This window comes from Saccostrea echinata, unplaced genomic scaffold, assembly GCF_033153115.1.
Source record: "Saccostrea echinata isolate AGI-Se365-2 ecotype Australia unplaced genomic scaffold, CSIRO_AGI_Sech_v1 ptg000054l, whole genome shotgun sequence".
NCBI classification, from domain to species: domain Eukaryota; kingdom Metazoa; phylum Mollusca; class Bivalvia; order Ostreida; family Ostreidae; genus Saccostrea; species Saccostrea echinata.
In genome coordinates, this window is record NW_026889803.1 from 29,452,997 (window position 1) to 29,520,000 (window position 67,004).

At 34.8% G+C, this 67,004-nt stretch overlaps 4 protein-coding genes and 1 long non-coding RNA gene across 6 annotated transcripts; 1 reads left to right on the plus strand and 4 right to left on the minus strand.

Moving 5' to 3' along the window:
* Positions 1-643: 643 nt before the first annotated feature.
* On the minus strand, positions 644-1,174 carry LOC133205945 (uncharacterized). The gene is made up of 3 exons (XR_009723682.1): positions 1,002-1,174; positions 800-905; positions 644-703 (listed from the first exon to the last, which is right to left on the minus strand). It is a non-coding gene; the product is annotated as an uncharacterized LOC133205945 (long non-coding RNA).
* Positions 1,175-22,083: 20,909 nt separating this feature from the next.
* LOC133206326 (uncharacterized) lies at positions 22,084-34,546 on the minus strand. 2 transcript variants are annotated; one of them, XM_061342286.1, is made up of 7 exons: positions 34,493-34,546; positions 33,651-33,719; positions 33,132-33,170; positions 32,741-32,818; positions 32,252-32,299; positions 24,391-24,881; positions 22,084-24,235 (listed from the first exon to the last, which is right to left on the minus strand). In XM_061342286.1, the coding sequence occupies exons 1-7, from the start codon at positions 34,529-34,531 to the stop codon at positions 24,088-24,090; spliced, it is 912 nt and encodes a 303-aa protein (XP_061198270.1). In that variant the 5' UTR covers positions 34,532-34,546; the 3' UTR covers positions 22,084-24,087. The 2 variants fall into 2 exon arrangements, with proteins under 2 accessions (XP_061198270.1, XP_061198269.1); XM_061342285.1 differs by lacking the exons at positions 32,252-32,299; positions 32,741-32,818; positions 33,132-33,170; positions 33,651-33,719; positions 34,493-34,546 and having other exon boundaries at positions 24,391-27,663.
* A 347-nt stretch (positions 34,547-34,893) lies between these two features.
* Positions 34,894-44,817, plus strand: LOC133204772 (uncharacterized). Its single transcript, XM_061340517.1, has 14 exons — positions 34,894-35,007; positions 36,176-36,228; positions 36,699-36,772; positions 36,904-37,104; positions 37,404-37,492; positions 37,695-37,846; positions 38,443-38,525; positions 39,321-39,420; positions 39,774-40,240; positions 41,739-42,518; positions 43,055-43,315; positions 44,152-44,227; positions 44,319-44,394; positions 44,529-44,817. The coding sequence occupies exons 1-14, from the start codon at positions 34,925-34,927 to the stop codon at positions 44,731-44,733; spliced, it is 2,700 nt and encodes an 899-aa protein (XP_061196501.1). The 5' UTR covers positions 34,894-34,924; the 3' UTR covers positions 44,734-44,817.
* Positions 44,798-51,691, minus strand: LOC133206166 (F-box/WD repeat-containing protein 8-like). The gene is made up of 11 exons (XM_061342093.1): positions 51,133-51,691; positions 50,002-50,106; positions 49,734-49,898; positions 49,228-49,316; positions 48,669-48,841; positions 48,264-48,463; positions 47,368-47,565; positions 46,380-46,507; positions 45,907-46,080; positions 45,188-45,295; positions 44,798-45,082 (listed from the first exon to the last, which is right to left on the minus strand). The coding sequence occupies exons 1-11, from the start codon at positions 51,628-51,630 to the stop codon at positions 44,941-44,943; spliced, it is 1,980 nt and encodes a 659-aa protein (XP_061198077.1). The 5' UTR covers positions 51,631-51,691; the 3' UTR covers positions 44,798-44,940.
* Positions 51,692-55,799: 4,108 nt separating this feature from the next.
* LOC133205910 (all-trans-retinol 13,14-reductase-like) lies at positions 55,800-65,216 on the minus strand. The gene is made up of 12 exons (XM_061341803.1): positions 64,951-65,216; positions 62,432-62,614; positions 61,541-61,650; positions 61,147-61,284; positions 59,718-59,922; positions 59,132-59,326; positions 58,885-59,004; positions 58,384-58,504; positions 57,777-57,907; positions 57,341-57,507; positions 56,243-56,402; positions 55,800-56,128 (listed from the first exon to the last, which is right to left on the minus strand). The coding sequence occupies exons 1-12, from the start codon at positions 65,171-65,173 to the stop codon at positions 55,998-56,000; spliced, it is 1,884 nt and encodes a 627-aa protein (XP_061197787.1). The 5' UTR covers positions 65,174-65,216; the 3' UTR covers positions 55,800-55,997.
* Between the last annotated feature and the right edge of the window lie 1,788 nt (positions 65,217-67,004).

A 67,004-nucleotide genomic window follows, 5' to 3' on the forward strand; every position in this document is an offset into this window, starting at 1 on the left:
AACAATTTTAGCAGAGTTTGCGTGGAAAAATTGGTCTCCGGGAAAGACATCTCAACTTCACTAATTTATAAAGAAATAATAGACATTTATCCCATCAAAAGCTATATATCTCTCCTATCAGAGTATCGATGAACTATTTTAAATGCCCCTGACAAAAACAACAGCAAGATATACTAATTTTGAATAACTGAGTATGAAAAAAATTTTCATGAAGTGAAAACGAGCCAAAGAAATTCAGACAATACAGGCATTACCACATGTACCTTACCGTTTATCCATGTATGGTTGAAATCGATCTCTGTTCTCCACACTTCTGTTGACACATAATGGATCCAGGATTGCGTAACCATCCACCTGATAACACAAAAAAGTCAGGAGGTCAAAGGAGTACCCCAGGTGCTTTGATCAACAAAGATTTCAACACATGGATTCAAAAGTGCAAAAAATGCACTTTGTCACTCACCCCTTTGGCCAATGTCACAAAAGGATCCAGGTAAGACTAAACAACCTAATGTTAACAGAAAAAAAAAAATCAATATTCAAGGAATACTAATATCTAATGTCAAGTGAAAAAAAGTAATGAAGTAATCACAGTGCAAAGAACAAAGGGATTGAATACTATAAGTATTACCATCACTTTGTTGGCTGGCCTGCAGTCTATCTCTTCATTGTGAATTCTTCTTCCACAGGATGGTCTCATCTTCTTTAAGAAAGAAAGATCAAAAGAGATGACAGTCTTCATCAAGTGAAAACGAGCTTAAGAAATTCAGAAAATTTAGGAATTACACAAAAAACTCACCTTTTCCTCAATGGATGAATGCAGTAGATCTCTACTCTCCAAACTTCTGATGACACATGATGGAGCTGTAGCTCACAGTCGGATCAAGGCTTGCCTAACCATCCTCCTGTTAACACAGATAGTCAGGAGGTCAAAGGAATACCCAAGCTGCTTTAATCAATTTTGATTTCAACACACGGAACAAATGCAGTTTGTTACTTACCCCTTTGGCCAACGTTGGCTATTGCTCAAAGCTTGGCAATGGACTACTCCTCCTCTTTTGGCTGGTGATACTCTTTCCGTGTTCTCTCCGTTTCTACCACGGATGGATGCTGTCGATCCCTGCTGACACACGATTAAGTTGTAGCCCACAGTGGGATCCAGGCTTGCCTAACAGCCCTCCTGTTAATACAGAAAGTCACGAGGTTAAAAGGAGTACCCCACCCGCTTTGATCAAGTTAGATTTAAACACAGGGATTCCAAAGTGCAGCAATTACAGTTTGTTACTTAACCCTTTGGCCAATGTTGGCTACTGCTCATAGCTGCGAAATGGTCTCCTCTTCTTCTGTTGGCCGACCTCAGACTTCCCGTGTCGTCCCTCGTCCCTGAAAATATAAGACTGACAGAAAATTAGTAATGATTCAAAACAATTTCACAAATCACAAAAATTCATGTAAAACATCATCATTACAATAAAACGAGATGACAAGGAAGTTAGCAAATGGGGACAGTTAGGTAAGAGTATAAGAGTGGGTTGAGAGGGCAATGATTAGTAATGTTAGAGTAGGGAGGGGGTAAAATAAATTTAAAAAAAAAAACTTCTCTATCAGGCTCCATGTCTGCTGAAATGGCTCCTTCTTCTGCGCCTTGCATTTGGGTGCCGCTGCTCTGCATCCTGTTAATTAGAAGGCAAAATGGCAAATAAGCATCAATTGTCAACAAGTAAACATCAGAAAAATGTGCAGGAAGTAAAGCCCGAATCTTACCGCATCTTCCAATGACGGCTGCAGGTGACTTGTAGACGATGACTTCTCCTCACTACGGGATCCAAGTCACCCTTAACCATCTGCTGTTACCAAAACAAAATAAAAAGATGTCAAAGGAAAACTAAGAGCTCATGTCGAGTGAGAAAAGGTATGAAAATTTACAGTGCAAAGAACAAATAGACGTTGAATCTTACCAACACTTCTTTGGTTGGCTGCAGTTGATCCCTCCATTGTGAATTCTTCTTCCGCATGACTGTCTCATCATCCTCTTTAAGAAAAAAGACAAAAATCAAAAGAGGTGACAGTCTTCATCAAGAGAAAACGAGGCAAAGAAATTCAGACAGTACAGGTATTAAACACGAACCCTACCGTTTCTTCTATGGATGGATGCTGTCGATCCCTGCTCTCCACACCTCTGCTGACACACGATTAAGTTGTAGCCCACAGTGGGATCCAGGCTTGCCTAACAGCCCTCCTGTCAATACAGAAAGTCACGAGGTTAAAAGGAGTACCCCACCCGCTTTGATCAAGTTAGATTTAAACACGGATTCCAAAGTGCAGCAATTACAGTTTGTTACTTAACCCTTTGGCCAATGTTGGCTACTGCTCATAGCTGCGAAATGGTCTCCTCTTCTTCTGTTGGCCGACCTCAGACTTCCCGTGTCGTCCCTCGTCCCTGAAAATATAAGACTGACAGAAAATTAGTAATGATTCAAAACAATTTCACAAATCACAAAAATTCATGTAAAACATCATCATTACAATAAAACGAGATGACAAGGAAGTTAGCAAATGGGGACAGTTAGGTAAGAGTATAAGAGTGGGTTGAGAGGGCAATGATTAGTAATGTTAGAGTAGGGAGGGGGTAAAATAAATTTAAAAAAAAAAAACTTCTCTATCAGGCTCCATGTCTGCTGAAATGGCTCCTTCTTCTGCGCCTTGCATTTGGGTGCCGCTGCTCTGCATCCTGTTAATTAGAAGGCAAAATGGCAAATAAGCATCAATTGTCAACAAGTAAACATCAGAAAAATGTGCAGGAAGTAAAGCCCGAATCTTACCGCATCTTCCAATGACGGCTGCAGGTGACTTGTAGACGATGACTTCTCCTCACTACGGGATCCAAGTCACCCTTAACCATCTGCTGTTACCAAAACAAAATAAAAAGATGTCAAAGGAAAACTAAGAGCTCATGTCGAGTGAGAAAAGGTATGAAAATTTACAGTGCAAAGAACAAATAGACGTTGAATCTTACCAACACTTCTTTGGTTGGCCGCAGTTGATCCCTCCATTGTGAATTCTTCTTCCGCATGACTGTCTCATCATCCTCTTTAAGAAAAAAGACAAAAATCAAAAGAGGTGACAGTCTTCATCAAGAGAAAACGAGGCAAAGAAATTCAGACAGTACAGGTATTAAACACGAACCCTACCGTTTCTTCTATGGATGGATGCTGTCGATCCCTGCTCTCCACACCTCTGCTGACACACGATTAAGTTGTAGCCCACAGTGGGATCCAGGCTTGCCTAACAGCCCTCCTGTTAATACAGAAAGTCACGAGGTTGAAAGGAGTACCCCACCCGCTTTGATCAAGTTAGATTTAAACACAGGGATTCCAAAGTGCAGCAATTACAGTTTGTTACTTAACCCTTTGGCCAATGTTGGCTACTGCTCATAGCTGCGAAATGGTCTCCTCTTCTTCTGTTGGCCGACCTCAGACTTCCCGTGTCGTCCCTCGTCCCTGAAAATATAAGACTGACAGAAAATTAGTAATGATTCAAAACAATTTCACAAATCACAAAAATTCATGTAAAACATCATCATTACAATAAAACGAGATGACAAGGAAGTTAGCAAATGGGGACAGTTAGGTAAGAGTATAAGAGTGGGTTGAGAGGGCAATGATTAGTAATGTTAGAGTAGGGAGGGGGTAAAATAAATTTTAAAAAAAAACCTTCTCTATCAGGCTCCATGTCTGCTGAAATGGCTCCTTCTTCTGCGCCTTGCATTTGGGTGCCGCTGCTCTGCATCCTGTTAATTAGAAGGCAAAATGGCAAATAAGCATCAATTGTCAACAAGTAAACATCAGAAAAATGTGCAGGAAGTAAAGCCCGAATCTTACCGCATCTTCCAATGACGGCTGCAGGTGACTTGTAGACGATGACTTCTCCTCACTACGGGATCCAAGTCACCCTTAACCATCTGCTGTTACCAAAACAAAATAAAAAGATGTCAAAGGAAAACTAAGAGCTCATGTCGAGTGAGAAAAGGTATGAAAATTTACAGTGCAAAGAACAAATAGACGTTGAATCTTACCAACACTTCTTTGGTTGGCCGCAGTTTATCTCTCCATTGTGAATTCTTCTTCCGCATGACTGTCTCATCATCCTCTTTAAGAAAAAAGACAAAAATCAAAAGAGGTGACAGTCTTCATCAAGAGAAAACGAGGCAAAGAAATTCAGACAGTACAGGTATTAAACACGAACCCTACCGTTTCTTCTATGGATGGATGCTGTCGATTCCTGCTCTCCACACCTCTGCTGACACACGATTAAGTTGTAGCCCACAGTGGGATCCAGGCTTGCCTAACAGCCCTCCTGTTAATACAGAAAGTCACGAGGTTAAAAGGAGTACCCCACCCGCTTTGATCAAGTTAGATTTAAACACGGATTCCAAAGTGCAGCAATTACAGTTTGTTACTTAACCCTTTGGCCAATGTTGGCTACTGCTCATAGCTGCGAAATGGTCTCCTCTTCTTCTGTTGGCCGACCTCAGACTTCCCGTGTCGTCCCTCGTCCCTGAAAATATAAGACTGACAGAAAATTAGTAATGATTCAAAACAATTTCACAAATCACAAAAATTCATGTAAAACATCATCATTACAATAAAACGAGATGACAAGGAAGTTAGCAAATGGGGACAGCTAGGTAAGAGTATAAGAGTGGGTTGAGAGGGCAATGATTAGTAATGTTAGAGTAGGGAGGGGGTAAAATAAATTTAAAAAAAAAAACTTCTCTATCAGGCTCCATGTCTGCTGAAATGGCTCCTTCTTCTGCGCCTTGCATTTGGGTGCCGCTGCTCTGCATCCTGTTAATTAGAAGGCAAAATGGCAAATAAGCATCAATTGTCAACAAGTAAACATCAGAAAAATGTGCAGGAAGTAAAGCCCGAATCTTACCGCATCTTCCAATGACGGCTGCAGGTGATTTGTAGACGATGACTTCTCCTCACTACGGGATCCAAGTCACCCTTAACCATCTGCTGTTACCAAAACAAAATAAAAAGATGTCAAAGGAAAACTAAGAGCTCATGTCGAGTGAGAAAAGGTATGAAAATTTACAGTGCAAAGAACAAATAGACGTTGAATCTTACCAACACTTCTTTGGTTGGCCGCAGTTGATCCCTCCATTGTGAATTCTTCTTCCGCATGACTGTCTCATCATCCTCTTTAAGAAAAAAGACAAAAATCAAAAGAGGTGACAGTCTTTATCAAGAGAAAACGAGGCAAAGAAATTCAGACAGTACAGGTATTAAACACGAACCCTACCGTTTCTTCTATGGATGGATGCTGTCGATCCCTGCTCTCCACACCTCTGCTGACACACGATTAAGTTGTAGCCCACAGTGGGATCCAGGCTTGCCTAACAGCCCTCCTGTTAATACAGAAAGTCACGAGGTTAAAAGGAGTACCCCACCCGCTTTGATCAAGTTAGATTTAAACACAGGGATTCCAAAGTGCAGCAAATACAGTTTGTTACTTAACCCTTTGGCCAATGTTGGCTACTGCTCATAGCTGCGAAATGGTCTCCTCTTCTTCTGTTGGCCGACCTCAGACTTCCCGTGTCGTCCATCGTCCCTGAAAATATAAGACTGACAGAAAATTAGTAATGATTCAAAACAATTTCACAAATCACAAAAATTCATGTAAAACATCATCATTACAATAAAACGAGATGACAAGGAAGTTAGCAAATGGGGACAGTTAGGTAAGAGTATAAGAGTGGGTTGAGAGGGCAATGATTAGTAATGTTAGAGTAGGGAGGGGGTAAAATAAATTTTAAAAAAAACTTCTCTATCAGGCTCCATGTCTGCTGAAATGGCTCCTTCTTCTGCGCCTTGCATTTGGGTGCCGCTGCTCTGCATCCTGTTAATTAGAAGGCAAAATGGCAAATAAGCATCAATTGTCAACAAGTAAACATCAGAAAAATGTGCAGGAAGTAAAGCCCGAATCTTACCGCATCTTCCAATGACGGCTGCAGGTGATTTGTAGACGATGACTTCTCCTCACTACGGGATCCAAGTCACCCTTAACCATCTGCTGTTACCAAAACAAAATAAAAAGATGTCAAAGGAAAACTAAGAGCTCATGTCGAGTGAGAAAAGGTATGAAAATTTACAGTGCAAAGAACAAATAGACGTTGAATCTTACCAACACTTCTTTGGTTGGCCGCAGTTGATCCCTCCATTGTGAATTCTTCTTCCGCATGACTGTCTCATCATCCTCTTTAAGAAAAAAGACAAAAATCAAAAGAGGTGACAGTCTTCATCAAGAGAAAACGAGGCAAAGAAATTCAGACAGTACAGGTATTAAACACGAACCCTACCGTTTCTTCTATGGATGGATGCTGTCGATCCCTGCTCTCCACACCTCTGCTGACACACGATTAAGTTGTAGCCCACAGTGGGATCCAGGCTTGCCTAACAGCCCTCCTGTCAATACAGAAAGTCACGAGGTTAAAAGGAGTACCCCACCCGCTTTGATCAAGTTAGATTTAAACACGGATTCCAAAGTGCAGCAATTACAGTTTGTTACTTAACCCTTTGGCCAATGTTGGCTACTGCTCATAGCTGCGAAATGGTCTCCTCTTCTTCTGTTGGCCGACCTCAGACTTCCCGTGTCGTCCATCGTCCCTGAAAATATAAGACTGACAGAAAATTAGTAATGATTCAAAACAATTTCACAAATCACAAAAATTCATGTAAAACATCATCATTACAATAAAACGAGATGACAAGGAAGTTAGCAAATGGGGACAGTTAGGTAAGAGTATAAGAGTGGGTTGAGAGGGCAATGATTAGTAATGTTAGAGTAGGGAGGGGGTAAAATAAATTTTAAAAAAAAACTTCTCTATCAGGCTCCATGTCTGCTGAAATGGCTCCTTCTTCTGCGCCTTGCATTTGGGTGCCGCTGCTCTGCATCCTGTTAATTAGAAGGCAAAATGGCAAATAAGCATCAATTGTCAACAAGTAAACATCAGAAAAATGTGCAGGAAGTAAAGCCCGAATCTTACCGCATCTTCCAATGACGGCTGCAGGTGACTTGTAGACGATGACTTCTCCTCACTACGGGATCCAAGTCACCCTTAACCATCTGCTGTTACCAAAACAAAATAAAAAGATGTCAAAGGAAAACTAAGAGCTCATGTCGAGTGAGAAAAGGTATGAAAATTTACAGTGCAAAGAACAAATAGACGTTGAATCTTACCAACACTTCTTTGGTTGGCCGCAGTTGATCCCTCCATTGTGAATTCTTCTTCCGCATGACTGTCTCATCATCCTCTTTAAGAAAAAAGACAAAAATCAAAAGAGGTGACAGTCTTTATCAAGAGAAAACGAGGCAAAGAAATTCAGACAGTACAGGTATTAAACACGAACCCTACCGTTTCTTCTATGGATGGATGCTGTCGATCCCTGCTCTCCACACCTCTGCTGACACACGATTAAGTTGTAGCCCACAGTGGGATCCAGGCTTGCCTAACAGCCCTCCTGTTAATACAGAAAGTCACGAGGTTAAAAGGAGTACCCCACCCGCTTTGATCAAGTTAGATTTAAACACAGGGATTCCAAAGTGCAGCAAATACAGTTTGTTACTTAACCCTTTGGCCAATGTTGGCTACTGCTCATAGCTGCGAAATGGTCTCCTCTTCTTCTGTTGGCCGACCTCAGACTTCCCGTGTCGTCCATCGTCCCTGAAAATATAAGACTGACAGAAAATTAGTAATGATTCAAAACAATTTCACAAATCACAAAAATTCATGTAAAACATCATCATTACAATAAAACGAGATGACAAGGAAGTTAGCAAATGGGGACAGTTAGGTAAGAGTATAAGAGTGGGTTGAGAGGGCAATGATTAGTAATGTTAGAGTAGGGAGGGGGTAAAATAAATTTTAAAAAAAACTTCTCTATCAGGCTCCATGTCTGCTGAAATGGCTCCTTCTTCTGCGCCTTGCATTTGGGTGCCGCTGCTCTGCATCCTGTTAATTAGAAGGCAAAATGGCAAATAAGCATCAATTGTCAACAAGTAAACATCAGAAAAATGTGCAGGAAGTAAAGCCCGAATCTTACCGCATCTTCCAATGACGGCTGCAGGTGATTTGTAGACGATGACTTCTCCTCACTACGGGATCCAAGTCACCCTTAACCATCTGCTGTTACCAAAACAAAATAAAAAGATGTCAAAGGAAAACTAAGAGCTCATGTCGAGTGAGAAAAGGTATGAAAATTTACAGTGCAAAGAACAAATAGACGTTGAATCTTACCAACACTTCTTTGGTTGGCCGCAGTTGATCCCTCCATTGTGAATTCTTCTTCCGCATGACTGTCTCATCATCCTCTTTAAGAAAAAAGACAAAAATCAAAAGAGGTGACAGTCTTCATCAAGAGAAAACGAGGCAAAGAAATTCAGACAGTACAGGTATTAAACACGAACCCTACCGTTTCTTCTATGGATGGATGCTGTCGATCCCTGCTCTCCACACCTCTGCTGACACACGATTAAGTTGTAGCCCACAGTGGGATCCAGGCTTGCCTAACAGCCCTCCTGTCAATACAGAAAGTCACGAGGTTAAAAGGAGTACCCCACCCGCTTTGATCAAGTTAGATTTAAACACGGATTCCAAAGTGCAGCAATTACAGTTTGTTACTTAACCCTTTGGCCAATGTTGGCTACTGCTCATAGCTGCGAAATGGTCTCCTCTTCTTCTGTTGGCCGACCTCAGACTTCCCGTGTCGTCCCTCGTCCCTGAAAATATAAGACTGACAGAAAATTAGTAATGATTCAAAACAATTTCACAAATCACAAAAATTCATGTAAAACATCATCATTACAATAAAACGAGATGACAAGGAAGTTAGCAAATGGGGACAGTTAGGTAAGAGTATAAGAGTGGGTTGAGAGGGCAATGATTAGTAATGTTAGAGTAGGGAGGGGGTAAAATAAATTTAAAAAAAAAAACTTCTCTATCAGGCTCCATGTCTGCTGAAATGGCTCCTTCTTCTGCGCCTTGCATTTGGGTGCCGCTGCTCTGCATCCTGTTAATTAGAAGGCAAAATGGCAAATAAGCATCAATTGTCAACAAGTAAACATCAGAAAAATGTGCAGGAAGTAAAGCCCGAATCTTACCGCATCTTCCAATGACGGCTGCAGGTGACTTGTAGACGATGACTTCTCCTCACTACGGGATCCAAGTCACCCTTAACCATCTGCTGTTACCAAAACAAAATAAAAAGATGTCAAAGGAAAACTAAGAGCTCATGTCGAGTGAGAAAAGGTATGAAAATTTACAGTGCAAAGAACAAATAGACGTTGAATCTTACCAACACTTCTTTGGTTGGCCGCAGTTGATCCCTCCATTGTGAATTCTTCTTCCGCATGACTGTCTCATCATCCTCTTTAAGAAAAAAGACAAAAATCAAAAGAGGTGACAGTCTTCATCAAGAGAAAACGAGGCAAAGAAATTCAGACAGTACAGGTATTAAACACGAACCCTACCGTTTCTTCTATGGATGGATGCTGTCGATCCCTGCTCTCCACACCTCTGCTGACACACGATTAAGTTGTAGCCCACAGTGGGATCCAGGCTTGCCTAACAGCCCTCCTGTTAATACAGAAAGTCACGAGGTTAAAAGGAGTACCCCACCCGCTTTGATCAAGTTAGATTTAAACACGGATTCCAAAGTGCAGCAATTACAGTTTGTTACTTAACCCTTTGGCCAATGTTGGCTACTGCTCATAGCTGCGAAATGGTCTCCTCTTCTTCTGTTGGCCGACCTCAGACTTCCCGTGTCGTCCCTCGTCCCTGAAAATATAAGACTGACAGAAAATTAGTAATGATTCAAAACAATTTCACAAATCACAAAAATTCATGTAAAACATCATCATTACAATAAAACGAGATGACAAGGAAGTTAGCAAATGGGGACAGTTAGGTAAGAGTATAAGAGTGGGTTGAGAGGGCAATGATTAGTAATGTTAGAGTAGGGAGGGGGTAAAATAAATTTTAAAAAAAATTTCTCTATCAAGCTCCATGTCTGCTGAAATGGCTCCTTCTTCTGCGCCTTGCATTTGGGTGCCGCTGCTCTGCATCCTGTTAATTAGAAGGCAAAATGGCAAATAAGCATCAATTGTCAACAAGTAAACATCAGAAAAATGTGCAGGAAGTAAAGCCCGAATCTTACCGCATCTTCCAATGACGGCTGCAGGTGACTTGTAGACGATGACTTCTCCTCACTACGGGATCCAAGTCACCCTTAACCATCTGCTGTTACCAAAACAAAATAAAAAGATGTCAAAGGAAAACTAAGAGCTCATGTCGAGTGAGAAAAGGTATGAAAATTTACAGTGCAAAGAACAAATAGACGTTGAATCTTACCAACACTTCTTTGGTTGGCCGCAGTTGATCCCTCCATTGTGAATTCTTCTTCCGCATGACTGTCTCATCATCCTCTTTAAGAAAAAAGACAAAAATCAAAAGAGGTGACAGTCTTCATCAAGAGAAAACGAGGCAAAGAAATTCAGACAGTACAGGTATTAAACACGAACCCTACCGTTTCTTCCATGGATGGATGCTGTCGATCCCTGCTCTCCACACCTCTGCTGACACACGATTAAGTTGTAGCCCACAGTGGGATCCAGGCTTGCCTAACAGCCCTCCTGTTAATACAGAAAGTCACGAGGTTAAAAGGAGTACCCCACCCGCTTTGATCAAGTTAGATTTAAACACGGATTCCAAAGTGCAGCAATTACAGTTTGTTACTTAACCCTTTGGCCAATGTTGGCTACTGCTCATAGCTGCGAAATGGTCTCCTCTTCTTCTGTTGGCCGACCTCAGACTTCCCGTGTCGTCCCTCGTCCCTGAAAATATAAGACTGACAGAAAATTAGTAATGATTCAAAACAATTTCACAAATCACAAAAATTCATGTAAAACATCATCATTACAATAAAACGAGATGACAAGGAAGTTAGCAAATGGGGACAGTTAGGTAAGAGTATAAGAGTGGGTTGAGAGGGCAATGATTAGTAATGTTAGAGTAGGGAGGGGGTAAAATAAATTAAAAAAAAAAACTTCTCTATCAGGCTCCATGTCTGCTGAAATGGCTCCTTCTTCTGCGCCTTGCATTTGGGTGCCGCTGCTCTGCATCCTGTTAATTAGAAGGCAAAATGGCAAATAAGCATCAATTGTCAACAAGTAAACATCAGAAAAATGTGCAGGAAGTAAAGCCCGAATCTTACCGCATCTTCCAATGACGGCTGCAGGTGACTTGTAGACGATGACTTCTCCTCACTACGGGATCCAAGTCACCCTTAACCATCTGCTGTTACCAAAACAAAATAAAAAGATGTCAAAGGAAAACTAAGAGCTCATGTCGAGTGAGAAAAGGTATGAAAATTTACAGTGCAAAGAACAAATAGACGTTGAATCTTACCAACACTTCTTTGGTTGGCCGCAGTTGATCTCTCCATTGTGAATTCTTCTTCCGCATGACTGTCTCATCATCCTCTTTAAGAAAAAAGACAAAAATCAAAAGAGGTGACAGTCTTCATCAAGAGAAAACGAGGCAAAGAAATTCAGACAGTACAGGTATTACTCACGAACCCTACCGTTTCTTCCATGGATGGATGCTGTCGATCCCTGCTCTCCACACCTCTGCTGACACACGATTAAGTTGTAGCCCACAGTGGGATCCAGGCTTGCCTAACAGCCCTCCTGTTAATACAGAAAGTCACGAGGTTAAAAGGAGTACCCCACCCGCTTTGATCAAGTTAGATTTAAACACAGGGATTCCAAAGTGCAGCAAATACAGTTTGTTACTTAACCCTTTGGCCAATGTTGGCTACTGCTCATAGCTGCGAAATGGACTCCTCTTCTTCTGTTGGCCGACCTCAGACTTCCCGTGTCGTCCCTCGTCCCTGAAAATATAAGACTGACAGAAAATTAGTAATGATTCAAAACAATTTCACAAATCACAAAAATTCATGTAAAACATCATCATTACAATAAAACGAGATGACAAGGAAGTTAGCAAATGGGGACAGTTAGGTAAGAGTATAAGAGTGGGTTGAGAGGGCAATGATTAGTAATGTTAGAGTAGGGAGGGGGTAAAATAAATTTTAAAAAAAATTTCTCTATCAAGCTCCATGTCTGCTGAAATGGCTCCTTCTTCTGCGCCTTGCATTTGGGTGCCGCTGCTCTGCATCCTGTTAATTAGAAGGCAAAATGGCAAATAAGCATCAATTGTCAACAAGTAAACATCAGAAAAATGTGCAGGAAGTAAAGCCCGAATCTTACCGCATCTTCCAATGACGGCTGCAGGTGACTTGTAGACGATGACTTCTCCTCACTACGGGATCCAAGTCACCCTTAACCATCTGCTGTTACCAAAACAAAATAAAAAGATGTCAAAGGAAAACTAAGAGCTCATGTCGAGTGAGAAAAGGTATGAAAATTTACAGTGCAAAGAACAAATAGACGTTGAATCTTACCAACACTTCTTTGGTTGGCCGCAGTTGATCCCTCCATTGTGAATTCTTCTTCCGCATGACTGTCTCATCATCCTCTTTAAGAAAAAAGACAAAAATCAAAAGAGGTGACAGTCTTCATCAAGAGAAAACGAGGCAAAGAAATTCAGACAGTACAGGTATTAAACACGAACCCTACCGTTTCTTCCATGGATGGATGCTGTCGATCCCTGCTCTCCACACCTCTGCTGACACACGATTAAGTTGTAGCCCACAGTGGGATCCAGGCTTGCCTAACAGCCCCCCTGTTAATACAGAAAGTCACGAGGTTAAAAGGAGTACCCCACCCGCTTTGATCAAGTTAGATTTAAACACAGGGATTCCAAAGTGCAGCAATTACAGTTTGTTACTTAACCCTTTGGCCAATGTTGGCTACTGCTCATAGCTGCGAAATGGACTCCTCTTCTTCTGTTGGCCGACCTCAGACTTCACGTGTCGTCCCTCGTCTCTGAAAATATAAGACTGACAGATAATTAGTAATGATTCAAAACAATTCCACAAATCACAAAAATTCATGTAAAATAATCATTACAATAAAACGAGGTGAAAAGGAAGTTAGCAAATGGGGACAGTTAGGTAAGAGTATAAGAGTGGGTTGAGAGGGCAATGATTAGTAATGTTAAAGTAGGGAGGAGAATAAAAATAAATTTTAAAAAACTTCTCTATCAAACTCCATGTCTGCTGAAATGGCTCATTCTGCTGCGCCTTGGGTGCCGCTGCTCTGCATCCTGTTAATTAGAAGGCAAAATGGCAAATAAGCATCAATTGTCAGCAAGTATACATCAGAAAAATGTGCAGGAAGTAAAGCCCGAATCTTACCGCATCTTCCAATGACGGCTGCAGGTGACTGGGAGACGATGACTCCTCCTCATTACGGGATCCAAGTCACCCTTAACCATCATCTTGTATCAAAACAAAAACAAGATTTAAAGGTCTAAAGATAACATTTAATGTTTAAATCAATATCTGATGTTTGTAAATAAACTTTTTACCTGATTGTATTCATTTTTTAATGTTATCTTTAAACCTTAGAAAGAATGAATGCGTGCAAGGTGCGGACGATCCCTGAAAGGTGCGGACAATCTCTGAAAGACATTTTTCAATTCTAAAAGTTCATGAAAAGTTATTTTTTTCAAAAATTATATTGTCAATATATTCTTTTACACATTAGTTTCCTATACTTTCTTTAATGAATTATTGACAAATAATTTATTTTTCACTAATGTTTTTAAAGTATTTGAAAAAGAAAGAAAAGCTTCACGCATGATTCGAACTCTTTCCAAAGCTCACGGTCAGGCGTAAGACTGAACGTGTTAACCACTACGCTACGAAGTCTGCTTGTTTTGTTTGATGTCAGTGTGATTTAAATAAACGAGTTTGTTGAAGCGTAAAATTGTTTTCAGAAATGTTCGATTTTCATATAGAATGGGTTCAGACTCCATTTTTTGGAAATATGAAATAGACTTTACATTTACTTTTCCGTCATATAAACGTTAATGAAATATGTAAACTTGACCCATTCATATTCAGAAATCATTTTTATGGCTCTAATAAACCCATTTTCCACTAAATATGCTTTACTGTCAACTTTAAAAACAAATTATCAATCAAAAAGTCATTCAATAAAATAACTGAATCAAATGTGTTGAAGAAAAAATTACGGAATACATTATGTTAGAAAAATATAACATTTCCGTGAATTTAAAAAACTTTACTTTAGCAAAACAATGCATTACCATTACCATTACTTTTGGAGGTTTTCAAAAATTAGAAATACAAAACTTTGCAACTATTTTCATAAACATGCATTCCACCCCTTCAAAACTAAACATGATAAATGATAATTCAACTTTAATTTCAAGTACTTTTATTTATTACACTGTAAATAATTTACATATCTTTTTAGTATTCATAGGAAGTTGAAACTTTTCAATAAACAATAAGATAAAACATATACTATATGCACTTTTTGTGTAACTATTAATGTTTTAAAGCAATTTAACTTTTTGAGCAATTTACTCCCTCCCCAAAACTAAAACTAAACTTATTAAGACATATAAAGATATATAAAGATTATTTGGATCTAGTACCTTAAATTATAACAAAAATTAAATGCATTGACAAACTGGACAGTATGTACATTTTGCTCTTCTAAAAGTAGAATGCCTGTCTTCTATTCCCTTTGGGTGCAATGGATTTGTCATGGTCAACTCAAACAAGACTAACTCAGTTAAAGTTTCATGAACACAGTCAGAAGAAAGGGCTGGTTTTTGGAGTACTTATAACAATACATTGTTTTAATTGTTACATAACCTTAGAGCCATTGTTTTGATGACACTCTATTCAAAAGGTGACAATTATAAGTTTACAGTGTACAGTAATTAGTGTTTCTCATACAGGAATTAGTTTTAAGGGATGTATTTAAAAAAAAACTTTTAAAATATTCTTCGAAATTAAATCTGATCTAAAATTATAAATATGAAAATTTAAATGCGTGGTAATTGTACTTTCAACAGTATATAAAAGTGCATTTAAATAGATCAGAGAGTTTATTTAAATGGCTAACTTTTTTTCATTCATTTCTATTATTTAAAAAAAATTATCCAAACAATAATTTTGAGGTCCATTTACCACTTTTTAAAATAGATATATACAAAATAATGCTTTGCAATGCTATGTAATGCCAGCATTACTCTGGATTTGAGAAGGTAATACATTACATTACCATTACAGGTACTGCTAATTTTTTGGCAATACATATTACTAGCTTTACTTCGAGTTCAAGTAATGCATTGCAATGCATTACTATTACATTTAGCATTACCCCCAAGCCTGCCCGCCATAACATACTGTAAGTGCTTAGAAATGCGTCCTTAATTTACTAAGGGGATACTATGAGGTTACATGTAACAGATAAAACTCAAACCTGCAGTGAATATTTTGAACCGATAAAACATGCCTAGCTCAAAAAAAAAATTAAATGTGATTAGTTTAAAATATCGTGATCATGAGAGAGAGAGAGAGAGAGAGAGAGAGAGAGAGAGAGAGAGAGAGAAAGGGGGAGAAAAATTATATTTGAACCATCAATGATCATTTAAATATGGGTGTAAATAATTACACCTGCAAAATTATATTCTCAACGTTCGGTTTTAGTTATTGTCATATCAAAACACTGTACACTAATATCAACTCAGATTTACCTGAAATAGCTAAGTTTCAACTGAGTGACCTCAGGACTTAGATTCAAGCCCAATTAATGTGATCCTTGGCAGATCAAATTGTAAATTAATTGGGATATCCAGTAAACTATACTGAAAAACACTACCTTTATTTTTAATTCACTGTAAATTTTAAAATTGATAAACCATACACAGTCCATCAGAAAAAATATAACCATCGTTTATTTTTCTCCTTCTTCATGAACAAAAAAGTCTGCAGTTATAGAAGCATAATTACAGGGAAACATTCTGAGAACGGTTTAAATAAATTCCTCTGTTTCCCTGCTATACTGAACCAAAAAATTATATACTGTCACTTAACAAGTCTTGGGATATGACAGTAACTATTTGATTGTAGTGTTAATTTGATACTTCGAGGAGGAAGAATCATCCCTTTCTGTATTTTTAAATATAATATGTATATTACACCATTTACGACGTACTTCCTTTCTATAGATTTCCACTGGCCATTGGTAATATTGTTTGTTCAACTTTCACCGTTAAACCCATAAGATAATTTGTTTCTCTATTACAAAACATTTCACATGCAAAAACAACAATTTATCTTATAAATACTCACAAAAAAACTGTACTTCGTATCTTTGTGAGCAATTCGTATCTTGAAATCTTCAGAATCAGTGAATTATCTGGAAAAGGACTGCCCGCCATTACATTCCTGAGCACTATTCACAGCACCGGAAGCGTGTACAAATGGTCTTTTTTTGTTTACTCTGATAAAATCAAATCTGGTGATTATTGTGAACTAATAAATTTATCGTAATTCAACATAATAAATTATAACTTTATTTTTTTCCCCTTTTTTTAATATTGTGGTGATTCGGAGAGAGAGAGAGAGAGAGAGAGATTGTATGTAATTAGGATGAATGTCTAACTCTCATCCTAAATACATGAATAAGTATTAAAACCCTGTTAACTTTCATGCTCATAATGAAAAAGGTCAATTTATCCGCATTGAAAATTAAAATTAAAAGTTGAAAATTAAAATACTGGACCTAGAGACGCCGAATATATTTGGGAAAAACCCATTTTTAATTCATCTAAAAATGTTGATTTTATTATAAATGCATCATTCATACATGTAGACAGAGAGTCATATAATCTAGAATTTTCAATGACGTAGCATCGTTTTTCAAAGTTGGGGAGTTGGAGGGGGTATCCAAAAATGATTGACAACCCAAAAAAGGAGGTGCCTGAAAATAAATTGCCCCAATTCGAAACACCTATGGGGGGAACAAGAAAGAAAAATGCAAACTCGAAAAATAAAAGTTTCGTTGGAGGGAGGAGAGAAAACTGACATGCAAAAATAATCTTATAAAAGGAAAAAACTCGAAATTACCACTAAAGAATAGCCACAAAAAACTATTCTCAGAAAAAGGACAGTCCCCCACCCCCCTCCTCCGTGCACTTTGGGCCTGTATTATATCCTATTTTCCCATTTGTACTGAGCAGCTGAACTTAAACGAATGTATAAACCAACGAACATATACTAACAAAAACTCGGAATGTACAAGTTCTCACTTCATCAAATCTTAAAAAGGACACAAAACATGATCTTTTCCCAACAATGCTATTTCCCCTTTCGTCTCTAAATAGTTACATACGAGCATTCTGTAACTTTTTGAAAGCTTGGTTTGTATTGTTTTTTTGTTTTTTGTTTTTTTTTTAAGTTTTCAAGGTCGCATATTTCATTTCATGACAACTTAACATGAAAATTCCGGGTTCAATTATTCAGTAATTGAAGAATTTGTTACCCCATGTTTAATATCAACCACTCAATACAATTCTTGAAGAAAAAAATTATTTACAAAGAAACAAACATAATTCTGTAGTTTAGACCTCTTTTTCAAGTCTACAGAACCCGACTTGTATAAAGCAAAGGCACATTCAGTATGCATGTCCATTTCCTCCAATCGAACACCACTGACCGACATTTTTTTCACCGATTAATTTTGTTTTTTTAGGGGGGGGGGGGGGTGACTACCTTTTATTAGTACCGTCATAAGGCTCAGAGACATTTAATTGCATTATCAATTAATAAATTTGATTTCTTACTAAACTATTTACCTTCTACTTATTCAATTCCAATGCTCCTTCCTGTTACAGCGAAAGCAATTTCCGGGCAATTTAACCAGGAAATTGATGTGAGCACGCTTAGGCCGCATGTTTTTCCCGTGGTTTACATACCTCTTCGTCTTGGCCTCTTTGATTCCCTTCGCAGGTCGAAACTGGGCTGTCTATAATTTCTGCCACTTTCCGTCGACGTCCTAGTCTATTTTTGTTAATAATTACTTCCTCGTCTGCTTACTTAATAAAATAATATAAACATCTATTTCGATAATGACTTTTTAAAGGGGGTTCGATCTTATTGCAACAAAAGAAGGGGTAGGGGAGCAACTGCCCTTTCCGTGACTGAGCATTTTACTAAACGGCAAAAACTTAAATTCGGAAAAGGGGAACACCCTCCCGTCTCACCCTAGCTGATCCTACGTGCCTGAATATATTATATTATTGACCCAGCAGCAAATTCACAAGAGGGCGGGTGGGCAGTTTAGGTTTTTTATATCATCTTATGATGTTTGTTTATTTATTTTATTTTATTTTTTTGTTTTTTGTTTGTTTGTTTTTTTCCCTGTCCGAAAATTTCTGAGTTGAATTCTTAAAGTGGCTATGGACAGAGCTTCCCCTCACCCCCAAGCCCCGGGAAAAAAATTCCTGGATCCGCGCATTAGGATGAAAATTACCTCCCCCGAAAAGTAAAAAAAAAATTCAAATAATGAAAATTTTGCTCAACATCAAATTAAAATTCTCTCATTTTTCTATCATTTTTTCTTAAATTCATTTATGAGTGAGGATCGTTTTGATGCGATGTTCAAAATGGCTTCTGAACGGATTTTTCTCGGGGACGGGTGAGATTCACTCCGGAAATGAAGAAGCGCATGCGCTAAATTTTCACTATAAACAAGTGTATTTTGGAGCAACTCAACTATTTCCGAATTGTGACACTTGCGTAAAAAGAAAAATATTTAACTGAAGAAAAAATACAGGTATTTTATTATCCAAAAAACGGTCGACACCTACCTAAATCAACTCTGTATTATTGGGGGGGGGGTATTCATTTTCAGCCAGAAACGACTTCCAAAATATTCAGAGTCAGCTTAATTATTTATGCTTTATTAAAATAAATAAACAACTAAAATAAATGATAAATAAATAATTAAAATAATTTAATAATAATTATATAATTTTTAAAAAGGTGAAAACAACTCAATTTTGCGGTGTGTGTGGTGATTTAGGGGTGGGTTTCAGGGGTTCGGATGAATGAGGATATTAATTATAAATAACAACAGACAACAATAAAATATTCTCTTGACAGTTGAGGAGGAAAAATTTTTTTTTTTTTTTGGATATATTATACATTTCCAGAGTCTTACAGCACGTCCCCATCCCTCCTGCCATTTTATAGTTCTCTCTATACAAACAGTGAAATTCAATATGCCAAATCATGTACATTTTATTGACCTCTCAACAGCTGCTCAAAGACATTGTAGATTGTAAGTTGCATCTTGAAAGACAAATACATGGCAAATGTCATGGTAAATGCATTTTATTTTAGCCATGTGTAAGCATGATTGTATACATGCATGCAGAGACCAGGGACCCATATACTTAGTATAAAAAAACGTCTGACCCCCCCCCCCCTTTTTTTTTTTGCTTGTCAAGGAATTTTTGGTAGTTGATGACATTTTATTTATTTTATATATAAACATTTTTTTTGGCTTGTCAGGAAATTTTTCGTAGCGCCCTCTGAACTGTCAATTGAAAATGTATGGTCGTCCCCCCCCTCCCCAAACTGAGATTTGCTTCCTACGGGCCTGAATATATCGGTTAAATATTTAGCCTAAACTACATGTACAATAGGATTCCATGGAAGTATTAACTTTGCGTTAAAACAATAAATATTAATATATTGTCTTTTATTTTCTAAACAAAAGCTAAATGACAATATTTATATTTTGCAAGAAAATGAATGAAATATTTTGTAAAACTCGGAGCTTCTGGGCCCTCACCAGCAGGAACGTAGTATCGGGGGGGGGGGGGGGGAGGGGGGTGGCTTGCCCCAACTTATTTCCATACCTAACATTTTACTATTGAAAATGTTTATTGAAAGAGTGCCCCCCTTTTTGTTGTAGTATATTAAATCATGGTAATTTGGTAATGTATTGATAAAATTTTGATTTGTGAAAGTTGGAAAATAGCTAGGTCTTTATCCTTACCTTAAAAAAATAATTTAGAGGAAATTTTCAAACTTCTGTCATATGAAATTCATCATGAACATATAACCCAATTGCTATATATCTCACCTGAGCCAACTTGGTTGCAGTACTTCAACAGTGTTCAAAAGAAAACTTTTAAGGATTTTCTCATGTATTATTAAAAAAAATACCCTTTCTGTCAACTTTAAAATAATGTTTCATTGCCCTATCCCAACTCAGGATGAAGAAAAAGTAGGTTGGTAGGTAGGTGACAAAATCTTTTTACCAGAAAATTTGAAAAATTAATGCTCAATTTTCAAAATCTTTTTTCCAAATTCCAGAAAAAATTGTTTCCTTGAAGTTAAAAAAAAAAGTTCAGGGGGGGGGGGCAATTTTTAGCCAGTCAGTCGAGAGAGGGCAACCAAACAATTTTTTAAAGATGGGCTTATGGCCCCACCAATCAGGAGGGACTATGACTAAACAAAACTTGAATATAACCATACAAGAGGATATGCTGAAATATCTACAACTGACTGTGAACCTGCTGATCACAAGTAATTTAAATATGGCAATATGTTTCAGACTTTCATTTGTTAAAAATTTAACATTTGAACATCTATGTGAAAATTTCAAATTATAAATAGTAAACATTGGGCTTTACACTTTTGCACAAGCAGCATATCAAATTAATTTATCTTAAAAAATAAATGACAATAAGCATAGTTTGATTTTATTTATATATTTTTATTAAGTCAATGTATATACTCAGTATAAAAACCCATTTCATACACCTTCAAAATAGTTTTATTCTTATAATTAGAGTAACAATTAACTGTACTTGTGATATTACCTTACCAGTATAAGATCCGGGGTAGATCCGGGGCAGATTGAATATAATTTTAATTAAATGATTTTGTCACATATATTTTTTTACTTTAATTAAATTGTGCTGCATCTTCTTTGACTGCTAAATTGCAAGGAAGAATGAGTGTCTTCCTTTGAAAACACAGCTGATCGACATGCTCAGTAAATCTTAAAGACTTACAAGATGCTTTAGATTTAATCTTGTCAGAATGTCCAATCCTACTCTGCTTTGTAAAGAACTCCAAATTGCTTGCTTTGTGTACATTTATTATTGACTTGTTTGAAAATTTCAAGTTTGTAATGCTTTAAGTGTGCCCTAACAAAAGCACATGTGAAAAAAAATCATATTTATACAAATCAAAAGTATAAACTCAAAAGAAATGTGTCAGCTAGTATTTAAACAAATGAATTAATAACATTTACTTACTAATAGAAGTCTGGTAAATTAATATAATGTGTATGTTTTTTTTGTTTTTGATCACCAATGGAAATGAAATAATAAACGAAATTGAAATTGAGCATTTCTCTAAATCCAATTTAAACCTGCAAATGATATATCATGTTCAGCATTTCAAGACTCTCCCCAAGACCCACATGGCACTGCCAGCATTTTTTTTTACTTTAAAATCTTTACCATAACATATTACATGTCTGGATTTTGACAAATAAAAAAATAAGCATTTAAACTTTAAAATATTATGCTTATTCTGCCAAGTGAGTTTCTGCCCTATATGCATGAATGCATCAACTGCAACCTTGATTGCATAAGTGTAAAGATATCATAATTGTTAAAATATGTACTTTAATTAAATTTAATTTTTATAGTATATAATCTGATACATTCATACATACATTTATGCACATGTATTAAGTTTATCCTGCATTTGTTTAGAACAGTGTATGCCTATGGTATCATTTTATTCAATAAGACTTTCAAATTACATACAATAAATGCCTCTGGGTCATTAACAAAGTTTGTAAATGATCTAAGTATAGACAGGTCATAACATATGAAATATAAAAGTGACTTTAATACCAGATATAGTCAAATACATGTATATCATCAGTTTAAATTCTTATCTTCTGAAATAAGTAAAATTAAATATATTACTAGATATTTAGTAAAGGAAAAAAAGATTAATTATTTAGACAGATGTGGAGAACAATCAAGTAAATTGATCTGCATCTTTTTTGTAATTATTCATATTTTAGGAAGCAGGATAAAATGCACGAAAAACAACAATACACAAGAAGGCTAAACTTAGAGAAAAAGTTACAGAATCTTTAAAGTTTTTAAGTTATTTATCAGAATATAATTCATTTGGTATGAAAATGTACCTAACTGGTATGAAAGCCTCCGTGCCATTTGTTTATCAATTAACACATGTACAAGTAACTTTTCAACTGTCCGGGCTTCATCAGTTGGGAAACAGTTAAATTTTTTTTTTTAAATAATTTTTTTTAAACAAAGAACCTGCATGCATGCAACAAAAGTACAAAAACAACAAAAAAAAAAAACAAAAAAAACAACAAAAAACAAAAAAACAGAATATGGAGGCCCATGGACCAAATCTCTCACCTGAGTCATATTAGACCCATTATTTTGAAAACCGCAGGATGTAAAATATCTCCCTCCTTATTCACATAAACAAATTTCCTATAGGGTGACCTTACTTTAGCCCAAAGAACTTATGATTTAACTAAACTTGAATCAAGTCATAATGGGAACACTTCATTATCAATATGACTACGGGTAAATATTGGTAAAAATATTACTAAAATTACCTTTCTATTCTGGAGAAAGGAATGTTTTTAAAAGATTTTATTCAATTTGATACCCAATTTTAGCCCCATCCCTATCCTTGGATCCATCGTAGGGCCCTAAGAATCACCTGAGTGTTTCATTACCATAAGTGAAAAATTAAACTACATTATGAATTGTGTCTTTTCCCAGCATCAGAAACCCTGAACCTGTGGTTATGAATTTCATACATGTGATTAACAACACCTTTTCTCATTACAACTCTTTACTTAGTTTGCCTGCTAAATGCCTATGGAACAAAGAAGATTTTCAATGATTTAATGCATATTCACTATATGATCATTAGGAGCCACATCTTAAGACCTGTCCTTTCTATTTTTGTTTTTTCTTGATTGTCTCTGCTTCCAAGAAGATGTGACCCTTTAGGAACAAAGTTAACCCCATTTACTCAAGGATGATTTGTGCCAAGTTTGGTTGAAATTTTCCAGTTGTTCTGGAGAAGAGGTCAAAAATGTGAAAAGTCTACAATGACGACAATAGACACATTTCAATCAGAAAAGCTCTCTTCAACCTTTGGCTTATGTGAACTAAAAACAAATGAAAGCTATAATGCTTAAAATATGCTTTTAACATGTAAACTTGAGCTAAGTTCTCTCTGAACTACATAAGTCAGGATATGGAAATTTGATATACATTGGCAATAATCTGAACAAAGGAAAGGAACTTCTTGTCACCTGAACAAAGGACTTGATCCTGAGATGGAGATAAATTTCCATAGGCACTGCCAGTTAAACAGGAAACCTAATGACACTTGAGCACTGGCCTAAGGCAAAAGCCTATCTACCATTGCCAATCTGCTACTGGACTGACTTTATGCTCAAAGTGAAACAGGTCCCTTTTCTGGCTCTCTGTGGATTTGTATTCCTATGGCGTGTGGCTCCAATTCTCAGCTGGAAATCAAACCTAATGACACTTGAGCACTGGCCTAAGGCAAAAAGCCTATCTACCATTGCCAATCTGCTACTGGACTGACTTTATGCACAAGTGAAATAGGTCTGTTTCCAGGTGTCTCTGTCTTTGCACACATGAAAAGATAAGAAAAAATATTAAAGCACCAATCACCCTCATTAATTGCTATAGAAATGAATCATCTTTATGAGTTCTTGAATGAATTATCCAACATAGATTTAAATACTACAGGAAATGCTAATCAGAAAATGTCTGAAATTAAGCATTCAAATTATTCTAGACTGTATATTTTGCTCTTTCATAACATGACTTGATGTTCAATTAATCAAGAATTCTTCTGCTTGAAGCTTTTTCCATCAATATAACCTAATTTGAGATTAAATTTATACAGAAAAATCATAAATTTGCCAAGCACTTCATGTTTTTGAATAAGAGTCTCAGTGAAGATTGTTATTTGTATCAGTGACTCCTTTAGTGAATATCAAGACTTGAGTTTTCCCATCCTTTGTCTTCACTTTGATCCTCCTCCCAATCAGTGATGGTGGCACTCTCATCCATGGCTGCAATCCCAACTGACCATTTACTCTGCAACAAGACCCTATACATATTGTATACATCCATTTATGCTGAACTTATGATGCAATATTTTATTAGTTCTGTACTTTATTAATTTTGTACTTTTATAATAAAACATCTGTACATGTGTAAAAATCTAAAAAAAATAAAATGTAAAGACTTACTCAAACAATGGCTGTTCTGGTGTGCTAGGCAGCTGTGTTGAGGTGGAAGGGGTACGCACCAATCTCAAAGGAGGGTATGGGGCAACTGATGGTAACGTGTGTACAGGTGCTACAGTTTCTTCCAAAGGTGGTTGTGGCATGTCTTGATGACTCAACAGATGCTCTTTTTCCTCTTCAGTTGGTTTTCTCAATGGAACTTTTTTAGGTCTCCCTTTTTTCTTTTCTGTAGTATGAAATCTAGGTTGTAAGATATTATTGGCATTGCCTGAAACTTTCTCAGTCTCCTTGAGCTTTCCTGTGTCTTCTGAAAGGTTGATACATGCATCATTACCAGCAGCTATTGCTTGAAATGTCTGAAGTATAGTTTGAAATCTCATTTCCCTGATCTTTGGATGTTCCAACTGACTATCAATCTGCTGCATCAGTTTTTTTATCTGATTATATTGAGTTTCTGGATCAACGGGGGTATTCTGGGACTGAGAAGAGTCTTGCTGTGGGTTGACAAATAGTGTCTCATCAGATTCCCCACATTCATCCCCATTTCTGTAGCTTGTACAAATGCTATGCACCTTATGAATGTGTTTGCATAAATAGCCATTTTCATAGTCAGGGCAGTTGCATTTATATAAGTGGTAACATAAATCAATGCAAGGTATTTCCTTGCATTTAACATAACAATGCTCTAAATTACAATACCTATTCCAAATTTCAACTATATATTGCCTTTCCCTGGATTCTACAATAAAAAATCTCTCAGAAATTTGCTTTATTTCCCTGTCATGAATATGTAGACTACTTTCATGCCTCTTTTGTGTATCCGAATCCTCTTTGGAAGGTAGATTATAAGAGACTCTCTTGAAATAATTGATAAATAAGTTATTCTCCAACTTCAACAAAGTTTCCAATAAGACATCAATTCTTTTGTTTCTTTTACCCTCAAAATAAACAGTTTTCAGTTGGTTATGAAAACTTTCGATGAACATGTTTGTATCAACCTTACAGTATTCACCTTTCCTGAAACACTTTGCCCATTTCTCTGCTCTGCAAAAATAATTATCTTCCACATATTTCAAAAAAGTTGGATTTAGTGATTGCAGTTTGGCAACAAAAGCAGATTTGTATTGAAGAAACTGGCTCTCAGATTTCGCTTCCAACATAGCACATAGAAAACTAAAAACAATACTTTTGTGTTCATCATCTCTAAAGTAGTGTTGAACATTACGTGTCCATGACCTATAAATATGCCAAGTGCACAAATAATGTTGTAATTTGTCCCCAAAAGTAGACCTTGCAGCATTCCATCCTGCATTGTCATCATCTGTCATTAAGATTTGAACCTTTGTTTCAGGTGACCTTGACTTTACAGAATTTAAAAATAAAGCAATGGCTGTTTCGTCCTCCCTATTAGAAATGCAGAATGCCACTGGGTATCCTTTCCTAAACTGATCAGGAACCAAAAGTGTTATCAATTTAAATGAATAGCTATTTGTTTTATGTGTTGAATCCATGCATAATATTCTATTGGCAAACTTTTGGTAAATCTCCAGTTGCTGTTTTGTCATGAAAGCAAGCATAAAGTCCTCTTTGCTCAGTCCTGGTGTTATTGATGGATTATTATCGACATCCTGCTGCTTGAAAATTAAAATTGGATTAAATTTTTCCCTTTTCAGCATTTCAACTTTTAAATAAGTAGAAATTGCATCATTGGTATGTTGTATAATTGATGGATCTGCCAATTTCCTTTTCAAGTTGTGAATTGTTTTCCGATCAATTAAATTGTAATACTTGATATCCTCTAGGTTGTCCCGGTTATCCCTGTCAGAAAATTTCTCTCGAATTTTGTCCAAAATGTTGTTGATTGGTATTTTTAAGGACAGCATACCTAAAATTTCTGATTTTACACTTTCCGGAATGGACAAGAATTTGCTTTGTTCAAAGGACAATGAATGAGTATGAGATTTTATATACCTTACAAAGACCTTTCCATCATCCCTTTCACGCACGGAAAACTTTGCTGGACAAATGCTATTCAACTGGCACTTCCCCTTAATATTTTTCTTGGAAGATTTTACTTGATATCCCTTTTTTTTATGTGACCTTGTACAGCCATTTCTATGGCATTCAAGAGAGTACACTCTCTCTTTCTTTTTGTTCTGCTGCACCTTATTCCTTAACACATAACGTGTGTTTAATGATATTTCCTCCTGTTCTTTAAATTTATTAAAATCCTCCTTAGTTTCAAAAACTAGATTTTCTGTTAAAATATTTGCCCCATGTGCCTGAATTTCATGCTCAACTAACTGCTCTTTTGTTCTAAATTGCAAGAAGCATGTTGATGCCATGCATGGATACAAATCCTTTCCTGACTTTTTCAGAATTCTCTGATGGTGTTTAGCCTTGTGCTTTCCAAGTGTGACAGAATTGAAAAATGAAACTTTGCATTCTGAACACACATATTTTTTCTCTGGTAATGGTTGTACAGGCAGTTCTGGCTTGGTATAGCTATGTAGCTCTGATATATGACCTTTCCCTGAAGCTGCAGACTTTTCATAAGAATGCATTCCTCTTAAACCATATTTCTTTTTACCTAAATGTGTCACATCTACTGGCTTGGAAAAAGGGTTACTTGTTCTCCACGGTTTTGTGTGAAGGTTGTTCTCATTGCCAATAACAGGATTATACATGGGTGGAGCTGAAGCCTCCTGAACTTCCATGTCTCCAACTGCTTCATAATGACCTCCACCAAATCTACTCCATATTATATGAATCTGGTTTTGTGTGGGATTGGCAGTGAAAGTATTTTCCATGGTTATGACTTCAGAGGAGGACTCATCTCCACCAACCGTAACCAGAATGTTGAGATTTAAAGCTTTTGCCAATGCATATATACATTCCTGTCCTGCATATGTACCAAGTTGACTTAATCTTTGAATTTGTTCTAAAGGGGTTCCTCTGTCTGATAAAAAATGATCTGAAAACTCTCCAAGATTGGCTCTTAAAGTTTCAATAGCTAAATTTCTGAGATATGCATGACTATCCTGATGACCGTAGAGAGAGAAACTAATAGCTCTAAACAAACAATTTCCATCGCCTTCAATTGGAATACGATGGAGTCCAAATCTAGAGAGATACCTATTCTGACGCTGAACCTCCGTGTCCATCATGTAGTGTGCATTAATTATGTCATTAAAATTGAAGCCCTAAGATTGTAAGTTTTCATCAATAATTAAACAGTTGTAATTTTGCATCCACAACAAGAAGTCTGTGAGCCAATGCTCAATAGTTACATACCCCTGCACTGATGTGAATATACACTCTCATGTTGATACATGTTGATGTTGATATTGATACTGACAAATGCATGGATAAACAGGAAGTTGACATCGAATTCATACAACAAGAGGCCTATGGGCCACAAAGCTCAACTGAGTAACTTTTGCCCTGCTGTTCTTCACCAGACTTTCCCACTATAATACCTATTATGGCCCTGCCCTACCTCCAGGGATCATGTTAATCAGTTAGAATCTACTCTACCCCAGGATGCTTCCACAGCTTTTCTGACCCAGTGGTTATTGAGAAGAAGATTTTTTAATGATCCCACCCTATTTTTGTCTTTTTTTGATTATCTCCCCTTGGTAGGAGGCTGGGCCCCTCATTTTAATAATTTAAACTCCCCTTCACTCAAAGGTACTTTGTACCAACTTTGGTTAAAATTGGCCCTGCAGTGGTTCTTGAGAAGTTGAAAATGTGAAAAGTTTACAGACGGACAGATGACAAACAATGGGTGATCAGAAAAGCTAACTTGAGCTCAGGTGAGCTAAAAATGAATCCCACCATATGACACACAGACAGGCACAAGGGTAAAATAGTATACCCCCTCTCCTTCAGAGTGGGGGTATAAAAACAATTGATGAGACTGTAGCTCTATTGATTTGAGAAATTCATAATACTGATGTTGAAATAAATTGCATAGCTTTAGGATGAGAAGGGTTTAAAAAATTAAATTTACAGATTAGCTGATAGACAGAGGACATGTACGTTACAATCACATACAAGATTTCCTGTAGGTGGATTATTATTAATAGATTTTATTATCCTTTGAATTATACAGTCAATCTGATGGTCTGGTCACAGACATCAAAGTTATCCATTGACATATTTTGAAAGAAATTGATCGGAGAACAAAAGAGGTTTGCCTGAATTTTTTTTGAATTACTCTTCTTTCATAAAATTTAGATTTTTTTCAGGATAATAAAACTACTATGGGCTGTTTAGTTGGGAGACAAGACAAAAAATCAGTTCTGAGTAGGGTTGTTACCCTTGGGCATAAGAGCCGTCAGGTGCCAACCCTACTCAGGCCTCATTTTTTGTCTCGTTACATTACAATATTTACATTTTCAATAAATTTCCCCTAAGATTCTTTACAAAATAGAATACAGTTCATTTTCTCATGAACTACCATGAATGGGCATGAATATCTCCATTGTTATGTCATAATATCTTACTTGATGTCAAAACTATTGAGCAAATTGTTTTGCTTTAAAAATGAAAGTTGAATGGCGTTATTTGTGGCAAATCATCAGAAAAATAATGTAAATATAAGAAATGAATTTAATTTTTGAAAATTCATGAGGTACATGAATTGCAACGATTCATGAAATATATGCTGGCGTGAAGCATCATAGTTCATGTCCTAATGAATCTTCATAAATTAAATTCATTTCTTAAGTAGATGCTTTCATAAGACAGTCATACCCGCACTAAGGTGTTTGTCTGTAAATGCACTCTCCTTCATAACTGGGTAACCAGGGAAGAATCCACAATAATTCAATAATTGAAATCAAGCATAAAATGCTCAGGTGTACATGTGGCCATATACCAAATTCATTACCAGTCTGGTATTACAGAATTTAACTATGTAAATTCTGTTTAACAGAGAATTTTTGAAAGATTTTTGTTAAAAAAAAAGGAGGGGGTTAATTTTTGGCTCATAATTGGAATTTGTTGAATCTGTTGTCAAAACAACAAATATGTGCATAGCATTTTTGATAAACTTTTAAAATTTAGATGCCAAAATGACCACTTTGGGAAATGATCGAATTGTGCAATTTTTTTTCAGTATACCCTGAAATACCCTTTCCAAACCCACAACCAATCAACTACACGTACGTCAAAAATCAACCCGGTGTCATATAATATATTGAACCCCACCATATTTTGAACCCAGGTTCAAAATATTGCTGCGAAATATTGAACCCCCCTATAAAATATTGATCCCGGGGTTCAAAATATTATGGCCATAATATTTTGAACCCGGGGTTCAATATATTATAGCCTTGTGGCCATAATATTTTGAACCTTGGGTTCAATATATTATAGCCTTAGGGCCATAATATTTTGAACCCCGGGTTCAATATATTATAGCCTTGTGGCCATAATATTTTGAACCCTGGGTTCATTATATTATATAGCCTTATGGCCATAATATTTTGAACCCCTGCCATTACAAACATTCTCTGTTTAAAGCATAGAGGTTCCTAAGATTATGGCCTTGAAATGTTGTACTTCCTAATTAAAATTTTTTTTTTGGTAGGGTGGGGTGGAGGTTTAAAATAGGATTTATGGCTGTAAAATGTTGTACTCACTATTAGACATATATTATATTGTTTAGGAGGTTGTTTAAAAATTATTGACCTAAAAATACTTTTTGAATGGTAAGAGGGGGTTCAAGATATGGCAGTGAAATGTTCAACCCCACAACATTTTATAAAGGATAGAAAATATTATGGCTGAGAAGTATTGAACCTCCATTTAAAGACTACTATGGAAAAGGAAGTGAAAGTATCTAACACCCGTCTCACACACACTAACTTTGATTTAATCGTTAGATCTCAAGGGTTGGGTATCTTTTTATTAAAATTGTATTTTTTTTTTATATCTGTGCAATACCTAAAGAAGTGAGAGTAAAATAATATAATCAAAATATTGAAGTCTGAAATTGCCATCAGGAAATTAAAAATAATTGTCTTTTACCATCAAACCCCAAATTTTCTACATCAAATAACTAAAATAACTTGATATGTCTGATGGAAAAACAATTATGAAATATTTATTTCTCTGTCTTTTATCCCATCCCATAAGGTATTCATTTTTTTTTTATTTATTATTATTTTTTTTTGTATAATTTACAATTTGAAAAAAGAAAATTCAAGGAGCAATGTAGTATCTCTCCATTGAGGAGGTAACAGGGATATAGTACCTGTGTATTGTGTGTACACAGGGAGGTGTCATTGGAGGTCAACCATACCAACTGTCTATTGTTTCTCCTTGATGGTTTCTATATTATTCAATACAGTGTTTAGAGAGTGTAAAAAATTGGGTAGCCCAGTTTGAGGGGTGTTTAGCTTACATACATCATTCTGGTGTTAAAATCGAGCTAATCAAAGTAAATACAATCATTTACAATGTCATTTTCAGTACACAGATCTGGTTAATTTCCTTGGTAGTCCACCAGACAGATGAGAATGGCCAGTCAACAGAAAGGGCTAGAGATTCAATAGTTCATCCCATAGAGTGTAACTGGAATATTTGGTGTTTTATGAAGGGAGAGAGCAACATTAAACAGAAATGGGTACCTAAAAAGGAGTCTAATTGGGGAACAATATTTAACAGCCATATTAATTTGAACCCCTCTTTTTGACCACTGAAGTAAAAAAAGGGGAGGGGGTGTCAGAATTCTGCAATGATAAAATCTTGAACCCCACCCACCTATTGAAAAATTAAAATGTAAGAGGGAAGGTCAATATTTTGAAGCCATTGTATCTTGAAAACAGTTTCCATGAACCTTTAAGTGGGGTCAATATTTTACAGCCATGATATTTAAAACCCAACTCCTCAAAAGTGTAACAGAAATTCAATATTTTTGCAATCATAATGACTTGAAATTATTACATGTACACTCCCCATGAAAAAAAAAACAAAAAACACACACACACATACAATAGGGTCCTCAATATTTTATGATATCTTTACTGTTCAATCGATGTACCCCACAATTAACCTTTAGGGTGAGGTTGTTTTTAACAGCCATATTATTTTATTCCCAGATTTTGAGAACTCTTATGAGGTTGAATATTTCACAAACACTATTCTGCTGAACCCCAAAAGACAAAAATCCAGAGGGCCATCAATATTTTATGGTCATGATATTTTGAACCCCCTCCATTTCTAAACAAGTATAATACCATACATGTAATACTTTAAAACTCCCTCTTCCTGACCACTACATTGTAATGGGGGACAGTACTTTGCAACTATAATATTTTGAATCCCCCTCTTAAATTAAAATTTTTGGGAAATCAATATTTTAGGATCATAATATCTTGAACCCCCTCCCTCATAAATTAGAAGGGTAGGGGACTCAATATATTATAACCATAATATGATGAACCCACCAGGTTCAATATTTTATAAGGGGATTCGTTACATCGCAGCGAAAAAATGAACCCAGGTTCAAAATATTATGCGATATATTGAACCCGGGTCCAAAACCTTATTGCACATCTACAGGACACCATCAATTTTTTTTACCCTTGTTTTGCCCCCATGGTGAAATTGAAAATTCCAAAACCTTATTTCACATCTGTATGACAACACCTATCATATTCCAAAAATTTAATTGAATTCTGCTTAAAATGTAGGAGTAAATAGATTAAGAAGAAAGTGTGACAGACGGACGGACAGACATGAGTAACAACAACATACCCAAACTTTTCTTTAGAAAGTGCAGGTAAAATTATATCAATTTTCACAATGAGTTAACTTAATTAACACTACAGGAGAAGGAAAAGGGAAATCTTACATCAGTCATATCCTCTGGAACTATTTCTTCCAAAACCATATTGTCAATCTGAAAAGAAAGAAAAATATTCTATGTTGTTAAATTAACTGATGGTGCCAGCACTGCATTAATAATGTCTTTTTATATAAAATACAACATAAATTGGCAATGGGAGAGTTCTAACAATTTATATGGAGAACTCAAAAACACATTAAAAAGGCCCCCTCCCCTAAAAATAAGGGGGGAGCAGTGTATGGATAACAAATGAATAAGATGAGAGAGATTGTAAAAGGATTGATGACTGAAGTACTGTAGAGGCACATCAAGCATAACAAAACTAAAAATAGAATTATTAGATTGATCATATGCCCAGCTGAATTGTCTTACTTTATACTGAGATTCATGTATACAAATTACTCAGACAAGGGTTGTTTGTCAGAACTATAATTTAATTGTAAATTGCATTTGCCTTCATCAAGAAACATGTTCTTTTTTTTTTAATTTCATTACCTCCATATCAATATCCAGTTTTGTATTATTCCAAGTTGGGAGTGGCTGTGAAAAAATTCCATCAGCTGAGAGGGGATCCTGTAATATATAAGCAGGTTTTTATGATAATTAGACAGTATGTGCCATACTTGATGTGTTACAAAGAAATAATTCTGTTGTTCCATGGTCATAACATAACACAGGATGTCCATTAAAAATATTAAGTTAAGTAATATTAACCACAATCATACTCTTCATTTTCTAAGTTAAAAGTATGGGTTTCTTTTTTTATATTTTTTTTTTGGTTTTGTATATGATACATGCTTACCTTAAAAATTTAATTTTTCATTTGGAAAAAAAATTAATGAAGATGAAAAAGAAATTACAGTAAAATCAAAAATATGCTGATTACCTGACCAGTACTTAGTGGAATGCTCAATCCATTCAGTACCTTTGTTGTGAAAGAATTACGAAATAAATGAATAAATTTCTTGTCAAAATTATATGAAATAATGAAATTGCTAGTTAGTAAGCTTTAATCTTTAATCATCTTTAAAAATATTTTTTTGTTCTTTTCCATTTATACAAACATCTGTCCTTTGTCAAAAGCTGATAATGCTGTATTCTGTTCTATTTTTGGTTTCAATGATGATGCCATCATTTAAAGTTACATTATAATTACACAAGCTAATTTATACCCAAAAGATGCATAATAATATTAAAAGGTTATATTTTTATGTAAATAATGTTGTTTATGAGATATTATTATCAGCTAGTCTGATAATTTCCCCAACTTTGAAAGATTTGGTTAAAAAGTAAAAAGTTTTCATTTATAAATATCTAAGATAAATTGAATTGAATATATACAGTTGCCATTGAACCACGAGATTAAACTTTGTCTTGTCATCTGATTTTGATAATAGCAACTTACATCAAAGGAAAAGTAGTCGTGGTCATTCCCTCCATTATTATTGTTTGCAGAGTATGCAAAACTCCAGACCTGGAAAAAGTGTATATTAATAATGATAAATTCTAATACTTCATAAGAATACCAGCAATTATTTCTTAGTAAAAAAAATAATAAAAATGAAAAAAATAATACATCACAGGTGATTTTATTTTACTTATTTTTTGGCTTGATAGCTGGTCTCAACAGAAAATTATTTATAAATAAAATAAAAATAAATAACAGATCATCATGCATTACTCTTTGCCATATTTTCACTATAATAAATCTTTTCTCAATGTTTCTACCCTCTCTTGTACACCATTCTACCTTTTTGTAGGCAGGGGGATTCCCATTTCTTTTTCTCTGTATATATATATATATATATATATATATATATAGATATAGATATATATATATATATATATATATATATATATATATATATATATATATATATATCTCTAGTTATACTAGTATGTGAATTTTCATTTGGAAGTCATCCCCCCCAATCCCCCCCCCCCCAAATAAATAAATAATAAGCTTGTTTTAATCAGTTATTCAATGAAAAAAAATATTTATATGTACTTTACTTTTTTGTTCATTGAAATTAAGTGTTTCGATAAAGTATACATACTTTCAATGAAATATATATAATAGGGAATAGATCCGATTTGTCATTGAAGAGTTGACTGCCAAGGTTAACATGCTTTTTACGTGTATATGTATCGTCTGAAGCAAACAATGTAAGATTTATAGCAAATAAGTTACATTGTTACCATAGTTACCAGATAAGAAATTATTTTTTTCAAGAATTATTCACTTACAATCAGATTGAGAACAGCGCAAATCGAAGATACCGCCATTGTTGACTCAGGTAAATGAGATCGGGTTTGATATGAGGTTTAGAAATCTGCGCATGCGCACTTTAACTTCCGGAGTGAATCTCACCCGTCCCTGAGACATCAAAATTTCCTTTCCGGAAGTTTAACTTGTTTATAGTATTTTTGGCGGGGAAAAATAAATGTATTTTCCCCGCAGATAGATTTATTCCTCGAAGCAAACTAGGTACGTATTTATTGAATTAATTCTGTTATAAGTCGAGTTATGTTTATAAATCACCATTAATAGCAGTACAGAATACGTTCTTCAATTTTAGATTTGAATTCTCTTTATATTGCAAGGAAATTTAGTTTACTGAACATCGAATCTGCAAACTAAAAATTAGAGTATTCCAAGAACATCGGAATATAACAGGCATGGATTCTGATAGTGATGCATCCATCGTCAGTGGAACAACAAAGCACAGTGGCAAAGACTCCCCTGATCTGACAATCAGTTTGTAAGAAAACATTTTGGTTAGCTCAACTGAGCTGAAAGCTCAAGTCAGCTTTACTGGTCACATTCTGTCTGGCGTACGCATCCATCTAAAACGTTTTAACATTTTTTTTTACTTCTTCTCATGAACCACTGGGCCAATGTCAACAAAAACATGCCACACAGTATCCTTGGTAAAAGGGATTCAAGGTTTAAATGAAGAAGCACACCCTCATAAGGGGAGATAATTAAGAATTGGTGAACATGCATTGTGTGGTCACATTTTTTATACATCAAAATTCTTCTCAAGAACCACTGGTTTAGAAGATGAAATTTGTATGATTTCAAGCTTCTTGACATAGTGTAGATTCAATTTTGTTCAAATAATGGCCCTCAAAGGAAGGGGGGGGGGGGGCTACAATAGGAGAATCCAAGTTTAACTTGGTTATCTTCTTCTTAAGAACATCAGTGTCATGATTTTGTCATATTCAGATGAAAGCAATCAATTATAATGTAGATTCAAGTTTGTTCAAATCTTGACCTTTAGTGGTAGGGTTGAGTGACAATAGAAGATCAAAGTATTATCAGAGATGTAAATAACAGAGATTTGCAACTCTGTCTTTATAACTTTTATTCACTAAAGATACAAGTAGGTATCTCGAATACCATGGATATATATCAAAGTGATTTGAAAATCCCAACCACTTTCTCTTTTAAGTATTTTACCCTCAATATCTTGAATCCTTGGATATCTCGAAGTTTTTTCTCAGTCCTATTGAGTTCGAGATAATGAGGTTTGACTGTATGTGATAGTCCAAGGAATTCCTCTTTTAGTTGCATATATCCATCTCAAGTTGAATCAATATTAATTTTGTCATATATGGGTGTGTGATTCTTTTAAAATCTTTAAAACTGTGTAGTGGTTATTAAAAGCAAACTAAAAAATTTAAAGTGGTCAATGATCGGAAGTTGGTGATATTTAGGAGTTAACAATATGGAGTCAAAATGTTTGAAATGAATAAAGAGGGAAAAATCTTTTTTAAAAACTTCCTCTGAAAAATAGCAGTGCCAAGGTGACTTAGGTGAGCGTTGTGGCCAATGGGCCATTTGTAATTCTTGTATCATTATTCGTGATCTCTCTTAAAAAAAGTTTAAATGTTAAATTTTAAATTTCATGATTTTGTTATTTGCAGTTTGAATAAAATAGGCAGCGAGAATCCTCAAAATGAAATCAGTGCCTGTGGTGGTATGTAAAAATTAATTTATCACCAAGTGATATTTATTTAAAAATATATATATAGCTTTTTTATAGAAAAGTATAAATGGAAAGATGTACTTAATGCATCAGGAAACCTTGTAACCATGTTAATCACATATGCAGAACCTGAGAAAAAAGATGTACAGAATCTTCATTTCAGTTCAAGGCTAAATCTGTTTAACATGCATAAATGGACTCTGAATTTCCCAAAATTAGCTTGTATCTGGGAGTTTAAGCTCCATTCATTTTGACATAATAAATACCCCATATCCTTCCCACTCTTCAAGCCTTGGGAATGCGAAAGAACTTTTCCATTTTCAGCACTCAAATGTGACAATATGAAATAACCATTGCTATGCCCCTGTACATGTAAAAGCTGTTAGAAGGTTAGAAAATATATTAATTCAACTTTGATAATATGAGCATTTTATCAAACATATAGATTTTGATATTTACAGATGTCAATTCTCCTATAATTCCTGTAGCAAGATCAAAATTTCGTAATGTAATTGACGACCCTGTGTACTGCAGTGTAAGTAAACTTCGAGAGACATGTTAAAAGAGTCAACATGAAAAATTTATATTTTTATAAAATGAAATGATGAAATTTTAAATCCAACTTTTGTTATTAATTATGTAAATTGTCAATTGTCTAAATATTAGCCACTGAAAAAGAAAAGGCAAGCCACAGCTGATGAGGAATCTGACCCGGAATCTTGTTGTTCCCAGTCCATCCTTACAAACTACAAACAGAAGGCTTTTACACAAGCTAAATCTTGGGAGGCTCAAGATGGGAATCCGGTTAAAAATCCAGTTGTACAGAACAAAACAAAGAGACAAGAGGATTCCAATCATGTGAAGCAAGTGTGTAGTATGGTGTACGACTCTGTTTTGTCATTTTCATTATGATTTTTTTTTTCAAGGAGACGTGCTGTTGGGGAAGTTTTTTTTTGGGGGGGGGGGGGGGGGGATTATGACAAAAAAAAACCTGTAAGCTAAGAGTTCTTCAGTCAGAAATTGAGAATGGAAATATTTTGAATATGAAATAAGAAAATATGGTTTTCAGTTTTGAAAAGTTAGTAGTTTGCATAGGTTTAGAATCTTTGGAGGTAGATGAAATTTAAAATCCAATTTTCTACTAATTTCTTCTTTTAATATTTCAGTTAGAAAATGTATTTGTTGTGTCACAGGATTCAGATGTAACAAGAATCAGCTCTACAGACAATAGCCAACAAGAAAATGAAAATCAAAGGTATGAATGTACTGCTATCATTTGTTATAAAAGTTAAACAATTGTGAATTCTGATATGAAGTGTCCAAAAAAAAACAAAAACAAAAAAAAACGATCATTACATGTACAGTTAGAACATTTACATTTACTGAAATTTTGATTTTGTCTGGAAATATTCATATTTAAATGGACAAATCTCCTACATATATCTATTATATCAAAGATTGCATTCAAAAGAGACAACACAAAAGAAAAGAGTAAGAGAGCAGGAAAAACCCAAACAATCTGAAGAGGAGATATGTGATCTACAGATTTCACAGATGGGAGGATCACAGCTGTTGTTTCCTGATACCCAGAGTTCTACCAAAAGCATGGGTACACCAGCACATTTTATATTTTTTATTTACAACCTAAGGTGAAAGAGCAACATTTTTTTTATTGAAAGGGGTGGGGGAGTTCAAGCAAGTACCCCCATCAATTGATCTTCTGTTTTTTTTTTGTTGTACATTAGTTGCCTTTGGTCAAGGACAATGATCTACATGTATATCAGGTCATTGTAACATCTAAAGGTCATTAGTCTGATAAATACCAGTACTAATTGCCATTATGGATATATAAGGTGAATAATATCTCCATTATTTTAAATTATATGTATATATTATGTTATGGTTCTTATTTTGTGTTCCTTGATGGAGACCATTAACTTTTATAGCTTCGTGTATCTTCGGGAATAATGACTTTAAAGAAAAAATGACTACTTCCTTTTTTATTCTTTTGGTAATTGATTAAATTCAGGTTGAAGTAAATTGGATATTCTTTATATCAATTTAAGGGTTTTTTCCCCTGAATTTTTAATCACTAGAGTAAAGTTAAGTATTAAATTAAATAATATATGAAATGTGGTTTTTAGTAGCTTCAGAATTATTTTTATATCTGATTCAGATCTCAGATTTTTATGATTTTTACTTCAGAGAAGCAAGTAGTCCAATGTTCTCAGACTTCGAGTGGCATGTCAACAGCTTCCAGTAATCTGAACAGTCTGGATAGCATCTTGGTTTGTATTATGTGTTTCAATATTCAAAAACCAAGTTGCAGTAAATAAATGGTAGCAGATTTTCCACAAATTTAACAAGAGCTCACCTGAGTCAATATGGCCCTGCTACTCCTATGTAAAACTTTGATCCCCATCATGGCCCCAGCCTAACCCTGGGGGGTCATGATTTGAATAAACTTTAATCTACATTACCTGAAGATGCTTCGAAATTAATAAGACTAATCATGGCAATGTGTTCTTGAGAAAAAATTAAGACTTTTTACCTATACATGTATATTCCTATTAAAACTTTGAACCCCCATTGTGGCTCCACTTTACTTGGGGGGGGGGGGTCATTATTTGAACAAACTTGAATCTAATTTTTTTAAATGAAGGGTTCACATAAGTTTCAACTTCTCTGGCCCAGTGGTTCTTGAGGAGAAGATTTTTAAAAGATGCCACCAAATTTTCACTAATCCTTAGTTATCTTTCCTTGAAAAAGGGTGTGACGTATGACCCCTCATTTGAACTTTTAAATCCTCTTCACCAAAAGATGTTTTGTGGCAAGTCTGGTTGAAATTGGCCTAGTGGTTCTGGAGATTAAGTAAAAATGTGAAAAGTTTACAGACAGACAGACAGAATATATACAAAATGTGATCAGAAAAGCTCACTTCAATGAGTTTTCAGCTTAGGTGAGCTAAAAAAAAAACCCCACATACATCTGAATTAAAAATGAAAATATGTGTTATTTGTAATATATGTGTGACAGTATTATGAATTTTTATCAGATGAACTGATTTTTTTCTTTTTTCAAAGACAAAGGAGCAAATGGAGGAGGCATTCATGAAGATCAGAAAAATCCACACCCAAATTGAAAAGAATATTAGAGACAAAAATGTCACTGAAGAGTGTAGAGGTACATTTGTAAAAATCATCTTGTAAAAAAAATCATTTGTCAGGACTGGACTGCTTAATTAGACAATTTTACAAATAATTACAGGTCAAATGAATTTATTTCAATGGCCCAATTGTCCATTGATAATGAAGAACTGTTAAATTTAGAAATGGTTACACAAGCAGCTGATTTATATTTATGGTGCTGAAATCAATGTAAAAATCTCTTGATTAACCATCCATTCACAAATTATTGTTCTTGTGATTTGACGAGAAAGAGCCATTCGGAAAATAAGTACTCACGAAAAATAAGGAATCTGCAGTACTCATTGCTTTATAAAGCATTGTAAGATACCCAATCTCACTTATTTGTAGAAAGCTTTGAGAAAAAGTTAGCTGTTGTGCACAAGTCCTTGAAGAACATCAGTGAGAAAATGAGTTATGAAAAGGTTAAAATAACGTTTGATGTGAAGCACTCGGTGAAAACCGTTGAATCCAGAAATAAGCTGCGAGAAGAGATGAAGGATCTAACACAGAGGCAGACAACCCTTAAGAAGTTGTTAGTGAAGCAAGCTGAGTTAACAAAATACTTAAAACTAAACCCAGGCAACTTAACAGAAAACCAGTCTCAGGAAACGAAAACAAAAAACAAGTCTAGTCCTTTTTCAAGTAAGGTTAATGACTGGATGAACAAAAATCAAGTTCCAAGGAGGAGAGATTCTCTGGAACAGTCCTCCAGTATCCCTAAAACCAGTTCAGTTGAAGAGTGCTCTAGTGGTGTGAAGGCAATTTGGACAGTACCAAAGGAGAGGTCTGAAACAAAAAGTACAGGAAATACTCAGGTAAAATGCTTGTTACTTGAGTTGTCTCCCTTCAAATGTATTTCTGTGTTTTCCTTGCCAAATTTACCGGCTCTAAAGAGAAAAAAAAAAACACTGAAGAACTTATAAAAGCCATATGCATCAGTAATTGTATAACTGAATATGTATTTTGCATCTAGTAGGAATTTAGCTATAAATAGCTTTAAATAAGATTAGTGAGAGTCACTACCGTATAACGGGTATTTTCTGCGGTTGGAATTTTTTGCGATTTAACCCCTAAAAGGTAGCAAATTAATTTCTGCGTTTTCAATTTCTGCGGTTGCATTATACCGCAAAAAATATATACTGGGTATGATCACCAAACTCTAAGAATTATCAGATAGCTGCCATGTTTACGTTTTATAAATTCATTGAGACATATTGATCAAAGGTGCATGAGAACTGGTATTAAGCTATTTAGCTTAATTAAACTACTATCTTTTAGTTAGTCTTTGTACAATTATGTCGAGTCCCAATTGAAATGAATTATTACAGTATCAGTCCACCCAAATAACAATAAAAATCTTTATTCTACATTGTAACAAACGTTTTATGCGATCTATTAAGATATTTAAATATATAGATAATTAATGCATCCAAGCCATATTCTAAAAATACACTTATAGTTAATTGCCATCAAAATTAACCTGGTGTTTATATTTTAAGCTCAAACAAACAGTTGCATAATCAAGTAACCTAAAGTTGACCCTATATAATCGCAGGTGCCATGTGCAATGAGGCGTAACTAATCCTGTCAGTCGTCTGCATTGAGTGAAATTCACGAGACAATCAAGCCACATTGTGTATACAAGCAGTAATTATGGTCTCAAGATAAAACACAAGATTGAAAAAAAGTGTTAAAGAAAGAAAGAAAAGCTAATATGTGTTGTTTGCAGCTATCGGAGTTTGGACGAATAATTGCGAAATCTCTTTTAGTCATTTACATGTAGGCCTACATGCATATCCCTATAAAATAAAGAAATAGGTACAAGAAAAGATCTTTTGTATAAAATTATTAAATTGATATTATTTACAGGAACGTTTTGATTCAATATGTTTTGGACAAATCCTGAGTGACATCTAAAATCTTCGACTTTCGATGACACCCGAATATTCTCGCTAACGAGGACGTGTCCACTCATGAGTCTGCGGACGCATCGTTTTTAAGAACCTTGCGTCCCAAATAATTTTGCTGCGTCCAGTACGCAGCTTCTTGCGTTAATGAGAATCCTGTGACATACGCACAACTTATCATACTTGCATGTATAAAATATATATCTGAAGAAATATTGAAAAATATTTTGCGATTGTAATTTTTGCGGATTTGTCCTATCCGCAAAATTCCGCAAAAATTGGACAACCGCAGAAAATACCCGTTATACGGTATTACTTTTGACTCTACTACAATAATAAAACATTATCGAAGAAGGGTTACAATTTGAATATAAAGTCTAAAGAATTTAAAGATTTTTTTCTCCAGGTTGCACAACCTAAGACGATACCAGCAGTACTATCAAATGCTAAAAGCCTGGAAAAGACTTCAAATGTAAAGCAACCAAATCCTGTACTTTCCAACAAGAAAGTAGAGAGTACCCAGCCACTATCAAGTGAAAATTCTTCTACTGTAATTTATGTGTATCCCAACCCCTCAAACAGCAGTCTTGTATCCAACATGGCAGCAACAAGTACAGGTATAATGTCACAAAAGCAAAGCGCAGTGACAGCATCTACTCCTTCACTCTCTCCAAGTAGTACTAGGACCTCTCCAAGTAGTACAAGGAATGCATCTCAAATGAAGAATTCATCACAAATTTTTCGGAGACCATCAGAGATAATAAAATCACCACCGCTATTCAACCCAGACTCTTTTCTAAGAAAAACTATGAAATCTCCCCCAGTTCAGTCTCAAAATAGATTATCCTTCAGGTCGCCTCCCATATCTCTCCTGAGGTCTGTCCAGGATAAGAACATATCCCCCAGCACAGTGTGTTCCAGTGACGTGTTCCCTGTGTCCTGTAAAGAGCTGGGTCGGAGGATCCAGGAAAGGATTGCAAGTCAGAGAGAGGCTGAAACTCAACAGGCATCCCAAATGTTGTCTGCCACTTCAGAAAGAAGGAGAAGTGAAGATTTGTTTTCTGAAAGGAAGGATTTGGATGGAGGGTATAGACAAGAAGCTCAAAAGAAAGCTGTTTTAGTTAAAAACCAAGGACAGGCTGAGTCTGGTACCAAATCAAATGCTGCAATAACATGTATAAATCTGGTAAGGCCAAGATAAATAAATAGTGTGTTTCCTATTCCAACTCAAGAAAAAATAGGGTAGGTAGGTAGGGAAAACATTTTATTTTATTTTAACATTTTATTAGTTAAAATTCAACTTCGACAATAAACAAAGTGAGAAAAACAAAGAGTTCATTTCTTTGTCCCAAAAGGGTGGCTTACTAATGGCATTTCTGTTTAATATGTATAGGATATGCATTTTCCCAAACACCGAAGTGATCGAGATTAGGATTTCTAATCGTGAAAATGGAATTGCTGACTTCCGGAAAGATAACGGCGGATAAATTTTTCAGGGTCGGCTCATATATTTTAGGGTCGGTTGGGAACTGGAAACACACAATTTATTTATCTAGGCCTAAATGATCTTGATGTCATTTTTTAAGAATACTTTGGCTTCATTGACATATTTATAGCTTTATGATACATCTTCATGATTAACCCAGTCTTTGTTTTTGCACAACGATCTTTACCATTTGAAAAGAAAAAAAATACTTTGCACATTTCTCTAATCCATTCTAGGAAGAAGATGGCAGTGAGTCAAGATACGAAAAGTTCGGAGGCTTAAAATTTCCTCCTCTGAAAACTCTGATAGATTTAGCTGTACTGTTCCCTGCAGAGGATATTCTGACTGTTCAACATTCAGGGAGAGTTTTCACAGCTTCCCTGACTGATCAGGGTTACATAGAGAGCAGAGGTGGGGAAATCTTCACCACTCCAATGAGGTGGCTCAGTGCTGTGAAGGCAGGGGAGATAATAAAGAAGGCACAGGCATACAGAGAGGTAAATAGAATGTGCTCTTTGTCTTTTTGCAAGACAGAACATATTTGTTCCTTTAAGTAGAAGAGCAATCTCTTTCTCCACCAGTGAAAAATCTGATTACTGGTGAAAATGCCAGGCGGGCAGCTGCCAAAAGGGTATATCATTTGTCAGGATAAATCCTCCTACAGTTTTCAAGACAGGAAGTTTTGCAGATCAATTGTACATATATCAGACAGGAGCATGTCATGGATTTGATAATTTATGACAAAAATACCAGTTGTTGAACTTTGTCATTTTTATGCAAAATATTGCATATAGGGTACATTGTTTGTCTGGATAACTCCTACACTTTTCAAGATATGAAGCTTTTTAATTTTTGCAGATTAATTGTACATATGTCAGAAATGTGTACAGTACTTGAATTTTGTTTTTGATAATTTATGAGAAAAATTCCAGTTGTTGAACATGGTCATTTTTATGACAAATGTATTCTTAGGGTACATCATTTGTCCAGATATCTCCTCCTACAATTATCAAGATAGGAATTTTTTATTTTGCAGATCAATTGTACATATATCAGAGATGTGCATGGTACTTGATTTTGATTTTTGATCATAATGGGTAAAATACCACATGTTGAACTTGGTCATTTTCATGCAAAATATGTTCATAGCGTACATTGATGTTGTTGGAATGTCACCTCCTACAGTTTTCAGAATAGAAATTTTTTTAATTAATGTGAGAAATATCAGTACTGTTCACACAAAAGAAAATCCAGTCTGCTGTGACATTGACAGCATTCTTGTTGTTTTAAAATCTCATGTTTTCACAAATTTATGTAAAATTTTCATTTTCAGGTCATGTATGATGGTCATTCACTAAAAAGTTACGTAGAGGGAGAACATGAGACCTCATTACAAAATATCCAAGGTACAGAAACTTAATTGTTGCAACAAAGTAAATGTTTAATTCTACATGGTGAAATATGTATATTCTATACTTCCTCTTCATTTGCTTCTTTCAGTAAAAACAAAATCCACCAATCATAAAAGCAAAGACATGGCAAATGTTCAAGAAACAGATAATTTAGGATCATCAAAGTAAGTTCAGAAATTACTAATGATACTATAGTCCTTGGGAATTTTTTTCTACAAGTTTATAGATTGGTTCACAGTATATAACAAAGTAGACAGAGCTGTGTGTTTTACTTATACATGTGTCATATTTTTTCAAGGCTTATGAATGATGAGGACAAACAGCTTGCTGATCTGCTTTTTCAATGTAAGATTCACTTGCTGGATGAATCGGACCTAATTCCAATGGATGATCTTCCAGAGAATTTCTGGTGCAGTGATTTCAGTAGTGTTCACCTGTCTCGTACTTTCTGGAATCAAGTTAACGACTGGGATGGTTTAGTACAACCTATGTCACAATACTAAGAAAGTTCTTATTCAATAACATACACATATTTATTGTATATAAAATATTTATATCACAGCAGAAAAATGAAAGACAATGGTAATTTTCCTAATAAAAGTTTCTGCACTAAAATTTGTAATTTTGAAGAATACCAAACAGATATTTGATAAACATTATTGAATATTTAAACGATGTATTTAGTCCTTTATTTGTCCCTGTAATTTTGCTCATATTTTGTCATAAGGATTCACTAGTGCCATGTTGTAGCTGGAAGCACTAGGCTCATCATAGGTAGACAGACAGATGTCAGGTACCCCCTCAGTCATCTGGTCCCTAGAGAAATCGTACACCTGTATCCCTCCTCTGTATCTACAACAGTGAAAATAAACAAATGCAAACTAACAATCCTTTTTTTACAGATAATATTTACTTAGTATTAAATAGATAATTGACTTAAAATAAATGAATAGTTACTTTCGATGTGTGATGTTCTCATATTCATCAACAACAGGACATTTTGACGATGGTACGTTTCCAACTACAAGTTTGTCTTCAGAAAATTTACAGTGTCTAACAGGGTGTCTGAAAAACAAAAATACATTTACTCATACTTACATTGTATATGCAAGATATGATTAATCTACACAGTTATCTCTCAAAAGGGAAACTGACCTATGAATTATTCTCAGCTCAGTCAAGAGTAAATGTTCTGTTAAACATGTAAACAATTTCAAAAATGGTTATATTTGTGGCTTCAAAAAAAATATTTCCATCAGTTATGATTTTGGTTCTTTGTTTTTTTTGCCTTTACTTCAATTCATAGTTAAATTTCACTGAAGTGATATTTCTTAACTAAGCTGTATTCTGTCATTAAAATGACTGTCGGAGTAAAATGGCAATAAAACATAAGGCTGTGTACAGTGGAGAGCAAAATTCTTTTGATTACTGGTAATTGAGTGGAGTTTGAAAGCCATATCGGGGTCATCTAGATCGTAATTTAATCATAATATACAGCCGAAGGTGTCAGTTGATGCTTTCACAGAAGTATCAATTTCATTTGAAATTTCATTCGAATGCATAACTTGAAAATAAACTTGCATCAATTAATCTACATTCTGTTATAACACACAGGTACTGAATTTGTTCTAACAATAGACATATTTTGTATTTACAATTTGAACTATTTATAATACCTGCTGTGAATTTCCCAAAGTTTACGAGCCATGCGGAGGTCCCACACATAAACAAACCCCCCAAATCCTCCAGAGACGACCTTCCAGTCATCCATCTGTACAGACGTTACCTCGTACATGTGCCCAGTAAAGGAAGCTACAGGATTAGTGGTTCTGATGTCATGAACACGCACCCTGAAATCAACATACTTGTAATTATCAAGCATTTGTAAAAAGAGTCATTTGTGAAATAGAATATGTGCAATTCTGGGTTATACACATGTATGTACCATGAAATACACGTATTGGTAAAAGTCATTTTTGAAATGGATTTTATTTGATTTAAATAATGCTGTGTAAAAATTTCCAAGCATACAGTGATCAGATTTTGGTAAAGTTGTCTGCTATAAGATTTATTATAGCCAAAATATGTGAAATCCTCAAAAGTGCTAATTCATGAGTGCACTAAATAGTCTATACAGAATATATTATACCTCCTATCTACACTGCCAGTCACTATTTGATTGATGGGACTGTTTCGTAAATTCATACATGATATTTCTCTGGTGTGTCCATACAAATCCTGTACCTCCCTCTTTGAATGAATATCATATAACTTTACCTGGAAAAAAGTATGTTTTTGATGATTATTCATGTACATGTGCATGCTCTTTGGCAAACTTATCAACATCTCCTTCTTGAGTTCAGTTTAACTTCACATCTCTAACATCAGCAAAACAAATACCAGGGATATAAAGGTCTTGATAATTCAAGTTTTAACTTCGACATCCAGACACTCAAATAAAGTACCTTGTAGTTAAGTTTCTTGACAGTAGTCTTGTTAGGTATCAATACCTATCAGAGTGTATGATGACTTTTGACCTCATGACCTTCAAGTTTGACCTTCTTTTAAAAAAATAACATTGGTAATAACTTTTACATGAGCAAAGGTAAGCTTTTATAATTCATGTGCCCTACCTGTTGAAAGGCCTTTTAACGTGTACTATGACTTTGTCCTCATGACCTTGACCTTGAAGTTTGACCTACTTCTCAAAATAAACATTGGTAAAACTTCTGAATGAGAGAAGATCTAAGCTTTCCTATGTGCATTACCTGTGGCATTAAGACCTTTCAGAATATACTAAAATTCATGATCTTGATGTACTTTTCAAAAATTTAACTTTATAACCATAGCTTTTGCACCTAAAGAGACATTGCTGCAACATTTTTACACGTAAATTACATGTGATAATACCCTTCCAAATGTGTGATGATTTTTGATCTCACGATCTTGAACTTTGACGTTTTGAGAAACTGCAAACTTTTGCACCAGAATATATTACTATAAAATTTTAACACTCTTTTGTATGATGGATAGACAGGACAGTTACAATAGGCCATAAATCAGTGCACCCCAACTAATAAGACCCTGAAAACGAGGGACCACAATTCTAGAAGTTTGCTTCATAACACATACAATACCTTCTGCTTCAGAGCAACTGCTAGAATATTGCTTTCTTCAGATACATCAATGGCTGATATGTTCAGATCTACAATATTATGTATCTCTGTACACTGTTGATCTGGAGTTTCCATGTTGTATAAAGAGACTTTGAACCATGTGGATACAGCAACATGTGGAGGGGAAGCTGGTGGCTCAAACAACTCAATATGCTGGACCTACAAGTATGAGTCTCAGAGCATGATATATCAAAGAGATAAACACAGAAAATAGATTCACATGGCCCCTACATTTATAAGAAAAATAATGATGCATATGTATTTTAATTAACGACCATACGAGCAAAGATTGAGAGACATTTAGTTTTTCGGCTTTTATGTACTAGTATATAAATACTGCATGTAGTTGAGGGTAACCTTGAAAATTTTCACCCCACAGAAAACCATCGTCAACTGAGGCTGCGCCTCGGTTGATAATGGTTTTCTTGGGATGAAAATTTTGCACCTCAGTTGACAATGGTTTTCTTGAGGTAAAAATTTTCAATGTTACCCTCAACTACATGCAGTATTTATTATATATGTATTATACTGAATGTTTTATACAAATCAAATAAAGGTGAAGGGAGCATGCATAGATTCCGAGCAATCAATATTTTGGGGGGAATATAATCCATCGCCAAGCAATGTTGACTGTTGCTCCATTCTATCCCATGGAGGGTGTGGTTTCATTATTCAGAGGATAACAGTGTATTAAACAAATGTTTCTCAAATCAAATTCAAGTTATTTACATAAATCTATAGTACATGTATTATTAAAGGTCTCTCTTTTCACAACTTTAATTTTAGACCCAGGTCAAGTGCAGATGTTTTTTTCCAAAATATTTTTACAAATCTTATTTTATCTATAGTATTCTTACCCACTGTTGAACATCTATTTGTTGTGTCTGGAACAAACCAGATTTCCTACGATGCATGTGAACAAATGGTCCAGCTGCTGTTACCATGGTGTCTGACAGATCTGATAAACAGAGGTGAGATATCCGTTTGGAATGGCCGTCAACAAATGTATAACATGGCTGTGTCTGATTTCCCTGAAGTTGCCAAACATCAACATTTCCTGAAGGGAAAAAAAAGAATGTTTAACTTGTGGTTGAAATTATTTACAATATGGCACTAACAGTACTATACTTTACATGTATTCAACATATTTATTCATCAATGTCATCCCCCTTAAAGTTATATTCGCATTGTATTTTTCTATGTGTTTCTGTTCAAAATGCCACATAATTCCTCCAACTACCTGAAATTATGCTAAACCAAACCTTGTTGAAACACGGCAGCTATCATATTTTTGGATGTAGAAACTTTGGTGACAAAATTTGTAATTGTGCCTTCCTCTTCTTCTTCATCGATAATGAGGGATGTGTTAGAAGGCTGCAGTATAAAGTCTTCTTCATTTTCTAGATCCCATACTTTGACATCTCCTTTTGTATACCTGAACAAAAGTAAAGAAATCAACAAAATACAAATATGATTTGAAATAGTACAATCCTACTACCTGGTACATCTTATACATGTTTTGCACCATATGAAAGTGATTGAAAATTTCGAATTTCAACCCCTTCTGACTAGTACTATTTGCCTGTTTTCCTCCTTCAAAAATAAAAAGGTCCCATATCCAGATCAAAATCTCTTCAAATCTATACACTTAATGTCAGTTATGAGGTCTTTATCTTTTACACTAAAAACCACACATAAAATTTTGCCAACAAACAATAAAATATAAACTCCTCTCTCAGTGGAGGTGTATTGTAAATTTTGATATATATTGGTAAAGACTGGAGAGGTAAAAAAAAAAAAATTGAGCATGAAAAACCTTACCCTGCAGCAACAATATTGAGGTAAGAGTGTACAGAACACAGGATTCCACCAGGCAAGTGCTGAAGTTGTCGGACATCTCCTTTTCTCTCCTGTAAGCATCATTTTAATGTTAAAATGCTTAAATTATAGCTTTAAATTTACTCTCTTAACATAGATATAATGAGACTTTTTAATTTTATAAACATAATTCCAACTGTTTCTTCATTTACTTCATAAACTATAAAATCACAAGTTTTTGTGGTGGCAAATTTTTGTGGTTTGAGGAAAAAAGGTATGTTTTGTGGGGATTTGATGTCAAGGTTGACAAAGTGTTGAGTTGTTAAACATTTGAAATTTTACTTTTTATGAAAGACATGAATTCTTGGGTATCTTCATACTACAAAAGCAATGAAAATTAAAGCCCCACAAAAATCAGTAGTGATTTAAGAGTATATTCAAAGGGATTTTAAGACATTGAAGATCCCTCTGATTACAAGGTAATCTGTGCGATTGTTTAAGAGTTTTACCTTCCAGTTTGAAAGAATACTTCTTTTCCTGTTGAGATTCTGCCTGACTATGTCTTTCCAATTGACCTTTTCTATAGTAAGGATATCCTCTTCATAGCCAAGATCATGGCAAATCTTACACCACAAAAATTCATCTTCGGCCAGGCTTTTCCAACTCTTGCTGACCTGATGAAGAAAAATGGAGCACCATATCTGAGGATGTTTAACCTTTTTTCTGGGTAATTTTTAGCCAGTTACTAGTAAGGATGTCATTTTATTTCTGACTCACCTGGGCACACCTGCATAAATCTGGCATACTAAGATGCTGGAAAATTTTGATTCCTACTTCTCTTGGGATGGACAAGTCAAAGAATGGAATCTCATTAATCTCATCCTGAAAAATAAAAATAACCATGATAACTACATGCATTTACATCTATACATGTATTCATAACTCTGTGACCTCTGAGCCAAATCTACTACATGCAGTTACCAATTATTAAGTACACTGCGAAAGAAAAAACACAAGAAAAGCACAGATAATTAAAGATAATTATAGTTCATCCAAATGAATGTAATCTTACTAATTTATGATAATGACTTGGGAAAAAAATCTCAAATCAAATGAACTTTAAATAATACTGTAGAGGCACAAATTTTTCGTGGCGGATATGATTTCATTGATTTGTCATCTATAAAAAGGTTTTGTGAGTATTAAATTTCATTGTAACCCTATTCAATATATTCATATAAAAATTTCGTGTGGGATTTAATTTTGTTGCTAATTGTTAAGAACGAAATAAACAAAATTAAATCCCCAACAATTATTTCTACTTTTATAGTACTCATTACCTAATTCTGTCATAACAGTGTTAATTAATTTACACATCTTGAAAATATGGCATCAGAAGTAAGACTGCAGATGCATCAGCTAATCGAATTTAGTCCCGGCCATGAGGCTTACCATTGTATCGGAGTCCTGCTTCATAAACTTAAATGACCAAGCATACACAAAATATAGGTCATATGAATAATAAATGATTGTAAGCATCTCAACACATATCAAACATGCAAACTTGGACCTTTTAAGGCTTATAGATCTGCTCCAAAAAATTTATCCTTGCCACTAATTAGAAATATATCCATATACCGGCCAGGACAGAAGCAGGCATCCCCAGATGTATCATTCATGAAAGTTTGTCCCATGCAGAATATGGTTACTTTAAGGATGGACCTCTAAAAAGATTCAAGACCTGTAACAAATGATGCAATCAACAGGAGTCTACCTCATCTCAACTTCTCCAGACACACTTCAACTGTTAGAGGACATTGCAACTTTTCAACGGAATTAAATTTTTATTCTAAACATAAGAAAAAATACATGCACTTTCAGCTGATTATATTAAAACACAGATTTTACCAAGTCCGAAATGAATTTGTCCAAGATTCTTTCTCTGATTTTGCCTGATCCATCATTTACACCTTGTTTATTTGAGAATATGTCTTTCAGTTTGAATTTCTTGACAGATTTATCATTTGATTGTTGATCTTTATGCCTCTTTAGGTACTTTTTTTCAACAACTGATTCTTTTTTGCCCGTCTGTTGATTCTCTATTTGAGGATTTTGTCCATCTTTTAACAGATTACAAACAATGTCAAACGGATAATAAGCAACCTCTCGTTTGCTATTCAAACTATCATCACTAGAATTGGAGGCGATAATATTATCGTTAAATTTAATGTTGACTGGTTTTGGTGGTGTTATCACGTTATGATTTCTAGAACTTGACGCAGAATTCTTCCCCTCATTACTTGTAGTCCCTCCGTCCGCGTTTCCTCTAAGTAGATTGCTTTGTTTTCTGTTTACTTCCTCTTTCCATCTCTTTCTGAACACTTCTAAATCCTCTGTATTTGCCATTTGTAATCTCACATATGTTGATGTCTGGGTGGCATTCCTTTTGGCTTTTCAAACGTTGAAAATACGATAGTCGACACTATAATACTATCCAATGTTTACCTCCAACCGTAAATACTCGGCCGTTTCCCTAAATAATAAACCTCTCTATGAAAATATCCGAGAGATTACGAATGTCTTTATCAAGTCGATATATTCCCGCCATATTGCCAAACCTGAAAAAGTTTACAAAGTGAAAAATATCAATAGTTTTGCTGACCTGTTTAACAGTGATGATAAATTTACCTTAATTGGCTTGGCTAAATTTTGTAAGATTGTAATGTCTTTATTTCTCTCTTGAAATTCCTTCCAATACCTCTACATTAATATTGTATATATGTTAATCCTTTGTTCATTTGTTACCTTTTCATTGTTGATTTATTTCTGCCTCATGTGAGGCCATAAAGTGAATAAAATGTTGCAATGTTTAAAAGTCTTTGAACATCCTCAGTAGTTCGGACTGTTCCTCATCCATGCAGTCTGCAGAGGATAATAGTCCTTCTCGCAGTCTTGGAGACCTGCATGAAACAGTAACTGTTGGTTTATAATTCAAAATTATATTATCCAAAAGACTTGCATCAAGCTCAATTGAGGATGCCACATCATGTTCTACCTGTGAATGGACCAAAAGTGTAATTGACAAACAGGGTACATGTATTCGAAATCAGTATCTTCTACCAACAGATATTGTAAATAAACGCATGTCATATGCATGCCTTTTGCCACAAGAAAGTGTGATCTCAGTGAACAGGCAGATATTTTTGGAAATATGAATAATTTTAAACAATGAATCTACTTTAGGCAGAAGTTAACCCTCTCAGTTTCATGTTTTCTTCACCAATAGAAGAAAAACTGCGGGATGTAAATAAGTACAGTGATTGACATTTTAAATGTGTAAGAGATGGCCATTTTTATCAGAAGCTACAATGCAGTAGGAATTATTAGAGAAATTCAATTTTAGCGATCTCAAAACCTCACTAAAATTACCAAAAATTTCTGCTTATACGGTAGATGATCCATCCTTGTATAAGAATAGATTTTTTTGGCAGCACTGATGAAACATAGGTGGAATCTTCAAAAATGGTATAACACTACAGTAATTTCTGAAACTAATCCCTGAAAATTTTATCCATCATATATGACGTACAATTTGAAAACTGAAAAGAGAAAGTCTTGCTTTCCTTTTGTGGAATACTGCATGTGGTCATATACTTAATCATACATGAATTTTTATTACAGAGGTCAACCATTAGTTGACAAAGAGTTTGCCAGAATATTCAACAAAAAATGTCATCAACAACAGATATTATATGCCTTAGCACAGAGAAGTCTGAAAAATAATGTCTGAGTGTAAGGTAATTTAAAATGAAATTTATTTTGTTGTGATGTGCCTATTCCATTTTATTTTATTTATTCATTCATTTTTTGGGGTATTGAAAATTTGATTGAATTAATTTGAAGGGGGGGGGATATTTGGTGTATGCATAAAATACTATGTACAACTTTTATTTTGCTCATTATTTTGATTCATGTTTTCTTATTAAAACATGTTTTTGCTCCATTTCTTTTCTTCTCTCTCTCTTTTTTTTTGGTTGTTTTTCTGTTTCCTCCCCTGATTATTCATTATCTATACACAATAGTTTCATTACTATTTTATTCTCATGATTTTATTGTTATGCTAGTATCATGAAAGTAGCAAGAATAATATCATTATGAACATAAGGCTTTATACAGTACATTTGTGTCGGCAAATTGTACTTCACGTCTTTTGGGTAAAACATCATATTTAAGTTTAATTCTCACAGATGATAATTTAACAGGTCCATCTATCTAGAAATGCTTAATTTACAGCAGATGAACAGAAAAAATTACCAACAAGATCTCAATGAAAAATCTGGGGGATAAAATTGGATGATTTTTTAAAGAATTTCATTTTAGGTGAAATCAGAGCACAATTCAGGGGAAGTAACTTCTCAAACAACTGCATCAAAATTAAGAAAGTTAGATGATGTGCAAAAAGGACAAGCAGAAACAGAAGAGAATTAAACCTTCAGTACCAGAGGACTGGCTTGCTCAGCATGTTGGGGAACTCTTGGTTTTCCTTGGCAGATCAATATGTAAGGAGGCTTTGATGGGAATGATTGTAGAGAGAACTCTTGTATGGATAATTTTATGTGTTTAATGTATAACTGTATGTATAATGCATAGCTTTTTGAGTATAATGTTTAACTTTGTGTGTAAAATATTCTTTATTAACAAAAAATTTTAACGCAGCTTCTTTACGATTTACATACATGTAGATGTTTGTAACTTCTTGTTACTTCTAAATACTGTGGTTTCATACTTTTTCATAATACAAATTTTTGCTGTTTGGGTGGTTGAGTCAGACCACAAAATTAGGCGATACTAAATGAACCACAAACTTTACTAATGATAGAATAGGAAGAGGTAGCTGTCTTTGAATTTTGATGTACTGTTAACATATTTTTTTCCACAGGTTCATAATTCCACGGAATCACTATTTCTGTTTAAAGTATAAAATTACATGGATTTCTTGTTTTGTCATTATATATCCTTAATGAATTTTAAGTACTCTGTGACAAATTTCCACAGAAAAATTGTGACCGCGTACATAGCAGAAATTAATCCCAAATGGAAAAATGTATGTCTACAGTATACATCAACAAAATTGCACCGATCCCCCCAAAAATTAATGAAACTTCAGTACGCAATAAACATCATTGTTTAAAGGTACTTTTCTGCTAGAGGAATACTCCATTCAGTTTACTCAATAAGTCTCAAAATTGTCTTATAAGTCTCAAAATTGCCTTATACCATATTATCCAAGCAACTTTGTAGGTTACCTTCACAAGACTGGTTGTGACAGAGGAAACCATAAAGAAACTGGAAAGTCTGGAATAAGGACCTCGGGAGGTGACAGAGGATGAAAGATCAGTTCTGTTTATACAGTAAACAGTATAATTACTTACTGGCAGAGGACAGAAAGAAAATAGTGAAGGCTTTATTAACATTGACTGTACTGGAGTATCAAACACCAACGAAGTACATTGCATTTCTTGTCCCCAAGGCCAGCAACACTTGGACATTCAAAAGATTTAAATTGAATATGATTCAGATGAGAGGGAAGTTAAGCTCATTCCAGATAAACTATTTTAATTTGTTAAAATAATGGTAAAAATCAAGCCATTTTATGTTTTAAAACCAAATTCAGTTATTTTATGTTGTATGTATTGCAAAATATTTCATATAGGAATTAAATTTGTTTTAATTTCACTGACTGTTCATCAATCAAAGGTCAGGTCTTCTTTATACATGTGTAACTCCTCTGTAAAGATACTGATTATACTTGACATTTTTCTTACTTATGGTCACATTCATTTTGATTTCTTCACTCAGTGTCACATTTCCAAAATCAGCCTCATTCTGGATTCATGATTTCAAATTATATCTAGTCTACCACTTGTGAAAATGATCATAATTTTTGAATTATATTTTTGAATGAATCTTCTCTTTCATCACATGATCCTCAGGCTCAGGAGAACTAATAAAACGAGAGGTACTGTGAGTGAGCTCACAAAATTCTACCTCTTTGCAACAACAGCTCTGCATCATATGTTTCTTACCTACAAAGTTATGGACCAGACTTGATCTATTTTTCTGAAAGCGACCTTCAGTTAGAAAAAATGAGTCAAGGTCATGACAAACCTTCTGGTCATAAGTACAGTCTTTGTATTAAGTGTGAATGTCCACTCTTTTTCCAGTACCTGGTAAACTTTTAACATCATCTCAATCAACATTGTTGATATATATAGTTAAATCTACTTTTAGTCAAAAAGAGAAAACTTTAAATTTACATTAGTTACATACATATTGAAATTCATTGAAAAAAGTATATAATATTATGTTCAAAATTATGGTAATACATGTAGTTGCTTTTCAATATACAAGTACATGTACATGTATCATTTAAAGTGGAGATTATGAAAGGGATCTAAAATAAGAACAATGTTCATGGTTTAAGTTACTAGCATCTACAAAATTACATGAAACAACAATTTTGAAGAATGTACATTGCAAATTAATACAAATTAAATGAAATAACAAACAACAACAAGAAGAAAAAAATGTATTTTGTGACTGTAACACATCTTAAAAAAAAATTACGAGATATTTTTTAAACATAAGTGATTAGCACCACATAAATGGACTGATTGGCAAGATCATTATTAACAATATTTATCAAAAGTTTTAATAGCTATACCCTGCAACACTAACGGCAAACAAAACTACATCATCTCAAAAGTCAAGAATTAAGCAGACTTCTTCAATTCTTTTTTGAGGGCCTTGAGATCAAAATACAAGTTACGATGTAGAAGTTCTGAGGCACACAGCATTCCCCCAAATAGGGCACCTGTCAACCCTGCTGACATGATGTCTTGACCTGTTTAAATTAGGATTGCAAATCATCTGTTAGTTTCATTACTTGCTCTTTAGAAACTTACAGATGAAAGAAGGTTCATGCATATGTACTACATCTACATGTTTGTCAAGTCACCTGTCAGGTAAAGGCCAGGAATATCTGTCTTAGCTCTCAGCTGTATGGAAGCCTCTGGTAGAAACCTACGCATGTTGTGATCTAGCCCATACATTTCTCCATCTTGGAATCCCAGGTAGTATTTGTTACTCAGGGGTGTCCCTACATCAAAGTAATCCACCTAAAATATAAAATATAAACACTAATAAATGGTTCTCAGAACTACTGGCAAGGTAGCGCAGATTTTTTGTAACCCCCCCCCCCCCCCCATCAGTGTTCCACCTTAATCGTTTCCACAGGGTGATCCGCCCGCCCTTTCCCTACTGTCCCTGTGCCTTTTTAATAGTTTCTTTAGAATGAACCTGCACAAGAACTTTGACCTGTTTGCTCATCTAGGAAATATAGCTCAGATCAAGCATCCAAAGCATGTCTGGTTGTGTGCATGCATCCATAGATGCATCATATATGCAAGTTTATATTTATTTTAGAATAAACCTGCTCTAATAACTTAAAACCTGTTCATTTAATTGGAAAATGTAGGTCAAATCCAGAATCCAAAACAAATCTGGTAGTGTGCATCCCTAGTTACATTATCCCTGCAAGTTTGTTCCATGCTGGGCTAATACTTTGGGAATGAGACCTGCTCCAAAAACTTTAACCTGCTACAAAAACATTATACCCAGTCATTTTCATAGAAAATGTAGCAGATGAAACCAGACAAAACTAGATTCATGCAACTAGGATCAATATAGGCAAAGAAATTCTTCTTTAAAAAGTTGCTCCATAAGCTTTAACCTGGGATGCCGACAATGAGGGTATTACAAAAGTTCCCTCATTATCGTTCAGGTGAGCTACAAAGCAGAACAACACTAAATATTGCATGAGGATGATTTTTGCATTCAAAGAATCTTCACAGAATTAACCTCCACCAGAAATGTTTTTTGAATTACATTGTATAACATCATATATGATATGATACATTCAAACTATCAGTTTTTCTTATTTTCTGAAAGTTATCCACATGCAGAAGTTTCTGTGAATAAAATCTCGTAAATTTCCCTCGCATAATTTTCCATATCTCCAATATTTCAAACTGAATTGCTTACAAAAAGCACTCACCTTTCCCTCAATGTTGGGGTATAACTTAGTGCAGGTAGCCAGCATCTTCTTGCCAATGATGGTTTTGAGGTCCTCATATTCCTCCCCTCTGTGCTTAACTCGACCCTCCTCCCACTGTTTAAACCAGGAATACCTGGACAACGTAATCAACAAACAGGTGGACTTATCTGTCATAGAAAAAAAAGTTACCTATTATCATACAATGATCTATTGTTCATATAAATTAGCCATATTGCAGAACTGAAGAAATGAAGCAGATCATAAACAGGTCTGCAGGATATTTAAATACATGTACAATGTATTACATTCCAAAATCATTTCTCTGATATACATATTGGAAATTTATTTGAAAAGTCATGTACACCAATTTTGATATACCGTCATATATTTCAATACCTTGTAGAGCAGCAGTCAATCATACATAAAACCAGAATACCTGGATGTCTGTCATGCCAAGTTGGATCTTTAGCTGAAGGAAAAGAAACAAACATCAGTGGAACATCAGCCTCCTTCAGTTTGTCCAGTGGTAATGCTAAATAATCTTCAAATGTCTGCTCTAAATTTGGGCTGCAAAATAAAACTAAATGTTATTTTATTTTAGAGGAATTTATATTTTGGCACAATCATTCACAAATACCATCAAAATATGACCTTAAAACATGTTATATTAATAGTTTAATACAGTCAAACCTTGTTATCATGAACTCATTTGAGTCAAGAAAAAACTTTGAGATATCCAAGGATTTGAAATACAGGTATTAAAATACATGTACACAAAGAAAATATAGTGGGGACTTTCAGGTCACTTCAACAATATATCCTTGGTGATAAAGATATCCATGTTGGAGATGACAAAGTTCACCTGTAGTGTACATACAACTAACTGATACTGCCCATTTTTGATTGCATACAACAGTCCCTAATCTCTGTTTGTGATGAATTTTAAAGGTGCTAAAATGGGTACACATACAGTACCACAGTAAAGATTTTCTCCTTTACGCAAATGAGTCTGCTCATGATCAAGTTCCTGTGGAAGTTTTCACCTGTTAAAGCTCCAGCAGTTATGTGCCTGAATCCCTAGTTCTTCTTTGTTCCCACGTAGACCAATAAAGACGGAAATGTAAGACAAACTATCTCCCACCTTATTAATCATCGGGTATATGCCTGAAAAAAAAAGAAAGAAAGCATTACAAAAATGCACATGTAAATACAGATATACATTTTTACCTCTTTTATTTCTTTTTTATTTTAATTAATTATTCATCTAAAATGTTCAAATGTTTAATTGCCTTGACTTTTACCGGCAAAAAACATTATGATTGTAGATAAAACTTTAGAGAGCTGAACTATTTGTATACAGGATAGATACTAACAAATGCTATATGCTAGTTCCTTTAATTACTGCAAACATACTAGCCTAAGCTTCTGTACATGTATTTGTTTTTGTCATATATTGGCATGAACTTGAATTGTCTGATAAGAAGCAGTGTCTTAGGATCAAAGCTAAAATATGACTTAATTAAGTATGTTTGTAGTACACTTACAAGATTTTGTGGCAACTTCTTTGGGTAGCAGACGTAGAAATGTATTGGACACCCCTGCATCTGTTACAATTTGAGGGGCATATATTTCTACATTATCTTCACCTTTCTTGACCTTAACACCTAAAAATATAATTTAAATATTTGAATATAGGTTATTCTTAAATCAGTACAGCATGACAATTTCATCAAAATTACATTTTTATTTAATTGTTTTCAACATTGCTCATTAGAAACTTAATATTCTTACCAACTGCTCTGCCTGAATTTACGATGATCTCTGAAACAGGGGCATTGACAAGTACCTTGCCTCCCAAATCTTCAATGATTTGTACCATCTGAAATGGGATCTCACTTGGACCTCCCCTTATATAGTGTGCTCCATGGAAATAGTGTCGCATCACAGTGGAATGGAGTCCAAATGATGTTTTTGAAGGCACAACACCTTAAACAAACAATACTATATATATATATATGGAGATAGGTTTAGTATTTGCAGGATCTACAAAAATTGACATCCTAGTAAAACATCACCCTTTATCAGACTTGAGTACGTACTAAGTATATCGAAATTGTAAAATTCAGAGCACGTGCCCTTTAAGGATCTCTCTTGTAGTATAGCTACATGTATGTGACACATCCAAATCACACGCACATGCAGCTCATAGACAATTAATACAACCAAATTGACCATAGAAAAATTGAAAATATTCAAAGACATGTAAATCAATCAACAGGACTATTCCTAACCTCTTCAAATTTGATCAAAAATGTTTAAAAAAATAACTACTGGTTAATCGGACTAGCAATTATTTAAAATTTCCTTTAATATTTACCATAATCTCCAAAGATGTATGAAAGTGTCCCTTTAAGTTCCTCATCATCAGTGAGATCATCAAGAACTTGTTTCAGAGTGATTTTCCCAAAGCGTACGTAGGACTTAAAGATCAAGTTCATTAATCCAGTAGAGACTAACAACCAGGCAACCCATTTTGGAACCAACTTTAGGACAAAGTATCCTTCAAAGAAGTTTCTGGACTCCTATAAAATTTAAGATTTATACAGAGTCTTCCAGTGACATATAGAACACATTGTACTTGTAAATAATAGAGAATTCTTGATAATGAACAACATGTTTGTACATGTGGGTTTGATTTTTAAAATTAAAATATTAATGATGGTAAACTTTCACTTTTTAACTTTGATCTTTGAAAATTTTGCCCATTATTAACAGTAGCATCATAATGTAACAAGATATGTTTGTAAAACACTGATGCCCCTGTATGGCAGCTTATGGCGAATGTTAAAGTTTCTCACACGCAATTCAAACTCCAAGGTCAAGAAATCAAAATTGTTGTTACACAAAGATGGGACCTGTGTCAATGGATATACCTGGTAAATATGAAAGCCAAAGCACCAATCATTCAAAAGTTATGGTCAAGGTTAATATTTTCTAAAAGTGGATCAGACTCCAAGGTCAAGGGATAAAAAATAATGGTATGCAGGTGAATACCTTGTCATAAGAAATACACATGCAAAATATATATGCCCTAGCACCAACTGTTCAAAAGTTTTGGCCATCAAGGTTAACATTTTTCAAAAGTAGGTCAAACTCCAAGGTCAAGGTCACAAGCTCAAAATTATTGGTATCCCAAGAAAGGTCTTGTCACAAAGAATACACCTGTGAAATTTGAAAGTCCTAGAACTAATTGTTCAAAAGTTATGGCCAAGTTTAAAGTTTTTTAAAAGTGGGTCAAACTCTAAGGTCAAGGTCAAAAAGTCAAAAATATTTACACCCATGGACAGGTCCTGTCACAATGAATGCACATGTGAAATATGAAAGCCCTAACACCAACTATTCAAAAGTTATGGTCAAGGTTAAAGTTGGGTAAATTTTTGCAGGTAAAACTCCAAGGTCAAAGTCAAGAGGTCAAATATGTTGGTACCCAAGGGAAGGTCTTGTCACAAGGAATACCATGTGAAATATGAAAGCCATAGCTCCAATTAATCAAAAGTTATGGACAATGTTACAGTTTTTGCAGACAAACAGACAACTGGACAGACGGATGGACAGGGCAAAAACTAAATACTGCCGAATCTTCGATTACAGGGGCATAACTATCCATAGTTAGCATTAAAGAAATTTAAAATTTATGTGCAACTATCCATGGTTAGAATTAAAGAAATTTATGTAAATAAACATTTGTCACTTTAAGTTAGAAGTCCAAACCTTTAATATTTAAACTGAATGCATTCAGAACCTACCCTGAGAAGCTTATAGAACTTTTCGATGGCATCTTTTTCTTTTGGGAAACATTTGATAAGGTTTTCCTTAGTTTTCTGCTCCCCTGTCATGAATGGATATTTCCTCACTTTTTCATGATTAGGATCCCCAATAGCAACCTGTAAAACACAGGAGATTTATATAATAACTGTAACCAGTCTGAATAAAGCCACCCCTCCCCCTTCCACTGTCTATCATATTAACATCATTTAATACAGAATTATAGCATATTAACCCCTTGAATGAAAAGTGCACAGCCTACCGGTAATAAAGAGCTAATATTAGCTAATTATACAAACCTTTTAAGCATCATTTGAATTATTTTACAACACTGATAGTTTGGTTTGTATAATGTACTGTGATGTAAGTTCTTACAACATCGTAAGCATCATCCATTCTGGGGTACTCCACTCTACCACCGGTCACTTGGTCCATCAACACCCGGTCATCATCATGTGGTTCCATCTTCCCAATGTAATGGACTCCTGGCAATAAAAACTGGTGATTCAGAAAGATTTTTGATTCAATAAATAACGCTTTTTATTTGAAGGGAAATATTCAGAAACATAAAATGAGCTTGAATTTAATTATCTCAGTTTATCAAATTTCACAATTCTTCACAGAGGTTCAACTAATAATTATACTGTATTAGCACTGTATTACATTAAAATATCCTATTAAGAACAAATGCCTAAGTAAGATATCAAGCCCAAGGGTGATTTTTTTTATATTTTCAAAATTTATGTGTGAATCTAGAAAGGGGGGTGTCAGGAAATGGCCCCCCTGGAATTTTTTGAGTTATTAGAAAGGCTTAAAAGAGAAAGACTTAATTGTTCTACCCTCCCCCTCCACCCCCCACCCCACACACACACAGTCACACACACACATATTGCTCCAACATCACCCCATCTAAGTAAGTTTTTCCAGTTTGAGCAATAAGGGTTTCTTTTGCCTGTCAAAAAATTTCTGACTCTGTTATTTATTTTAGAGTAGGTGTAGACCCCCATGAAAAAATTCCCAGATCCCTGCATGGAAATTATATATACTTATTAGCTACTACCACTTAATTCTCTTAAAATAATCTAGATTACATTTGCTACATGTTTTTATTTCAGAAGGAGATCTGGACCCATGGTTTTATCTACCTCTATTTGATTTATCACTCTTATCAAATCACATATGATATAGTGTTTTCTCTTTCTAACTCAACTAATATGGCACATGGTAAACATTTGTATCTGTATTTAACCTACATATTTCCAATACCTGTATCAAATTCAAATCCTTTATCATGGAAGGTATGACAGCAGCCTCCAGCTTGATCATGCTGCTCGAGGACCAGGACTTTCTTCCCTGCACGAGCAAGCAGTACCCCCACACTCATTCCTCCCATACCACTCCCAATGATGACTGTGTCCAAGTTTGTTGGGACTTTGCTGGCCTTGAACCCTACAAAATGTAAAAACTCTCTTTCAGACTTTACATGAAATTGATTTAATTGATATTATTGTACAATATTAACACAAGTAGTGCATAATCTTTCTAGGAAAAAAAGAGTTTTGCAAAATTGTTTTATGCTTAACATATGGTGAAAGTAAAAGCCTCAGTCACTCATTCCTGATTCAAGCCAAGATTATCCATGACTATGTGCCATCTGATGAATCGGGTAACTTCACGGTAAAAATGGGTCATTGCAAACTATTGAGTCTATTCTTACGGTGAGGCTACAATCTTTCTAGGCACCATTATAGTTTGACAGAATCATGTACCGGTATTACAAATCAAAACTGTAGATCACTAATTTTCAAGATACCTTATTTTTATCATATTGTTGTTTGATATTTATAAGTGTAAAAAAAAAAAAAAAAATCAGGAATTTTGCGTATTGTTCTATATAATATATGTATATATTACAGTTATATGTGCAAATGAAATTTTCCCAAGCAGATGGTCTCACATATGATAATTACATTTAAAAAATTTCTGCATGAAAAGCAATTTACATATAACATTTTATCCCGTTTCCCATTGACTTCCATACACACTTATATATGGTAACATAACATTCTTCAAGGATGGAGTACAATCATTCAAGGTAAGATTCAGGGCAACTGGGCTAAGGTTATGAACATCTTGCTATGTTTATGTACGACTTTCCTAAGTTTGATCATGAAATGAAGACGTCAAAAAAAAGCCCTGGTAAACCATTCCCTGCTCCCTCCTGTCGAGTTCACCAGTCATGATCTAACAAGGTTGCACACATTTTGTCCATGTTATGAACAGTCATGTTTGTTTTTAGCAGCATCAAAAAGTCTTGAAGGTTGCCGAATTTGATTGGCTTTTGCCCATCAGTCAGGGTAAGCTTACAATTCATCAGGTTTCAACACAATCATTTCTACATTCTCCCAAGATGAAATATGTTAAACCAAATCGTTAGTGGTCACGAAGCCTCATCAGGACAGTGTGACTGGGCTTTAACTTTAAAGTCAACTCCTTATTTTTCATTAACCTCAATATATGTCCTTGACCCCATTAGCTTGTTAAATACTGTATGACATCTATTTAAAAAAATGTGTTTAGTTAAAAGCACATGTACAAAGTAGCAATATATCTTGGAAATTAAGCAGACCTTTAAATATTTTGATTAAAACATCAGACTGTACATAAAATGTACAGTGGAGTGAAAGAAAAATATACTGATTGGTATTCAGTTATGTGTATCAGTGAAAGATAAAGGTGTACAATTTTAGTCAAAATTTAAAACTGATATTGCACTGAAATTGTCTACAAATTAAATATGTACCTTAGATAAAAGCAGGGTTGTCCTTGAACGATTCATCCTTCATTTAGCATTGATTCAAAATGATTAAATACTGGGTTTGGCATGGTATCACGTTCGTTCACCCTATCTACCTGTTCGCATGAGTCCGTTCTCATAGGGTCAAGGTTCGCCATTACTTTTGTTCGCCCTATATCACGTTCGCCCAAACATACATACAGTATATAGTAAATATTAACATTTATTATTAATTTTATTCAATAATTTACGACTTGGTGTTTTTTTTTTCAAATGTTGCTATGGTATTTTTTTTATTTACCGTAATCTTAATTAAATAATTCAAAATTTGATATTAATGCTTTTTACATGCTTAATTGGTTTAATTATACTTAATAATGTCACTGTAATTTAGGAGATCATATCCGTGCCTTTTTTTTTTAAATCTGTGTTATGTTTTTAAAACAATTAAAGGACTGAGATGTAAATTACTGTTGGTTTGCCGGGTCTTTGATAGGACAGGTATTTATAGTGTGACCACATGCATACATCGATCTGTTGTCTCCCATGTGCAATTTATGTACCAATGTACATATAATTTATTTTTTAAAAAAATTCATTGGTTCATCATTCAACTTTCTGCAACATAAATAAGGCGAACGGACCCTGTGCGAACAAATTTTAGGGCGAACGAACATACAACCGTTTTGCATTAAATACAATGCTTTATATCAATGTTTGTTCAAATATTTATGTTGTGTGAATATAATTATTTGATACATACAACTTCATGTAATTTGTCATTTGCAAAATATGTAATGTTACGGAAATTGTTATCAATAAAAATCAAAAATAATAATGATAATTTGTATATACTTAACATTTTTGTCTGATGTAAGGCTGCAGAATATTGCATATCCACTGTACATACGATTACCTTTATGATCAGGATGATATTCATGTATACATTATGTATCTGAGAATTTATAAAATTTGAAATTTTACATACTTTGTTTAAGAATTCGATCTCGCTCTTTCTGATCACTGACAAGTTGTTCCACTGGACGTACATGTTTTGTAGAAAAAGGATTTTTGGCAGGTTTAGGTCCAGAGAAGAAAACTGACAAGGCAAAGATAAACACTGCAAGAAGGACTATTAATCCCAAAATAGACGGATTATTTACAAGATATTGCAGTACACGGCTAAACAATGATAAAACACTTGAAATCATCTTTCCTTCCCTAGCTTTTAACCTTTGCCTTGTCGCATGTCGGTGATCACGTGTTCCACATTTCGATTTGTTTGTTTTGATGTCCAATTTTCACGAACATCAAACCCGATCATAATTATTTTGGGGGGGGGGGGAAACAAGAATATATAGAACTTTGCCATTTATTAGTCACATATTTTTCTTGTGAATGAATCGTGAAACAAATCATGAAAGAAAGCAAAAAAAATTACTGTGATGTGAATTCAGACATTTGGTAGGAAGATAAATTTTTAAAGATATGCCTGATTCAACCTAAAAAATTAAATATTAATTCACTCTTTCAAAAATACAATGAGATTTGACTGTAATCATATATGACTGTACTGTAAACAATGAAAGTTGACAATTTATATAAAAATATAAATATTAGAAATATCATAGGCAAGCAAAAAACAAAACCCAATAAATACATGGACAATATATTTCTGCACAGTTTACATAAGTAATACAATGACAGCATATTCCTATAATGAACTCTTTAAACTTTTGTACTTACACATCGAAGATTAATCATTGTAAAAAATTATATGCACTTCATCAATCTACAGAAATTATATGCATAATACATTTTTCCCCTTAAACATGGTAAAAAAAACAAGAGGCCCATGGGCCACATCGCTCACCTGAGTAACTTTGGCCATGCTGTTCTTTACCAGATTTCCCCCCTTTTAATATACCTATTGTGGCCCCGCCCAACCCCCGGGGGTCAAAATTTGAACAATTTAGAATCTACACTACCTCAGGATGCTTCTAAATATGTCTCAGCTTTATTGGTCGAGTGGTTCTTGAAAAGAAGATTTTTAAATATTTTTCTTATATATTTCAATGTAAAACTTGGATTCCCTATTGTGTCCCGCCCTACCCCCAGGGGTCAAGATTTGAACAATTTATAATCTACAGGATGCTTCAATATAAGTTTCAGCTTTTCTGGCCCAGTGGTTCTTGAGAAGAAGATTTTTAAAGATTTTTCTTATGTATTTCAATGTAAAACTTGGATTCCCTATTGTGGCCCCGCCCTACCCCCAGGGGTCATGATTTAAACAATTTAGAATCTACACTACCCCAGGATGCTTCCACATAAGTTTCAGCTTTTCTGGCCCAGTGGTTCTTGAGAAGAAGATTTGTAAAGATTTTTCTTATGTATTTCAATGTAAAACTTGGATTCCCTACTGTGGCCCTGCCCTACCCCGGGCGGTCATGATTTGAATAGTTTATAATCTACACTACCCCAGGATGCTTCCAAATAAGTTTCAGCTTTTCTGGCCCAGTGGTTCTCGAGAAGAAGATTTTTTAAGATTTTTCCTATATATTTCAATGTAAAACTTGGATTCCCTATTGTGGCCCCGCCCTACCCCCAGGGGTCATGATTTGAATAGTTTATAATCTACACTACCCCAGGATGCTTCCAAATAAGTTTCAGTATTTCTGGCCCAGTGGTTCTTGAGAAGAAGATTTTTTAAGATTTTTCCTATATATTTCAATGTAAAACTTGGATTCCCTATTGTGGCCCCGCCCTACCCCCAGGGGTCATGATTTTAACAATTTAGAAACTACACTACCCCAGGATGCTTCCATATAAGTTTCAGTATTTCTGGCCCAGTGGTTCTTGAGAAGAAGATTTTTTAAGATTTTTCCTATATATTTCAATGCAAAACTTGGATTCCCTATTGTGGCCCCGCCCTACCCCCGGGGGTCATGATTTGAACAATTTAGATTCTACACTACCCCAGCATGCTTCCATATAAGTTTCAGTATTTCTGGCCCAGTGGTTCTTGAGAAGAAGATTTTTTAA

What these genes read in the sequence shown, in the direction of transcription:
- LOC133204772 (XM_061340517.1), top strand. Translation starts at nt 34,925, where the DNA reads ATGGATTCTGATAGTGATGCATCCATCGTCAGTGGAACAACAAAGCAC. An exon ending in TGAAATCAGTGCCTGTGGTG is followed by an intron (nt 36,229 to 36,698) that starts GTATGTAAAAAT and finishes TGATATTTACAG; the next exon opens with ATGTCAATTCTCCTATAATT. An exon ending in TGTCACTGAAGAGTGTAGAG is followed by an intron (nt 39,421 to 39,773) that starts GTACATTTGTAA and finishes ACTTATTTGTAG; the next exon opens with AAAGCTTTGAGAAAAAGTTA.
- LOC133206166 (XM_061342093.1), bottom strand. Translation starts at nt 51,630, where the DNA reads ATGGCAAATACAGAGGATTTAGAAGTGTTCAGAAAGAGATGGAAAGAG. An exon ending in ATTTATGCAGGTGTGCCCAG is followed by an intron (nt 49,899 to 50,001) that starts GTGAGTCAGAAA and finishes TTTCTTCATCAG; the next exon opens with GTCAGCAAGAGTTGGAAAAG. An exon ending in CTCAATATTGTTGCTGCAGG is followed by an intron (nt 48,842 to 49,227) that starts GTAAGGTTTTTC and finishes ACTTTTGTTCAG; the next exon opens with GTATACAAAAGGAGATGTCA.
- LOC133205910 (XM_061341803.1), bottom strand. Translation starts at nt 65,173, where the DNA reads ATGATTTCAAGTGTTTTATCATTGTTTAGCCGTGTACTGCAATATCTT. An exon ending in AGTTCTATAAGCTTCTCAGG is followed by an intron (nt 59,923 to 61,146) that starts GTAGGTTCTGAA and finishes TAAATTTTATAG; the next exon opens with GAGTCCAGAAACTTCTTTGA. An exon ending in TCCTGGCCTTTACCTGACAG is followed by an intron (nt 56,129 to 56,242) that starts GTGACTTGACAA and finishes TAATTTAAACAG; the next exon opens with GTCAAGACATCATGTCAGCA.
- LOC133206326 (XM_061342285.1), bottom strand. Translation starts at nt 27,554, where the DNA reads ATGATGGACACGGAGGTTCAGCGTCAGAATAGGTATCTCTCTAGATTT. An exon ending in CCAGAACAGCCATTGTTTGA is followed by an intron (nt 24,236 to 24,390) that starts GTAAGTCTTTAC and finishes GTCTTGTTGCAG; the next exon opens with AGTAAATGGTCAGTTGGGAT.